This window comes from Rhinolophus sinicus, chromosome 16 (genome assembly GCF_057876585.1).
Source record: "Rhinolophus sinicus isolate RSI-liver-muscle chromosome 16, RSI-T2T, whole genome shotgun sequence".
NCBI classification, from domain to species: domain Eukaryota; kingdom Metazoa; phylum Chordata; class Mammalia; order Chiroptera; family Rhinolophidae; genus Rhinolophus; species Rhinolophus sinicus.
Genome location: NC_142516.1, coordinates 74,835,522 through 74,887,378, shown reverse-complemented (window position 1 = coordinate 74,887,378; position 51,857 = coordinate 74,835,522). Strand labels below are relative to the sequence as shown.

The 51,857-nt window shown below is 39.8% G+C and overlaps 1 protein-coding gene, 1 long non-coding RNA gene and 1 pseudogene across 2 annotated transcripts; all 3 read left to right on the top strand.

Moving 5' to 3' along the window:
* Positions 1-7,020: 7,020 nt before the first annotated feature.
* On the top strand, positions 7,021-10,883 carry LOC109439880 (uncharacterized; annotated as a pseudogene).
* An 11,843-nt stretch (positions 10,884-22,726) lies between these two features.
* On the top strand, positions 22,727-49,089 carry LOC148755034 (uncharacterized). Its single transcript, XM_088792869.1, is given in 7 exon segments — positions 22,727-22,858; positions 24,275-24,529; positions 24,893-24,988; positions 29,426-29,552; positions 41,803-41,895; positions 46,602-48,345; positions 48,347-49,089. Coding segments are annotated over 6 exon segments (2,382 nt in total). The 5' UTR covers positions 22,727-22,858; positions 24,275-24,388; the 3' UTR covers positions 48,528-49,089.
* LOC148755035 (uncharacterized) lies at positions 35,199-40,363 on the top strand. The gene is made up of 2 exons (XR_016019189.1): positions 35,199-36,402; positions 37,177-40,363. It is a non-coding gene; the product is annotated as an uncharacterized LOC148755035 (long non-coding RNA).
* Positions 49,090-51,857: the final 2,768 nt, after the last annotated feature.

The following is a 51,857-nucleotide window of genomic DNA, read 5'->3' as shown; positions in this document are numbered from 1 at the left end:
CATGAGGTGGTAAGTTATGTTCCTTGACCTAAATCCAGCTAGCTACTTGTTTTTGTAAATAACAGGTTTTTTGGAACATAGTTATTTGTTTGCGTGTTTGTTATGGCTGGTTTTTTGGTACAACAAAATGGCTGAATAGTTGTGCCTGAGATAATACGGCCTGTAATGCCTGAAGTATTCACCATAATATGCTGTGCCTATAAAGTTTGTTGACCTCTCCTCTAGATATTAATAGCATATTTTCTGACATGAATCTAATGCATATTGATAAGGGTTTTCTAAGCTCTGTACTCTGAATATATAGTGTAAACCTTCTCTGAAGAGTTACTGGAGTAACAAAACAAATATATTTTGGGTTAGAAGAAAACTATTAAGTTTGCAATGGTAATTTAACATAATTTAATAACACTAGAAATCATAGATAGTATGAGAGAAAAATACCCCATCTGTAAGTTAAAAATATATGTTTGAATAATCTATTTCATGAAGGGGTACCTGAAAATTATTATTATAAAAGTAGAAAATATATTTGTGAACCTGTGTCAAGAGGTCTGTAGGAACTCAACAAACTACTGTATTAAACCTTACAGTTTATTATAGCAAAAGGATACAGATAAAATCAGTAAAGGTAAAAGTCACGAAGCACAGAATCCAAAACAGACTTGATGCAAACTTCTTATTTTCTTCTCCCGGTGGAGTTGTATGGAAAATGCTTAATTCTGCCAGCAGCGATGTATGACAGCACACATGAAGTATTGTCAAGCAGAGAAATTTACCCAAGCTTTGGTGTCCAAGGTTTTTATCGGGGGTCGGTCATATAGGGCCATAGCACCTGCGTGACTGATCTGTTTACTCAGGATGTAGCCCCTCCAGTAAGGCCCAAGGCCCCAACCATAAATCCCAGTGTGAGCCTGAACTATCTGGTGTGGCACCAGCCCCCAGGTATGTAAACACACTCTTTCTTATCAGGCAGGATGTTCCCTGGGCTTACCAGTTATCCCCCAAGAGTTGGTCAGAGAACAATCATTTTGGAATATGCAGGATGAGAAAACCCCAAACTGGTGAATTAAACCTTTCATGCACACAACTTTTGGGGAATGGGTATAGCATTGCATAAGGGAAAGTTTCAACAACAAGGAATTTTGAGAAGACATAAGCAAAACAGAAGTTGTTGTTGTTGTTTTTTTAATCTCACTTGATTAATTGGAAAGCCATAATGGTATAAATTAAGTAAAAGCCAAAACATGGTTCTTGGAATAGAAAGAATTAAATGAAATGCATAGAGTAGATGTCCTACGTTCGAAAAAAGGGAGAAAGCATTTTATAAGAAGTCACAGTGCACAGCACACAGCTGTAGATATACAGCTGCACAAATATAGAAATTTTGAAAAACTTTGAGCAACATAAAATAAAACTGAAGTAAAAGAATATATTAATATCATCTTCATAGAATGGAATACTACTTTAAAATTCTGAGTGCTCGCCCATTTGGATAAACATACTTGAAGAACAGGATGGCGTAGGATCTTTTCTATCAGATGCTAAATTGTGAATCTGCTGTAACTGGTACCGAATACTACTGGCATGGGAATAATTATAGACCTTTGAAACACAGTACAGAGCTCAGATACAAATGCATGCTCTAACAAGAACTGATTTATGAACAGGGTGACAGTGCAGAAAGCTGCAAAAGCCATTTATGTGAAAACCCCAGCTTTACACCCCACCACAAAACTCAATTCGGAGTGGATTTGTAAAAAAGGGATTTGTGTCTTTGTTTTGGTTTCCATGTTCTAACAGCTAGGAAGGGACAGAGTAATGAGTGGGAGTTACTTTCTACATACATTCCTCACAAATATGTTATTTCTATGAAGAATTCAGATCTTGTCATCACTTTCTAACTATGTCCTTCAACGATGCACTGTTTATAGCAGCTCTCTTCTGTCCAGCAGTCAGTCCATCTATACCCATCTTATATTTTCCCCCTAAGCACTCATCAGCTCCTCTTCTTACTTCTGAAGTCATATTCCAAAATCTCCACTTACGTGTCCTATTTGAAAATTTCAGAGGCCTATTCCTCTCCCGCAAACATTCTCTACTTCCTGTGACGGTACTAATCATGATTCCCGAGCTTAGTCCCTCCTTGGATTTGATCCTACTTTTGTCTGTGCTTCCCTGAGTGCTTAGTCACATGTCGTTGGCCTGGTATAATGTGTCCCTAGTACCTCAATCACAATAAGGAATAGGAATAGGCACACAGTGGATATTTGAGTGAATAAAGTTTGATTCCCAGTCTTTTTCTCCTCCGAATTTTTCTGCCTCTCAGCTCTGTCCTCTCTATCTGCTCTTCTTCTTGGTCAGTAACTCCCTCCATGCTTGTGTCACCCATCTCCATAATTCAACCCTTTTTATCTCATCCTGATGACCTCATCCCACCTTGAGGACAGCCGTACCTTAGTGTTATGGTGTCTTTATTGTCAAAATGACCAAATGAAGACGAAATTTTTCTCTTACAACTCAGAAATCCTTATTTTTCCACTTCTTGCATAATTATTTTGTTCTGCTACCTACTCTCATAACATAACCATGAAATCACTTCAAAGTGCTGATTGCTCGTCACGGTCATCCTCATACTGCTCTTTCCACACTTTCTGACATTTTAGTTTTTCTTTTTACTCAGTCTTTTCATATTCTCATGATCTAATAACAATCCCCAAAACTAGAGTCTTGCTCTTTAGTCGCTTGGTTATTGTTATTCCTAATTAGAGTTCATTTTTACATTTTGTGCTCTCGATTCACAAAATAACATATGGCTTATAAATGTAGGGTTTCATATATAACAATGTATGAAATTTAAATTACTGTTATATTAGTGACTGTCCAATATGAACTCCTGTTGCCTCATCAGATGTATTTATGCTGCCTACCTTGTTGCCAGAGTTTATATAATCCAGTCTCCTAAGTGTCACCAATCCGTGTGACATTCTTCCCTACATCACACTTTCCATCATTGTATGCTTTTTCTATATAGGTTGTTAAATTCATTAAGTTGCTGATCATGCCTGGCCACAAGGGAAGCTCTCTCATTTTTTAAAAATTACTACACATTAAATTTTGGCTAAGATTCCAACTTGTATAACAGAATCATGGCATATTTTAGCTTACTTTAATTTCTCCTGTGTGTGTGTGTGTATGTGTGTGTGTGTGTGTGTGTGTGTGTGTGTGTGTGTGTATTCTCCCAATCCACTTAATGGCTATTTTACAAGAAAATGAGACTTTTCACATAGTATATGCCGGGTAACATACAGTTCTTGAAAGAGCACTTTCCCCTCCTGTAAATCCACTATAAAGAATGGTGTCTGCATAATTCTTCCTTACTCTGATATGTAATATAAATACTCTATAATTACATGTGTACCCACTCCAAAGCCAGGTAGAGGAGACATATTTCATATTGATTCACTCTGAAACCACTATCCCAAATGCTAACGCCCAAGTTAAGTTTCTGTCCCCTCATCAATCATATATAATTAACACGTAATTAATTATTCAGTTACATGTAATTAATTCTTGTTCTGCGGTATCTTGGGTTGCCAGCCTCATGAAATTGCTTCCTGACTAAAACAATTCTGGCAGTGCACCTTAATGACCTAAAAGTTTTCCAAATGATGTTAGATCAAAAGCATGTTTGTAAGAGTCTTTTCATAGAAAGGTCAGCAGTTTGAAAGTTAGTACACCCTCTTTTCCTGAGGGTTAGAGATTGTCTTTTGTTGATGAGATGAACTCTGGTCCAGCTTCTAGTAGAGCTTCCTGGCAAGTATGAAGGTAAACACCATGTGTAGATGTCTGAATTCTCATGGTAATGGATCCTAATTGTAAGTAATAATTTTCCTTTCCCCCCCTCCCCGCTTTCTCCCCCCACCATTCCCCACAATCCCATCCAGTTCAAGCCTGTTGTTTCTCAGTTTAGTTGTGTAGGGCACATGCTGGTATTATGAGCCTTGCACTTCCCGAGCTTAGGCAGTCGGTTGCTGGTTGTCGGTGGGCTGCTCAGAGCTGCTCAAGGCAGCTCTCGCCGGCTGCCAGCCGCTCACAGCCACTAACACTGACTGCTGGCCATTCATGCTAGCCACCAGCCTCCCATGGCAGCACACGGTAGCCCACGGCAGCATACAGCAGCTCACGCTGGCTGCTAGCCACTCACGCTGGCCACCAGCCACTCATGCCATCACACGGCAGCACACAGCAGCCCACGGCAGCTCACGCCAACCTCCTGCTGCTCATGGCACCCCAGCTCCAGGGAGAGCTGTTGTTCATAATCTTAGTTGTAGAGGGCGCAGCTCACTGGCCCATGGGGGAATCGAACCTGCGACCTCTGCATTAGGAGCACGGCACTCCAACCACCTGAGCCCCCGGACCAGCCCAATAATTTTCACATAGGAAAAGTGTGCTGTGGGTTCATAATAAGAATAATGCAGTGACAAGAAAATGTAACTGTTTCCTTGATAGGAAAAATATAATAAACATACTTGTAAGGAACGTTTTAGGCATAATGTCTTTAAGGACATCAAATAAGCCTATTTTCAAACAAGTCAGTGAATGTTACATTCGATTCATCAAAATGCATGAACAACATTTTTTAAAGGGAAAGTGTTGACATAATAATAATAGTTCTGAGTCATAGATTGCTAGTAATATACCCATTAATATACACAACATCAACTAAACAAATTCCATAAGTTTGAAGTAGGGCCTAGAGAAATGCCATTTTATAAAACTCCATCAGTAAGTCTGTAACACATCCCCAGTTGAAAGTGACCTAAAAGGTACTAGAGGTTTAAATGCAGAAGTAAGGTTTAGGCTTAGTAAACATTTAAGATAATAATTGAAACGATAATTGACAATACTATACTTTCGTTGCCAAATACTATGCCAAGTACTACCAGTACTCTGAACAATACAGAAAAACTTGGTAGATGAGTTTAATGACCATTTTGGTAAATATACTTTACATGTACGAACTTAATGTAATGCAATGTGAACATCTCTTCTGATTTTTCCGTCTTCCCTTGGAATTCTTATAACAGTAATACATCAAACAAACCTGATGTAGCATGTTTATTACTTTTTATTTGAAATAAAATAGACTCACAGGAATAGCAAAAATAACACAAAGATTTTGTGTCCCCTTTCACCATATTGCTCCAGGGTTTACATCTTAGTAGATGTAGTAGAGTATCAAAACCCAGAAAAGTATATTGGCACATTACTGTTAATTAGGTGATTACTGACCTTCAGTTTTTGTTATTCTCTTAACTTGCATTCATTCGTGTCTTTATGTGTGTTTGTACGTGTGTGCAAGTGTATAGCTCTATGTAGTTTTATCCCATAAGTAGTTTTGTGTAAGTATGACCACAGTTAAGATACAGAAGTGTTACATTAGCATAACAGAACTCTGCTTTTTTCTGTATTTATAATTCTGCATCGCCATCCCCCTAGGCGTCATCTGTGTCCCCTGGACACCACTAATCTGCCTTTCATTACTATAGTTTTGTTATTTCAAGAAAGTTTTATAAATGGAATTCTTCAACATAACTTTTTGAGATTCACTTTTTTTTTGAATCAACCATTAAGGTTTATCCAAATTGTTGCCAATGATTAGTGACCCACTGAATGATACTTGGGTTGTGTCTAGTGTTTTCCTATTGTAAATAAAGCTGCTATGTATGTATAGTTGTGTATAGGTTTTCGTGTGAACGTAATACTCATTTCTCTGGGATAAAGTACTGAAAGGATTCAGTTTTATGTTCATGTGGTATGTATCTGTTTAGTTTTATGAGAAATTGCCACTAATTTTCCAGACAGGCTATGCTATTTTTCATTTCTACCATCAGTGTATGAGAGATCTATTTTTTTCACATCATCAGCATTTGTTATTATCTCTATTTTTAGCAGTTCTAATTGCTGTGCAGATGTCTTATTGTGCTGTACTTTGCATTCCCTGATGGCTAATTGTGGTCACACAGCAGCCTAGCCGTTTGTCCCCTCCAATCTTTCCTTAGGGAAAGAAAACTACGGGACTGTCCCTCTTTGGGGTTGAGTTCATTTATCCTAAGTTTTTCTATTTGGTCCTTGTAAGCTGGGTCTGCAGTCAAAGACGAGTGTTGATTCCTCATGGGAGGAACGACTTAAGCCAGACGGGACCCCATTGGGACCCCCATGAGTTAACATAATAAAAGTCAGGAGGTAGCCATACCCCTCCTCCTCACCATTATGGGAAGCTGCTAATGCATGCCCCAGTTGTTGTCCTGCACTCTGCTATGCAAAGGACTTCTTGGAGCGATAAGATATCGCTCTTCCTGCTTAGCTCATGGGATAGGTTTTACCTTGTGAGACTTGCTCCCCCAGGGGGTTGAACACACCCACCTTAGTTGCCTGGGGACAATGAGCATCGGTTGCTTTGGGACAGATATGTGGGAATTGGAAGAATTTTTATGGTGTGTGAGAATTTCGCGGACCCTGCCTTTAATCTTGTGATGCTTATTGTAAGAAATCAATAAATACCCACAACGACCCGATTGGGGCTCCAGTCCCTTGAGGCTGCGAGTCCCTCGGTCCTCTGTGATTTAACTGTATTTGAGTCTCTGTCTCTTTATGATAGTTTAACCCTCGCCGCCTCCCTCGCCTTCCCACGGCTTGTGTTGTGCAGGTCGCAACAGCTAATCATGTTGGATGACATTTTATGGACTTATTTGCTACATATATATCCTCTTTAGGGAAATATCTGTTCTGTCTTTTGCCTGTTTTATCTGTCAGCCTGTAGCCAGATTTTCATACTCTTAACAATGTCTTTCATTGTAGAAAGATTTTCAATTTTGATGGCGTGCATTTTAATACATTTCTAAAAAATGGATAGTTTTTTCCTTGTGTCTAAAAATTCCTCGTGTAGCCCTAGGTCACCACATATTTTGCCTATTTTTCCTTTCAAATTTTGTAGTTTTATGCTTTACCTCTCAAGCCATGGGTATAGGCCAACATTCATTATTTTGCCTGTGGTGGTCCAATTGTTGAGCATAATTTGTTGAAAAGACTTTTCTTGGATTGAATTGCTTTTACATCTTTGTCGGAAATCAATTGGCTGTGCCTGTGTTGATCAGTTTTTTGGTTCTTTTTTTTTTGTTTCATTGATCTATATTTTTATTTCTCTGTCAATATTACACTGTCTTTATTACTGTAGCTACTTAATAAGTCTGAATATAAGTAAACTTTACTCCTCTTTTACAAAATTATTATAGGTATTGTGTCTTTTCCTTTTCACATAAAGTTGAGAACAAGCTTGTCTATAAATAATCTCACTGGGATTTTGGTAGGACTTGCATTAAATCTATAGAATACTTTTGGTAATTGATATCTTTTCTAGATTGAGTCTTCCAATTTATGACATAGTACACTCTCTATTTATTTAGATCTTCCTTGATTACTTTCATCAGTGTTTTGTATTGTCAGTAATACAGATCCTGTAAGTGGAATTTTACGTTTATGGTTAGGTAATATTTTTATTTGAGTTGTAAGTAGTGAAGGAAATCTAGAGTATGAGTATTGCAAATTGATGTACAGGGAAGTCAGAAAAGAAAGTGTGTACCAGATAGTTTTTTGTTTTGTTTTGTTTTTAAGATTTTTATTGGGGAACCGGAACAGGACTTTATTGGGGAACAGTGTGTACTTCCAGAATTTTTTCCAAGTAGAATTGTCCTTTCAATCTTTGTTGTGGAGGGCGCAGCTCAGCTCCAGGTCCAGTTGCTGTTGTTAGTTGCAGTGCGCACAGCCCACCATCCCTTGTGGGAGTCGAGGAGACGAACAGGCAACTTTTTGGTTGAGAGCCCACGCTCCAACCTACTGAGCAATCTGGCACTGACTCATGTGGGAATCAAACCGGAAGCCTTTGGCATTAGGAGCAGGAAGCACCAACCCCCTGAGCAACTGGGCTGGCCCCCAGATAGATTTTTTTTAAATGAACCACTGTAGAGGAAAATAGGCTGGACCAGACCATGGTTGAAAATTCTGTGGACTTGTAGATTTGTGAAGTGATAGTTTGAATACATTAAGTAATACAGGTAATGTAAAACTCAATTTTCTAGAAGGATGTCTCTTAATTCTTTCATCTTTTGGCGGGTCAGGAGTACGTAGAGGTTATGCATCATCTTAACTGTTTAGCTAAGCGTGACATGCTTGCATGGCATATGGGTAGCAGTAGGGTAATAGTCAAATATACAAATATTTCTTTAACGATAGCTAAACATAAGGGATGTATTTAAAATTTATGGGAGGAGGTAGAAACATGTGATCCTTAAAGTTCTCACAATCGGTAGAAACCTCGTATGTTGAAAAGTGTGAGTTAAATATGGGACATAAATATGGGAAAAGCAGAGTTAAATATGGGACATAGTTGAAACTGGTTTTAAGAACATGAGTGAGCATATTTAAAAGTGATAGTTAAGATATCCTGGACAAAAATTGTTTACTTTTGACCAACAGTAACAAACACCAAAGCACCAGAGCCAGAATAGAGCAATGCATCCCATCCCAGTAGAAACATGGATTTTCCTCCAGTTACTTTTACACTTCCTCTTGGCATTTGTGTTCCGAGGAATGACAGCCAGGAGAATCAGAGCTTTGGTTTTAGGATCATTTCTTTAAATATGAGGAAATTTGTTCCATCATAACTTATTTTGGTATTGATATGTAGAATGAAAAAGGGGAACCTCCAAGTGGAAGCATGTAGATTGATGAGTATCCTACCATTTTAATCTGCATTTGATAGTTTAAGAACCTAGATCCTGATAATCTCCTTAATCCAAACTCTTTCTCTGCTGGAACCCCTAAAAATACATGACCATAATTTTTTTATTTTTTTGGTTGTTGTTGAAATCATGCCATTCTCTGATTTGTTTTGTCCACAGGACCAACTTTCTTAAAAACTTTCTTATGTTCCCAATTCATCATTCCATTCCTTTACGCCAAAGTTTGAAAATTGTATTTCAAAATGCCAAAATACGTACAATAGTCACCTCCAAATTGTTTTCCATTTTACCCCTTTCCCACAGCAAGCTTCCTGCCTCTCCGGAAAAAAAATATAGTTAATATATACTTGAAATTACCACAGTGTTGAAAGACTTAGCAAGAAATCCAATTGTGAAATATATACTACAGTAAATGTCTATTTGGCTTTCTAAATTAAAAATATGCTAAATTTCATAAGGAATTTTTTAAGTTTCTCATTTATAGAAAACTGCCAACTTGATCATTTAGAGAAGAGCCAGGAAAACCAAGTCCTTTTATGTCAAATTTTATTCACCACCAACAGACCATTGACTACAGAGCAAGAGAAAGTTTCAGGAAAACATTTAATCTGGGCACACTTATTGTTCCTTCAAGAAAAATACTCTCTACATGTGATAGTGTGGGGCATACAAACATTGATCTCTAAACATTGGCTCCTCATAATGACTCAAAAAAGAAGACTGATGAATTTAATGCATCTCATTCCAATACTAGAAATGAGAGAACAAACATTGGAGAGAAGTTTTCTGATTACAATTAAAATGTGCAAACTTTTAGTTGTGTGGAGGAATTTACTCTGGGGCAGTCTTTTGACTATAATGAATGTAGTAATGCTTTGCATGATAAGGCTGCCTTCATTGCATGGAACTGTGCTTACAGAAAAGAGATCTCATTTTGAATTTGGAAGAAACCTATGTAATGCATTGGCCCTTGTTTCTCCTAGTATTAGCACAGAGAAGAGACACTGAATTTCATGAAGATAAATGTAATATAATTGGGGACAGTTTGCAAAGGGTTGCTGAAGTTCACAGAACTGATATAAGAGAGAAAACTTTTGGTCAAAAAGCACAGTTCACAGAATATCGGCAAAGTCACACAGGAGTACAACCACTTGAGTGTGGGAAAAACTTTACTCCAATTCAGTTATTAATGTACAACAGAGAACTCACACAGTAGAGCTATCCTGTGATAATAAGACACGTGAGGAAACGTTCAGTTCTCAGTCAGCCTTTCGTATACAGCAGAGAACACAGGGGAGGGAACAATACTATGAGTGTAATGAATGTCAAAAATGTTTCTGTATGAGGTCATCCCTCATTTTACATCACAGAAGTCACACAGTTGAGAAAGTGTACGACTGTAATGAATGTGGAAAAGCTTTTTCCTGGAAAGAATCCCTAGTTGTACATCAGAAAACTCACACAGGGGAGAAACACTATCAATGTAACGAATGTGGTAAAACTAACGCCCGGAAGTCAAGACTTCGAAAACATCAGGAACTCACACAGGGGAGAAACCCTATGAATGTACTGAATGTGGGAAAACTTTAACATACAACACAGACATTGCAGTACATCACAGAACTCACAGAGGTGAGAAACCCTATCGATGCAATGAATGTGGTAAAAGTTACACCAGGAAGTCAAGCCTTGGGAAACATCAGAGAACACACAGGTGAAAAATCCTATGAAGGTAATGACTGTGGGAAACCTTTCACACACAAAGCAGGCTTTGTAGTACATCAGAGAACTCACACAGGGGAGAAACCCTACCAATGTAATGAATGTGGTAAAAGTTACACCAAGAAGTCAAGCCTTGGAGCGCATTAGAGAATTCACACGGGAGAAACTGTTTGAATGTAATGAGTGTGGAAAAGCTGTCACCACCCTGACACGCCTCAGACAACATCAGAAATCTCACACAGGAGAGAAACCCTATAAACATAATGAATGTGTAAAAACTTCCCTCTGGAAGTCACATCTTTGAAAACATCAGAGCACTCACCACAGGAGAGAAACCCTGTGAAACTGGACGAGTGTATTTTCATGTCATATCTCAAAGGACATCAGAGAATTCATGCAGGGGAAAAACCTGTGAAAGTATGAATTGTGGTAAACATTTTCTTTGGAAATCAGCCCTCATGTCAGAGACTGCATACAGGGAGAAATGCTACAAATGTAACTGATGCAGAAAATGTTTTGTTTCCAACTAAACTCTCAAGATTGAACTTATGACACAATTTATACAGGGGAGTGTAGTGATTTATACATTTTCAACAATGAGTTCCACCTATGAAAACATCAGAAAACTCACAAAGGTGAAACATTTTATGAAGGTGGCAATGTGGGAAAATCTTCTTAGAGTTGTCAGATGCAAAAAGCAAAGGGGAAGAAAAATAACTTTTTCTTGTACTCTGTTAGGTTCAGTTGCTGGAACCCTGCAAACTGAAGACATTAACAGGAGAAAATGGTTTATTTCATATGCACATGGAGAGTGTCACATAAGTGAAATGAAAACTCTTAAGGTGGTGAACAGACCTGGAGGTGTATATGCCATTCAAACAAAAGGACAGTACATTTACAAGCAAGTGTCCAGACAAAGAAAAAATGGTTGAGAGCTTGTGCAGGTGCTAAGTTCTAGGGATATAAATATTCGGGGAACCAATGGGAGAGGAGTGTTATTTCACTAAGATTTGTTTATGCAGGTACTAGTTGGTGTCATCTACAGGATATGAGTTGTCCCTTCTTGCTTATTCCACAGAGGGTATGCAGAACACCTTTACGAAGGGAGACTTATGCCCTGACATTTGTCACATGGAGGTGGAGTGAAAAGGGTTTTCTGTCTACTGTTTTTCAGTTGCTTTCGCTGATAATAATCCTTTGGCATAATTTGGCATGGCATATTTTGATTTCTTTGATCACACCGGGGATAAACCTTATAACTGTAGAAGTAGGGAAAATTTTCACTGGAAGTCAAACCGCAGAGAATATCAAAAACTCACAGGGAATTTTATGTGATTGTAATGAGTGTGGAAAAACTTTCATCCAAACATCAAATCTTGCATTACCTAAGAGAACTCACACACATGAAAAGCCCTGTAAATGTTATGGAACTTGGAATTATTTCACCCAGAAATCACACTTTGAGAACATCAGAGAACTCACAGGGGATAAATCATAAAGATGATGAATGTAGTGGAAGTTACAAGTCAAGGTCAAGAAAGGTTGGTCAGTGTCTTCGAGGGAAAGCAACACGGACACCTGCGTAGTGGCAGGGCCGTGCCTAGCAAGGCATTCTAATGTAGTGACACTGAGGTCTGTGTCTCAACACCGTGACTTGACGAGAAATAGGAAAGTGGGGCGTGGTCACCATTGCTTCACAGGATGAAACACATGCAAAACATAGGAGCTCTTTAATCATTAAGCATAAGGAGAGTCAAGAACTAAGCCTTGTACCCTCATTGGAGGTGTTGGGCAGTCACTGTGAATTCCATTTGGGAGTCTGTGAAAGCCCCGAGGAGACTGAGCAATATTCATCACAAAATGAGTTAAATCAGTTAATTTAACTTAAATCAGTTAATAAAAAAGGTGTGAAATTCCATCTTGTCCCTTGGCTCAGGAATTTGGAAGCTTGCTGCTTTGACACACACACACACACACATAAAAACATACACACGTTTCTATGTATTATGTAACCTAAAGATAACAGAGGAGCTATGAGAAAACTCTCCAGTTGATTCCAACATTTCTTCTATCCCTGTCCCTCATCTCCTTGTCCCTCTTCCAATAAACCTGGACACATGCATGGCCTTAAAGTTTTTATTGATTAATTATTGGGATAATTCTTTGAATTGTTTACAAAATCCACTTGTAAACTATTAACCTAAAAGTAAAAGACCAAAGTGGGAGTCAACAAGCATTTATTTGAGATCCAAATGAATAGCTATTAGTGAAGCACTGATTTAGGTAGAAACACAATAGGGTTTCCATTAGGAGGAAAAGCAAGGGGTATTGGTGACAAAGGGAAGGGGAACAATTCTACGAATGGAAAGAAGGAATTTCCATATGTGTCAAGAAGCCAACATTGTGATGCTAATTCTACAGCATATTTTTAATTTTCAGTCCATAATGATGCTAATTCTAAAGAATATTTAAAAATGTCAGCCAATAGTCATCACATCTGCTTTCTTGTAATGCTGAAATGCTGCTTTAGGCCCAGTTGAAAGGTCCCTTTGCCCAGTTTTAACATTCCAAAGGTTTGAGGTGTCAGACATGCAAGGTACTTCCTCTGGGATTGCAGCTCTGACTCCATTTTAAAGTGACTCCCTTGTTACTTTTTATACTTCTCCCCTTTGATTGACGTCTTTTCCTGAAAGTTACTGATCAATCATGGGAGAGCAACACTGGTCACTTATTAAAAGCATCATTGTTCTCTCGTTGCCAGGAAGACCCCTTCCCAGTGTATCCCGTGCTACATAGAAGTGAACTCGTTTTTGTTTTTCCTTGGGAGCCTTGGGCCACACTTGAGCAATTGCCCCAAAACACAGGAAGTCTTTGCCATTATGTTTCTTTAAGGGCAAATATCTGTCTTTTCTTGAGGTTTTTCTTATGAAGTCTCAGAGGCCTTAGTGATCATCTCAAAACGTTGTGCGACCATTGTCAGAGTGGTGTGTTTATAAGATTGACCTATGCAAAACAAACTTTTAGAGCAGAAAAAGTTTATGTAATAAGAAACCAATAAGTCCAATTTGAAGAATAGACCTGATCTATGAGGCAATACCTGAGGGCAGTCAGTTGAAGGTACTAAAGAGCCATGAAGTGTCAGTGCGCGCTGTATTTAATCTCTTGGCTTGTGCCCATATTTTATCTACTTGCGTCTCTTGTACCAGAGGTGTTTTATCGAAGTATAGGAGTAGGTCTATACTAGAGCAACCCTACCTTGTGTAGCTTGATGGTAAAGAGCAATTCTGCTGTCGAATATAAGTTATGCAAGGGAATTGATGCATTTTTCCTTGAGGGTAGTACGATGGTGGTAGCTCCAGCAATTCCCCTATGGTTTTTGAGAAGTTTCTAATAATACATATAGTGCAATACCTTCCCAAGGAAACCGTACTCTTCCACATCCCATACCATTGCTGGGCATTGATATGTGTGTCACCAGTTCCATATTTTGCCCTGCAGTGTCAGTTTAAAGATGATGCCCCATGTTGAGTACTACCAGGGATGCCACAAAAAGGATACTAGGGGACACTTTGCTCAGCGTTGCTCAAGCAGTAGTTCCCCGCAATCAGAAGTGCCATGATGTTGATGGAACCACTTTGAGCACCTCTTGCAATTGCAGAAGTCAAACACGAGTTGTATTCATCTTTTGTTATCGGTACATATTAGGCATTATAATTTCAATAGTCTTTTCCTTTCTTAAAATGTGTGTACATTTTTTTGGTACCATCTGTATTTCCACTCAGAAATTAAGGGAAAAGAGGAAACGATAACATTTTAGTGAGTGTTTGACCTCTCATATTATTTGTGGGATAGGAAGGAACTAAAAAGTAAGTGATGAGTCAGAAAAAGAGCTAATGAGAACAAGAGTAGGAGCTAACAGGAATATGCCGAAAGATTAAGTGATGAATCAGAAAAAGTTCGTTAAAATGAATCTCAGAGCTAGCAGAATAGGTTCAAAGATTAACCACTTAAGTTCTGATTTCTCATTAAACATTATCATTGCGGACTGACAAACACCTGGACAATTTTTGGAGGAAACCAACAGTGACAATATTTTTCAGAAGGGGCCAGCCACAACTCTGAACAACTGCAAGATAACTGGCCCCTGCGTAGCATAAAAAAAATGTAAAACCCCTACATTCCCTCACCTGGGGGCAGCCGTCTCCTTTAGACACTGCCATGGGCATTCTCTCTCTGATTAACCTTCAATAAAACTTTCTTTGCTTTCCTACTTTTCTGAGTCTTGTGAATCGTTTCACTTTCTGCAAACGACCAGGGGTTAATTCTATGCCAATTCATTTTGGTGCCAAACCCAATAGTTGGACTCTACCTCTTTTCCCCATCTCCAGAGCCTCTGTCTGTTCCCCTCCCTTGAGGGTTGGAAATTGACATTTCCCTGCCTAGTCTATCTGGTGGAATCATAAGTCCAGCCTCTCTGATGGTTGGGGAATCCCATTGCCAAGCCTTGTGTGAGGCTACTTTCTATTCCTCGGGATCGACAAGTCTTGGCCGCACTCTTACTGGATATGGGATGGATACATAAATTCCTCCCAGACGTTCACCAGTTTATTAAGTTTTCTGTGATAGAATAATCTGGTAGCAATCTACCACTAGGTCCCACCTGGGGCAAGACACCACAAGACCCACTCATCAGATATACACACAATTCAAAGGTACACAGACTCCCTTTCGTTTGACCACTCCCTGTAGTGGTTTTTGCTTCCTCACTCCCCATTCTTGTTTTGCTTCTCTGGACCTTCATTGCCACCTCCATGGATCAACAAAAGACCGTTGGTCGGTAGGTGATGTGCCTTGTGATGGCTGTGGGGTCCCAGGAATTCCACCAGCCTGGTCCACGACCCTCTACCCTAGGTGTTGCAGGGATGTCCTTACAACTAATGGTCATTTCTTTCTCCGGAGTATGTGGTAAAAACTGATAATTCCACAACTCCTGAGACAGACACTCCGTTGGAGAAACTTGGGGACGTCCCTCGGTCTCCTAGTCCGGCCATAATGAGACCACCATACCTAGCATCATGGGCAGCTCCTCCTCTGTCCCTCTCGTCTCCCCCCTTGGCTGTCTTCTCAAAAATTGGACGAAATTTGACCTCTCCTCTCTCAAAAAGAACAAAGAGCTTTTCTTTTGCAATACCGCCTGGCCTCTATATAAACTAGACGATCAGGAGGTCAGGCCGACTAATGGCACTTAGACTATAATAGTCACGCAACTAGATTTTTTCTGTAGGCGCCTTCACAGATGGTCTGAGGCTCCATATGTCTAAGCCTTTATGGCTCTGAGCCAGTACCCAGACCTCCAGAAACACTTCCACATGTGTCCTATGAAAATTCCTCATTCTCCCCCTCCGGATGTTTCATACGACGCCTTTTTATCCCAGGTCCCTCCTAGAGCTCCTCGAAACTCACCTCCTACCTCTCCTACCTATCCTTCCTCAAACCTGCTCTGCCCCTTCCACCTCTTCTCCTGCTCCCCCTCCCTATTTGCCCCAGCGCCCATTCCTGCAGGCACCACACATAGAGGAGCTCATTTTAAGGCAGACTCCATTTTGCCCCTCCGGGACGTCACAAACAGAGAGGCCGATACAATTCGGTTCATGTCCCTTTCCCTATGGCAGATCTAGCTCAGAGACAAAATTAGGGACCTATTCTGAAGACCCTTGTAAATTCATTAAAGAGTGCCAGAGCTTAATCATAGCCTTTGATCTTACTTGGCAGGACATTACATAGTTTTAACCACCTGCTGCTCCTTAGGAAAAAAAAGCTATATCTGTGCTCTTTCCCAAAGACACGCAGACACAGAATAGCTAGCTAGTGGGAATCTAGCATGACACAGGGTTGGGCCTAAGGCTATTCCCAATCATAATCTAGATTAGAATTATCAAGCTGGCCAGCAGGGCGGGATTAGACCAGACCATATGGTCACCTGTGTTCTCGAGGGCGTAAAAAATGGCATGAAACCAGTTAACCCTTAGAAACTGAGGGAAATTACTCAAGGATTGGATGAAAACCTGGTCTTCTTTCAATCCAATTTAGCTAACGCCCTCTGAAAATATACTAACCTAGATCCATCTAGTCGCGAGGGCTATTCTTGCCTTGCATTTTTTTGGACAATCAGCTCTCTAGATAGACATCAGAAGGAAGCTTCAGAAATTAGAGCTGGGTCCGCAGACTCTGCTCCCAGTCCTCTTAGGTACAGCCTTTCTGAGCTTTAATAGGGATGAAGTGGAAAGGGAGCCTAGGGTACGGAGGGACAAGAAAAAAGATCAGTAAAAGGCTAAATTAATGGCTGCTACCCTTGCCAGCACCCTGCCCTCACAGACTGAACTAGATTTGGGCCCACGAGGAGGGACCCCACCGAAGACAGGCCCAAACACCTCCTACAACTATCATCAGGAATGACACTGAAGTCAGGCTAGGCCTCACCTAGCCAGGAGGGCCCGCTCAGGCCCTTGTTCCCTTTGCAAAAAGGAAGGACACTGGAAGGACTGCCCCCTCTCCCTTTGAGGAAGGAGGCTGTCTCCACTCATAAAATGCCAAAGGGGTGGCTCCTCCAACTAGCTGTCAATGTCTGTCATCAGGAACTATGAGCCAGACAACTGTCACCTCGACTAAGGGGCCCCAGGACTCATCCTGGCCTCGCTGCTCAACATCACAGAGGCTGAGTCCAGGGTAATGCTTGCCATGGATGATAAGAATGTTATGTTCTTGATCCAGGAACCGCATTCTCTGCTCTAATTCATGACCTCAGCCCTACACTTCCGTCCTGCCTCCTCCCAACAGGTAGTGAAGGCAATCCCACCACATGCAGAGAGACCCTACATTTACCTTGTTGCTTTGCGTCCCTTGCTTTTACACATAGCTTTCTAATTATGCCCCACTGCCCCATACCCCTTTTAGGACGAGATATTATGCAGAAGCTACAAGCTCCCCTCCAAATCTCTGCTAACCCTACTCTAATAGCTGCTCAGTTGGTCGGGAACATTCACTATTGGCTTTCTAGCGTGATGTTCACTTATCTGATGAAGTTAAGCCCCTACCAGTCCCCATAATGGCCGCTATATTGGAAACACCCTGAGCCAAATGAGCGATCCAGCTCATTCCCCTTCTGGTTGGTTTGGTGGTTGCAGCGGAGTTACAACTGAAACTGCCTGACTACTGGTTCCAAAGCCGATCACGAGTCATCAGTGGACGAGATATTATGCAGAAGCTACAAGCTCCCCTCCAAATCTCTCCTAACCCTACTCTAATAGCTGCTCTGCAGCCTATTTTCCTTCTGAAGCATTTAACCCCGACCTCTGTAAGATCCTACCCTGGATCAATAAAACAGGTCCAACCATTGGCTGGGATCAGAAAACTTCTAGAGAGCATCTCATCTAAGTGCAGTACAGATGACGCTGAAAGACCCTATCTTTCTTCCCTGTAAGCCCCAATACCTCATTAACAGGGAGGCTCTTCTCAGGACTCAGCCTATGATCAACAAGCTTCTCAGGCATGGGCTTTTAATTCCCTTCAATTCACCTCATAATACGCTCATTTTACTGGTCAAAAGCCATCTGGCCAAAACAGGTTAGTTCAAGATCTAAGGATTAAAAATGAGGCAGTGATTCCAATTCATCATTTAGCCCCTAACCATTATACCTACTAGAACTAACGCCTCCAGAGACCGAATGGTTCACTGTACTAAATTTAAAGGATGTTGTTTTGTGTCCCACTAGATCCACAGTCTCCGTTTTTATTTGATTTCACCTTTATGGACCACCACAGTCAAATCTACAGGCGACATATATGGATTCTCTTACCACAGGGCTTTCAAGACAGTCCTCACCCTTTTGGACAGGCTCAAAGAGGATATTTTAGGGACTTTTCCTTCCCTGGGGCTACTATCCTCCAATATGTTGATAACCTCCTTACTTGTAGCCTGAGAAGGAAAGTTCAGATTGGGATAAAATAACAACTTTAAATTTCTAACATAACAGGGATACCGAGTAAAGGCCACAAAGGCTCAGATTTCCCAGCAGCAAGTAACTTACTCAGGATTTATTCTTTCACCTGGGCAATGACAGACTAGCAATGAGAGGGAGGAATCCATCACCTCCCTGTAGCCCCCAACCACCAAGAGGCATTTTCTTAGGCCTGGTTGGCTACTGACGCATCTGGATTCCTCAGTTTGGAGTCCTAGCAAAGCCTTTGTATGAGGCCCTTACGGACCTGGAGCAAAAGCTCTTAGACTGGAATGCAAAGCTCAAGTGCACATTCTGTGCCCTTCAGAGGCTCTAACTGAAACCCCTGCCTTAGCTCTACCAGATCTGCCCCAGCCCTTCTCACTCTGTATCTCTGTGAGGAGGGGAAGTGCCCCAGGGCTCCTTGTGCAGAATGGAGGCTCAGATTCCAGGCCTGCTGCTTATCTCTCTAGAGGCTGGACCCAGGGGCAAAAGGCTGACCCTTCTGCCTCAGATTTCTTGCGGTTTAGCCTCACTATTAAAGCAGGCTCAGAAGCTCACCTTTAATCATCCACTAACTGTGTTTACCCCACACCAGGCCATAGACGTCCTCAACTCCAAGGCATCTACTGGCTGTCAAACAACAGGCTTGCCCAATACCAAACCTTGTGTTTAGTCTCCCTGGACTTAACCATCAAGCCCTGCAATACCTTAAACCCCTCTATCTTGTGCCAGATCCCTCCTCCTCGACCCAACACAAGAGCCTCGAAGTTCTGAACATTTCCCATCTGCTCGGGAGGATTTAGAAGATGCTACCTTTTCAGACCCTGGTGAAATCTGGTTCACAGATGGGAGTTGCGTGGTGTCCCAAGGACATGCTGTTGTTTCTTCCACCACCATAATAGGGATGGGGGTTCACCTATCCATACTTCTGCTCAGAAGGACAAATTGATCGCATTAACCGGAGCCTTACTCCTAGGTAAAGACCTAAGAGTCACCATTTATACTGACTCAAAGTATGCCCATCATGTTTTACATGCTCGTGCTGCCATCTGGCAAGAAAGGGGCTTTGTAACCACCCAGAATAGCCCCATAAAGCACAAAGAAGAGATTTTACAGTAACTTGAGGCAGCCCAGACCCCTACTAAAGTTGCTGTCATCCACTGTTGAGGGCCACCAATCAGGAACAGATAGGATATCTCAGGAAAAAATCTTACTAACCCTATGGCTATGTCAGCTGCTCTTAGTAGAGAGGGTTATAATGTCAGAACAGGGGAGCCAGACACTCTTCTAGAGCCCCCTCAACCTAATTCCTTAGAGTTTCCTCACAGGCTCTGTCCCTTTTTACCGATAAACCTACATCCCAACCTGTCTATACTCCTAAGGAAAAACAACAGGCAGCGGGGGGTGGGGGGGTGGTTTTCAGATCCCCAAGGAAAATTCCCCATTCCCCGAGCCTCACAATGGAAGCTTCTCTACAATTTACATCATTCTCCTCATGTAGGTGCTAAGGCCTTACCTGAGATTGTGCAGTGCCACTTCGTAGGGCACAATATCCTCTCCCATATTCAAAACATTTCTAAGATGTGCCCCATTTGCCTCAAGGCTAATCCGGAAGCACACCTTAGGTCCCCTCCGCAATTAGAGCCTGTTCAAAGGAGATGGCAGTCACCGGGAACGATTGGCAAACAGACTTTCCTCATGTGCCCCTGCGAAGGATATCTATCGTTACCTCCCAGTTTTTGTTGATACCTTTTCATGGTTGCTAGAGGCCTTCCCTAGTGAGACTGAAAAGGCCTCAGAGGTCACCCAGTCCCTCGTGCAGGAGATAGTTCCTGGATTTGGCCTGCTTTGCTCCTTACAGAGCCATAACGGACCTATTTTTGTCTCTCAAATTACTCAGCAGGTCTGTGAAGCCCTTCAGATTACTTACCACCTACACTCTCCCTGGCAGCCCCAGTCCAGGGTAAGGTGCAGAGAGCTACCATGCTTGTCAAGAGACACCTCACTAAGCTCACCCAGGAACTCCAGTCATCCTGTACCCAGCTTTTACCTCTAGCGCTCCTTACGCTCAGGATAAGTCCTCGCTTGGACAGTCACCTGAGCCTCTTCCAACTTCTCTATGGGAGGCCTTTCTTATCAACAGACCTGCTGCCAGATACTGAATTTAATGCTTCAGCCACATATGTCTCCTCTTTAGGTCAGGGCCTCACAGAAATTCATTCTTATGCTAACATCCTCTCCCAGCTCCGGATTCTTCCATTTTGTGATCCAAACATCCAAAAGTTAACCCTGGACACTGGGTCTTTCTTAAAATACTTCCCAACAGTATAAACCTCTTCCATCCATCTGGCTGGGCCCATCACGTTCTCCTAACAAACTTACGGTGGTCAAACTCCTTGGACACCCTTCCTGGATACACCTGTATCTCGGATAAAGCTTGCTTCTGAGCCAGACTCCACCCAAGAAATGACAGCATCTGAAGGTTCCCAGGACACCTATTCTTGTGAGCCAACAGAAGGACTTAAGCTTCTCTTTAAAAAGCAAGCAGACAAGCAATAATTAATCCTACTATTTTACGCAACCCGCTCTTCTGGCCTCTTATCCTCTGTCGGCTCCTTTTCGTAGCCCTTAGCCAGTGCATATGGGCTTATGTCCCCCTCCTAGCTAAAACTATTCTTTCTCACTCTTAAGATAAACTTAGTGTGGCTTCTACTACTTCTGGCCCCTTAATAGCTCCTTAAAGGTCACTAATACCCGGGGAAAACATTTTCACTGTGCCCCAAATAGCACTCCAGATCTTGAAAAGAGCCAATTCTACTTAAACCCATAATCGTTGGATCATGTAGATTTTCTCCCTCCCGAGGAGGGCTTATTCTGCATGCGCAAAGGAATTCGTTCTGATGGAGGTGCCTCTCAGTTTGCATGTCACTCTGTCAACGGTCTCTTGACTCCAGCCAACCAGCTCTTATCCCAGTTATAACAGAGCTTCCCTGCTTCTCTCGGAACTAAGGAAAAGCCTATCTTAAGACTCCTCTATACACAAACAGAATTAAGAGACTCTCCTCTCTGTATTACTAGGAAGCCTTCTGCATATTCTCATATCACGGATACCGAGAACCAAAATTACAATATGACCTTCAGACTCCAATTCCTTTCTACATACTCCATATATCGACAATGAGCCTTCAGGACCCCACCACGATTTCCTAAGCCTGGGACTTGTACAGTTACACCATTCACCACCTCAGGCTCTCAGTTCTGCAACGGCAGACCCTAGGGTCCCTGCCCTCAAATCTTCTGATTCCATCCTACAAACTACTCAGGAAACTTGCAACCTTCTACCGCATACCACACAAAATTGCAGGGGTTAATCATTCATCAGACCCATTCTATATTATTCTGGGACCTGGATACATATAATAGTAATACTCCATGCTTAGACCCCCCGACGGTCACTCTATTAGCCTCCCAATATCATGCCATGGCCTCTGTGGCAACTTTTACTGGCTCAACCTCTGAAGTAGTATTTTAATTTTCTGTACATGCATATCTCCAGTTCCCCAGGGAAATTCATTATCTGCGGGCGATTTGCTTATCACTGCTTGCCTGCCAGTTGGTCGGGAACATTCACTATTGGCTTTCTAGCGTGATATTCACTTAGCTGATGAAGTTAAGCCCCTACCAGTCCCCATTATGGCCGCTATATTGGAAACACCCTGAGCCAAATGAGCGATCCGGCTCATTCCCCTTCTCGTTGGTTGGGTGGTTGCAGCGGAGTTACAACTGAAACTGCCTGACTACTGGTTCCAAAGCCGATCATGAGTCATCAGTGGAAATCACTGAAGGTTGAGGATGGCTGGCCACAGTCCTAAGTCAGTTACACGTCCGGGTTAATTATATTTACACTTAAGAGTAACCCAGTGCACATTCAAGTTTTCCCAATTATAACCAGTCTTTTGCAGCTGTTGCTTATTTAATCGGGATTGTTTTACGAGGACCACACCTGGTATTGGCGGTAAACTTCAAGTTTAACCCCTAACGTTTTCGGTTTTTCATAAAACACTGCAGAAGAGATGGTTATACCAACATTTTACACCAAATTAAGAAGGGGAAACATTGCTAACGCAGGAAAAGGAGTGAGAGCGGTTGTCTTATGGGAAATGTAGTCTTTATGGAACTGGCGGCCGCGCAGGACCCTGGGAATGAGTCTTCCGGCCTCTGTCGGCCTCCGTGCAGCTCTAGTCCCGCCTCCCGGCTTCCGCACGGACCTTGGTCACGCGGAGCGCACCTGGTAGAGCTGGTTTTCCTCGTGGGCATGGTGGTTCGCGTGTAAAGGTAGAGCGCGGGGGTGAAGGGGAATCTGGGCGACCTGGGCCCAGCTTGAAGCGCGTGGGGACTTGTGTCTGTGGAGGAGGGGACGGGAGGTCACGGGAATCCCCCCGGCGGGATCTTCAGTGCAGAGCCCGCGGGTACCTATTGGGGGGACCCCTGCCTTTCGGTTCCCGTGGCGCAGATGGGACTGAGCCCCGTCAGGAGCAGGTGCCCGGTGCGAGCCGGGGTGCAGGGACCTTGTGCGCGGCCCGGCAGCCGCTGGTCGGGAGAAAATCCGGTTTTAGCGGCAGGAGGGGAAAGTGCGGTTATAATGAGACCGTGAGAGCCAGAAAGCGCAGGCGGTGAGTCTGCGTGAGAGACGAGCTCTGGGGCTAAAACTACCGGTTAAAGTCCAGCTCTGTCACCTGTAGGCAGGGCCGACAGAAGGAACCTGCCTCAGTCTGATTTCTCATTGAAAAATAATTGCGTTTTGAGAGAGAAGTTCTCGCTTATAAAGCAAATAGCCAACTAAGTGGTAATTGCCATTATATTCAGAAGGTACTTAGGTCTTTCTCTTCACTGGGTGGCTTTTGTAAACCTCACATCCAGTATATGAGGTAGGCATAACCATCTGCATTAGAATAAAAGAAAGCAACCGAGGCCGAGGTTGGTGGAGCGTATTGCTCAGCTCACAAGCTCGGGATGATGGAGCTCCGAATTAGGAGCAGATGTGCTTTGAATCTCAGGATATATCTAAATGCCACACCTACCTAAAACCATCATTACACCTTTCACAGCACTTAAGAGAGTGACCTATGCTTACAGACGTGTGGGTAAAACTGGAAGTGAATGTTAATGGACTCTCAGCACTGTCAGGTGTATTCCGGAATTTCTGGTGTCATCAGAATCCTTAGGTCAGACAGAGGTTCCTAGCTCTTCCTGCACTGGCAGGTAGTCTGTGTTTTAAGTCTGAAATTTTAGGCATTCCAAGAGTGTCAGGTTTGTGGCCCTAATGTGAATTTATTTCCCAGAGCCAGGTCCCAGATTTTGGGAAGCACTTACTTTAGAACAAAGCAGCTCCTGTGATGTAGGAATCGGGAGGGCTTCAGGAACAGGAATGTTCCCTGGAAGAGAACAGCCCTGTTCTTACTCTCCTCACCAAAGCTTCAGAGCTGAGGCAAAAGAACACAGGAAGCAGCAGGGCCTAACTTTGCACGGTCAGAAGTTCTTGATCCCTTTGGCCAGATTTGGAGATATTGTCATGTGCTGTAGCCACCACACTGGTATAACAGTGGATAATTTGGATCAGCTTTGAGAGAGGGGTGAGCTGGGGTGGCTCAGGGATACGCTGCCCAGGGAAGGTCATTTTGTGGGAGACCTTGTGAGGGTGAGGTCTGGGGTAAGGGGTAACCAGACCCACGATGGAAATTCTGTCCCCAGTGTTGCTTGATGGCCCCCTGTATTTCACGCTTTACAACACTGTGCCGCTCTCACCTGTGCCCATGCGACATTATTGACTTGTCCTGACCTCAGAGAATCCCAAAACGATGGTTCATGAAGGGTTTCCATGCTGATGTCCTTTTGACTCTTGAAAGCTTTAAAGAAATTGGACCAGAGAGTTTCAGTGACTTATCAAGGGTCAGGCAGTTTATGACAGAACCAGGAGGAAAACAACTGCAGTTCACGTTCTCACAGGTAAGTCAGCAGAAATATCTTACGAAAAGGGCCATTTGAGAAAATATAATCCATTTAAAACTAAACTGAAATATTCTTGCCCTCAAACCCTCTATACTCCTTTTACTGGGCTTTCTGAAGATTTTCTCCTTGGAGATATAAACAGTATTAATTGGAAAAGAGTTAAATGATGCAGCCTGAGTATTTTATGTAAATGTTAGTGAAAGAGCAGTGCCTTATCCTTTATGTACTTTAATGTAACTAAGTTGTTTATGTTAATCATTCAGAAAATCAAGTACATTGTTTTTTAACCAGAGAGAAGTTGAGTCAGTGAAAAGCTGTACCATTTAGTCGACGTGTCCACTTCCCGTCTCATTTGGACAGATGGTGCTACCCCTGCACGGTCCTTCTTTGGCCTCCCAGTCGAACCTCCCCAGTTCTCTACAGTCTCCCCAGAGCAGCAGAATGAACACATCTCAGGTGAGCACTTTGTTCATTTCCTACTTTGCATTGTGATGGATTTATGAGGTTCATAAGTGTCCACATATTCAATGCAAAAGAGAAGTAGAAATAAAGCCAGTCTTGAGAGAAAATACACAGTTTTAGCATTAGCTCTTGATGTTTGCAGTGGCTCTTGGTAGATAACCTTTAATTCGTATATTCCATGTAATTGCCGCTTTGTTTAGATGTTAGTTTAGTCATGAATGTACTTGGAATTATATTAAATACTTTTCCTGTATCCATTAAATAAAGCTATAGCTTATTTCTTTTAACGTATACATATCGTGAGCAGCAAATGAATGTTCCAATATTAATTCATGGTTGATTTCCTGTGTACACCCTACTTGCTGATGAGTTGGCTGGGATATTTCTGCTTGTACTTATAAATGAGTATCTGTATCACAGTTAAGCGAGCGTATCATTTCCTTTTCCCGTGTTTCCATCCAATTTTGGTGATATGTTTATATTAGCCTCATAAAAAGAATGTGTCTCTCATCCTTTTTTTGGTTTCCTTTGTGTAATGTTTTTTCCCCCTGTATTTTATTTCATGCAAATTACATGTTGTTTGCAGGGGATTGATGTGTGAAGATTTTGAGTACCAAATATGTTTATTAAAGATCATAGGTCTCTTCTATGTTTTTCTCTCACCATGTATTTTTTAAAGAGCAGACTGTTCAATCAAGTTTTCAAATTTTTAGTCTTTTCCTTTTGTTATGCTTTTTGGTCATATGTAAAAAAATCTTCCTAAGCCAAGGTCACAATGATTTTCTGTCCTGTTTTTGTAAGTTTTATAATTACAGTTTGTGATCTTTAGCATTAACTTTTATGGTGCAAGGTATAGATCAAGATTGTTTACTTTTGCTTATGCATGTTTGATATTCCAACAATATTTGCTGCAAAGAATATAAATACCTTCTCCACGGAATTTCTTTGACACCTTTGTGGGGAATCATTTGATTTTATATTATTTGTGGTTCTGTTTCTCGAGTCATTATTCTCTTCTGTTGATGTGTGTCAGTCCTTTTGCTAATACTATACTCCCTTGATTACTGTTGCTTTCATATAAGTCTTGAAATTGGTATTGTGCATTTCCCCAACTTGTGCTTTTTCGTAATTGTATTGGATAGTGTAAAATCCTTTACCTCTTCATGGAAGTTTTAGTGTATACCTTTGTATCTTCAAAATGTGCTCTAATTTTTCGTGTGGTTGCAGTGACGCTATACATCAGTTTTAGACCTCCCTTTTATGTTCCAAAGTCATGCATCCAACAGCGCAGTGTATAGTTCCATCTCTACGTTGATAGATCTCTTAAGTATAAATGAAGAACATCTTCCTCACTGTGACCCTCTGCCCATCCCCTTCCTTTAGTTCTTTTACCTCAGCTCATGGGTGATTTAGAGAAACCCAGTAGTCTTCCGTTCTGTGTGTCTCCTTGCTACTCACACAGGATACGTTACTTCTGATGCTTCTGGACACCAAGTGTGTGGGTTTTGTTCCCCCCGCAAATAAGTGTCTGGAACACTGGCCAGACGTCTTACAGTTTAATTCATCTGATACCATCTGCCTAGAGACAGCATGAGATCCCACAGTAAAGGGCTCAGTTCTACAGCACTGCTCCCACCCCACTGCAGGTACCAACTGCATTTCCCAGTTGTCATCTGTGCTTCTGACCTTGGGCTATACATCTGAGGTTCCCAGGACCCCCTCTTGGGGTTTGATTAATTTGCTAGAGCAGCTCACAGAACTGAGGGAAAGGCAATTATCGGTATATTAATGGACATGGTATAGGATACAAGTGAACAGCCAGATGAAGAGATACATAGGGTGAGTGTCCTGAGCACAGCAGCTTTTGTCCCCATGGAGTTGGGGTACATCCCTCTTCTTACACATTACTGTTATGTTCAGCAACCCAACCTAGAGGCTCTCTAAATATGTACTTTTGGGGTTTTTATGGACTAGTCATCATATAGGCATAATTCATTTCTTTTTTTAAAGACTTTTTTTTTTTTTATTGTTGAAAGGGAACAGAACTTTATTTGGGAACAGTGTGTATTTCCAGGACTTTTTTCCAAGTCAAGTTGTTGTCCTTTCAATCTTAGTTGTGGAGGGTGCAGCTCAGCTCCAGGTCCAGTGGCCGTTGCTAGTTGCAGGGGGCACAGCCCACCATCCCTTGCGGGAGTCGAAACCGGCAACCTTGTGGTTGAGAGGACGCGCTCTAACCAGCTGAACCATCTGGGAGCTCAGCGGCATCTCAGCTCAAGGTGCCGTGTTCAATTTTAGTTGCAGGGATTGCTGCCCACCATCCCTTGTGGGAGTTGAGGAATCGAACTGGCAACCTTGTGGTTGACAGCCCACGCTCCAACCAACTGAGCCATCGGGAGGCAGCTCAGCTCAAGGTGCCATGTTCAATCTTAGTTGCAGGGGCGGAGCCCACCATCCCTTGTGGGACTCAAGGAATTGAACTGGCAACCTTGTGGTTGAGACCCCACTGACCCATGTGGGAATCTAACCGGCAGCCTTCGGAGTTAGGAGCATGGAGCTCTAACCTCCTGAGCCACCGGGCCGGCCTAGTGATCAGTTCTTAACTTTATTTTGAGCCTCTCTCTTCTCTGTACGGAAGTGGAGGCAGGGCTGAACATTCCACGCTTCCGATTATGGCCTGGTCTCTCTGGTGACCGACCAGTGCCGATCCTGGAGCCCACCTACAGTCACCTCATTAAAACAAACGATGCTCCAGGTGCTCTTATCACTTAGGCACTTACAAGGGTTTTAGGAGCTCTGTGGCTGGAACCAGGGGCAGAGACCCATGTATGCAGATGCTCATCTGCTTATTACGGGGTTACATCCTGATAAACCCACTGTAAGTTGAAAATACCGTAATTCAGAAATGGAAAAACCAAAAACAGTTCATCCATTTCTCTACCCTTCATCGTTCACCTCTGGCAATCACCAATCTGTTGTCGGTTTGAACTGTGGTGTTTTTTTGTTTCTTTGTAGTTTCCACTGATACTAGGTCTGACAGTTAAGTTAACGAACTCATTCTAGAAAAAGTGCTTCATACTTCATTGCTGAATACAGTAGTATCTCAGTTTTCGAACGTCACCGTTGACGAACATTTAGGTTTATGAATGCCGTAAATTTTATGAATCTGTGGTATCAATAGATAGTAAAATTCATGCTAAAATTCTGTTTTAGGGGTTGATTTTAAAAGTCTGGAATGGATTAATCCACTTTTTATTACTTTCTGTGGGGAAACCAGGCCGCGGTTTTCGAACGTTTCAGAACTTGATAGGTCTTCCGGAACGAATTATGTTCGAAAACCCAGGTACCACTGTATCACTGCCTTTGAAGTACTCCCCTTCGGAGGCTATTCACCTATGCCAGCGCCTAGTCTACCCATCAAAGCAATTTTGGAAATCTTTTTTTGGAATGGCCATCAAAGCTGTTTTCATACTACACTTGATGTCCTGAATGTCATCAAAATGTCTTCCTTTCACTATTTCCTTTATCTTATGGTAAAGAAAGAAGTCCTTGGGGGCCCGACCAGATGAGTAGGGAGGGATTTCCAATACAATTATTTATTTACTGGCTAAAAACTCCCTCACCAGCAGTGCCCTGTGATCTGGTATATTGTTGTGATGGAGGAGCCATGAATTGTTGGAAGAAAGGTCAGATGATGGAACTGTTTTCACGAAGCCTTTTCAGCACTTCCAAATAGTCAACTTGGTTAATTGTTTGTCCAGGTGGTACAAATTCATGAGGCACAATCTCACTGAATTCAAAGAAGGGTAGCAACATTGTTGCGACAATTCACGAAATAATTGTCCATCCTTCTTTTCGAAAGATCATGTGGTATTTGTCTTTCTTATTTCACTTTGCGTAATGCCCTCGAGGTCCTTAAATTGGTCTCCTCTATTTTCCTAAATGAAACTTTCTCCGCTCTTGCACAGCACTGTGTCTGATGGCCAAGTCTCATGATGCGTACGACCTCCAGGGCTTACCCGTGTCTCTTCGTGTCTCTTCGTTGGTTCCCTAGCGAGAACTCCAAGAGGGTGTGTGTACTCTAGAGAGTGCTCAGGACAGTTCACTAGGGCACAGGAAAAGATGACAGGAAGCCTAGTTATAAAACTATCTAAAAGACAAGTCACTAAACTTTATGATTCGTATATTAACTGACAGTCTGTGGTATATAATTTAGAAATAAATACAAATACATCCGGGCACGAGAATAGAATTTGTTCCAATTATGTGAGTATCCTCACAGTGTAAGACAATGATAGGCCATCATAGGCGTCCTTTATAAAATTTTCTTTTAAATTCTTAACAATAATTCTGATAGAAATTAGTTTGCAAAGGTATTTGCCATGTCACTGGTTTCTGAACCCTTGTGATTGAGTAAGAAATATACTGTTACAGGCCTCAGTGTCCTTCAAGGACGTGACTGTGGAGTTCACCCAGAAGGAGTGGCAGCACCTGGACCCTGCTCAGCGGGCCCTCTACAGAGATGTGATGCTGGAGATCTACAGCCACCTCGTCTCCGTGGGTGAGCAGACCTGACCACCTGACTCCCTCTGAATGCAATTCCATTTTCCTTCTCTCCTTCATATTGAGATTACTTTTATTGGGGGGTAATTAACAGAAATTAAATGTCACTAATGTTTAGTGTATAATTTGCTGAGTTTGGAAATGTTTATAGGTGATTACTACCGCCAAAATAATGATATAAAATACTTTTGTCACCCCAAAGACTTCCCTTGTAGCTCTTTGCAGTTATATTTCTCTCCCTTTCCCTGTCAAGCACTGGTGTATTTTAGTCCCAATACTTTTGCCTTTTTAGAATTTTATGTACATCGTACATTATATACATATTTTTCTTGCTCCTTTTACTTGCCTCTTTCTTATGTTTTATTAAATTATTGACGTGACATTGGTTAATAAAGTGATATAGGTTTCAAGTGTACCGGTCTATGATGCATAATTTGTATATTGGTTTGTGTGTTCACCACCCAAAGTCAAATCTGCTTCTATCAGCAGATATTTGACTCTTCATTTACACATTTTCTTCTAGCCTTTCCCTCTGGTAAACACCATACTGTGATCTGTCAATGAGTTTTTGTTTGTTTGTCTTTGTTTTTTGTTTTCAGTTTCATATCCCACATATGAATGAAATCATATGGTTCTAGACTTTTTCCGTCTCACTTGCACTTTGCTTAGCATGACAATCTGAAGAGCCATTCATGTTGTTGCAAATGACAGTATTGCATCTTTTGTGATGGCCAAGTAATCTGTTGTATGTACGTACTACATCTTTTTTATCCAATCATCTATTGAAGGATGGTCTGTTTGTTTCAACGTCTTGACCACTGTGAATAATGCTGCAGTAAACATAAGGGTACATAAATCTTTATGGATAAATGTTTTCAGATTTTTTTTGGGTAGACAGTGAGAAGAGAGATTGGTGGGTCACATGGTAATTGTATTCTTAATTTTTTGAGCGACCTCCATACTGTTTTCCATAGTGACTGTTCCAATTTGCATTTCCACCAGCAGTGTATGAGTGTTCCTTTTTGCCCCACAGTCTCTCCAACACTTTTGATGACTTGTCTTGTTGATAATACCTATTCACACTGGTGTGAGATGGTATCGCATTACGGTTTTGATTTGTATTTCCCTGTAGCTAGTAAAGTTGAGCATCTTTTCCATCTCTCTGGTGGCCGTTTATATGTCTTCTTGGGATGAATGTCTGTTTCTGGCCTCTGCCCATTTTTTTTTGGAGGGCGCAGTTCACAGTGGACCCATACGGGGATCGAACCAGCAACCTGGGTGTTACTAGCACTGTGCCTTAACCAATTGAGCTAACTGGCCACCCCATAATTGGATTGTTTAATTTTTGTCGTTGTTGAGTTACGTGTGTTCCTTATATATTTTGTATTTGGCCCCTGTATGGTAGGCGTTGCAAATATCTTGTCTGATTCGGTTGGTTTCCTCTTTGTTTTATTGAGGGTTTTTTGCTGTGGAAAAGCTTTTGAGTTTGATAATAGTCCCGTTCATTTATTTTTGTTTTTACTTCCCTTGCCTTTGAGATCAAACTCATAAAATCCTCTGTGAGACCAAGTTCCATGAGTTTAATACCAATGGTTTTTTCCATGTATTTTATTTTTTCATGTCTTGCATTTAGGTCTTTGATCCAGTTTTAGTGAGTTTTGGTGTACGGTGACAGATATTATAGCAATCTACTTTCCTTCTTTTGCATGTGGCTTTCCAATTTTCCCAGCGCCATTTACTGAAGAGGCTTTCTTTGCTTAATGGTATGTTTTTGGCTCCTTTATTGAAAATTGTTTGCCCGTATATATGTGGGTTTATTTATAGGCTCTCATTTCTGTTCCATTGTTCTGTGTGTCTGTTTTTCTGCCAATACCATGTGGTTTTGATTATTGTCTCTTTGTAGTATAATTTTAAGTCAGAAGGTATGACCTTCCAGCATTGTTCTTTTTTTCATGATTGCTTGGCTAATCAGGATCTTTTGTGGTTCCATACAAATCTGATGATTTTTTCATTCTATTTCTTTGAAAAAATGCCATTGGGGTTTTGATGGAGATTGCATGAAGTCATCATATTGCTTTGGGTAATGTGGGCATTTAACTGTTGATCTTCCAATCCATGGAAGAATTTCTCTCCAATTCTTTGTTTCACGTAGCGTTTGAGATTCAGGCATGCTTTTGTGTATGTCACCATTCTTTTTATTTCTAGGTAGCATTTCTTTGCATGTGTACACCACCATTTGTCATCCTTATACCAGTTGATAGACATGTAGGGTTTTCCTTATTTGTGTTGTTAGGAATAGAGCTGCAGTATCTATTTAAGTACAAGTTTTGTTCAGACATTTGTTTTCATTTGTCTTGTGTAAATATTCCGAAGTGTGGTATTATTGTTCTTATGGTCACTTTATGAGAACCTGCCCAGTGTTTCCAAAGTGGCTGTGCTGGTTTGCCTGCCCATTAGCAGTGTCTGATAGTTATGGTTGCTCTACATTCTCACCAACATTGGAGATGGGTTGGAGGTCATTATGGTTTTTTGTTTTTGTTTTTAATAAACAACAAATGATCATTTCTCACAATAGTGGAGGGTGGAAGTCCAGGATCATGGGGTAGACTCCATGTCTGGTGGAGACCCACTTCTGGGTTGCAGGCTGCCAGCATCTCACTGTGTGCTCACATGGTTTCCATTACTTAGTTTTTGTTTTGTTTCTTTTACAATCATAAATGAAATATTTAAAATAAGATGAAGAGAGCAGTTAAAATTGTGGGAGTAGAAATCATTTTTCATTTTAGTCTATTCCTTTCTACATTTCCATATTTTTGAAGCCCAATAAATGTTGTTTTTGAATGTACCTGTGACTTTTAACCATTAGTGCTTTCTTTTTTTTTTTTCCTACAACTTTGTGCCGTAATGAATTTTCTGGATGTGCACAAAGAACTGGAATTTATATAATAAACAGCTGGCAAATACATTTTACATATCACATAACTGCATATTAAATACCTGCATATTAAATAACTGTGTGCTTTGATCACTTTTATCTTGGAGCATGATTAAATTTTTTTTTTTTTTTTTTTAAAGATTCTAGTAGATGTTTTTGTTTCTTGCTGGATTTTCATTTGTGTTTTCCTGATGACTAATGAAGTTGAACATCTTTTCAAGTACTTTTTGGTCATCCATATATTTTGTTTCTTGAAGTCTGTTAAAATATTTAGCCCATTTTTCAAGACTGTTTTAAAGAGTTACATTGAATTGACAGAGTTCTTTTTATAATCTTTATGCATGATTAAATAAATCTTTTGCTAAGTTTTCTGCCTATCTGTTGTTTTTTGTTCTTAACAGTGTCTTGGAACAGCAGAATTTTTTGTTTTTTTAAGATATCGTTTGTTTCTGTTCATGTTATTTTCATCATTTGTTATATTTCATGGTTTTTGTGTCTTTTTAAATATTTTTTTGCCAAATCCAAGGTCACTAAAATTTCCTCCCTTGTTTTCTTGAAGATATTTTATCATTTTACATGTAGGACTTTGATTCACTGCCAGTGACTTTTTTAATGTGCTGTGAAATAAGAGTTGTGGTTCACTTTTTGTATACCTGTGTCTAGTTATACCATTTGCTGGAAGGATTATTAGTTTTCCATTGAACTGGCTTGGGTTCTTTGTCAAACACAAATTGACCATATATCCGTAGTTCTGTTTGTGGACTCTATTCTGTTTAATGGTTCTGTGAGTCTGATACGCACCTTCTTGATTATGTAGCTTTTTGGAAAGTTACCAAATAAGGAGGATTTATTCCTCCAAATACGGTTTTCATTTGAATATTATTTTGATTATTATACATTCTTTGTCATTTCCATATAATTTTTAGAATTTCGAATCAATTTCTTCAAGACTTTTGCTTGGAATTCTGGTTGATACAGTCTTGAGTCTTCAGAATGGTCTGGGAAGGATTTACGTATTAATAATATGCGATTTTCTGATACATTAAGTGCTGGTGTATCTCTCCCTTTTATTTAGGTCTTTACCGTTTTTGTTTGCAATGAGTTGTAGCTCTGTGTATATTTTACACATATTTTGTTAAATATATTTTATGAAGTTGATGATACTGTAAATAGCATCTAATTTACAACTACAAATTCCAATTGTTTGTTGGACGTGCATAGAAATCCAGTTGATTTATTTATATTCTTTGTGTTTTGTAACTTTATTATTCTTATTGTAGCAGATCTTTTGGAGCTTCTCAAGGATGTTTTATATGAACAGTTATGTTATCTGAATAAAGATATGTTACTTCTTCATTTTTAAACTATACGCCTTTTATTTCTTTTTGTTTTGTCACTGGCTAAGACCACTAATGTAACATTGAATACAAGTGGTGACAGAATATACTCATGTGTTGTTTCTAATCTTAGAAGTAAAGCATTCATTCTTCACCATGACGTAATTAATTAACTGAATCAATTGTTAGTTTTTAAAACTGACCTTTATCAGTTTCAGGAAGTTCTCTTATCTGTTGAAAGCTTTTTTTTTTTTCAAATCATTGATAATTACCATTCAGTTTGTGACACATTCTTTATTGAGGCAGTCACATGTTTTCTCTCTTGTTTTTAATTATGTTCTGAATTACATTGATTTTTCAATGTTCAACCAACCTTGAATTCCCTGGATAAACAGTATTTTTGGTATTCCTGGATTTGGTTCACTAACGTTTTAAGGATTTTTGCACCTATATATTTTAAGGCTATTTTCAGATGTAACATCTCAAGACAAGTTGTCATGGTAATACTTACAAATTGAGTTCACCGATTTGTACTATTTTCTAGAAGACATTGAATAGAACTGGTATTGTTTCTTAAATATGATGTTGACTGTATGATTTTTATAAATTTTCTTTATCAAATTGAGGAAATTCTCTGTCCTAGTTAAGTTAGAGAACTTTATCATGAATGGGGTTTAATTTCCTTCTTTCTCGTTATTTGGGCTTCATTTGTTCTTTTTCTAATTTCTTGACATAGAAGCTCGATTATTGACTTGAGAGTGTTCCTGTTTTCTAATGTAAGCATTTAGTGGTATCAATTTTTATCTCAGCACTGTTTTAGGTACCTCCCACAAATTTTGATATGTCTTATTTTCATTTCATTTTGTTTAGTGTATTTTTTTTTTTTTAATTTTTGAGACTTCCTCTTTGAAATACTATTTACAAATGTGTTGTTTAACTTCCAAATCTTTGGAGATATTTGTAAAACTTTCTGTTGCTGCTTTTTAGTTTGATTTCATTGTGGTCAGAGAATACGCTTTAGTTCATTTTTATTAAACTTCTTTTTTGTTGTTTTTTTAATGTCCCAGGATAATGGCGATCTCAGTACATATTCTGTAGGGTTTTGAAAAGTATGTGTATTCTGCTGTTACTGTGTTTCTATACATGTCTATGAGAGTATGTTGATTGATGGTTTTGTTAAGTTGTGTATCTGCTTGTTTTTTGTCTAGTTCTATCAGTTGCTAGAAGGGGATGTTGAAGGGTCTGATTATAATTATGGATTTATCAACTTCTCTTTAAATCTCTTATTTTTTGCTTCATATATTTTGAATCTCTGTTGTTGCTATATACATGTTTCATATTGATATGTCATTTGGTGGATTGTTCCTTTAATCATTATGTACTGTCCTTCTCTTTCTCTCTTAATATTCTTTTCTGTTCAGGTTACTTTATATGATAGTAATATAGACCCTCAGCATTTTCTTTTCTTTAAATGTATGCACTGTATACCTTTTTGGTGTATAACGTTTAAACTTGCCTACATCATTACTTTGAAGTGAGTTCCTTGTAGACAGTATATAGTCAGATTGTTTGTAAATCCATCTGATTGTGTTTTACAAGTTGTCTTTAGATCTTTTGCATTTGACGTAATTATTGATATTGTTAGGGCTTAAGTCTGCTGTTTATTGTTTTCTTCTATTTCATTTTTTCTTTCCTGTGGGCTACCTCAGAATTTTATGGAATTCCATTTTGATCTGCCCATAGTGTCTTTGAGGTTTTTGTATAGTTCTTTTTAGAGCTTTCTCTAGGAATTCCATTTTATATAAATTATCACAGGCTGCTAATGTTCATATTTTATTAGTTTGAGTGAAGTGTGCCTCCTTTTACCTTCCCTAATTTATAATGTAACTTTGTCAAACATTTTCTCTCCACATACTCATAACTATATCAGACAGTTATAATGCTGCTTCCACCATGAAGGAGTTTAGAAAACGTAAGAGAAGGAATGCGTGTTGGATATACCGTAGTCCCCCCTCATCCATGGTTGTGCTTTCCATGGTTTTAGTTACCTGCGGTCAACCGAGGTCTGCAAAAAGTTCAATGGAAAAATTCCAGAAATAAACAATAAGTTTTAACTTGTGCGTTATTCTGAGTAAGTAGTGTGATGAAATCTTGGCTGTTCTGTGTGGGACATAAGTCATTCCTTTGTCTAGTGTCTCCACACTGTTTGCTACTGTCACTTAGTAGCCATCTGGGTTATGAGATCGACTGTCAGGGTGTTACAGTGTTTGTGTTCGAGTCATCCTTGTTTTACTTCATAATGACCTAAAGCGCAAGAGTAGTGGCTGGCAATTCGGACATACCAAAGAGAAGCCGTAAAGTGCTTCGTTTAAGTGAAATCCATACTGGGGCTCAAATTACAGTTAACACGGGGATTCCTGTGACTTTTAACAGGATGCTTTCTGTAAGGGCAGGTGTTGTATAGAGGACAAATAGTTATGCTTCACCTGAACCATTGGAATGATTGCCTTAACCAACCTCACTGTGGTGACACAGCACCCATTGTAGTGCATCATGGACCTAGTGACCCAAGAAAGGTAATGAAATTACATGTCTGACACTTACGCTTCATTAGCTGGACAAATGTAACTCAGTGAACCCACCCCTCAGTTACGCCATTGCACACAGTCTTTGCAGGCGAGATCTTAACCACATCCAACTTTCAGGAGCACAGATAGGATTATTACATTGATGACATGCTCCTCTGAGGAGATGCATTTGACACAGTCATTCAGGACATACAGATACTCATAAAAGTGCTCACGAAACATAGTGCGTCATTGTCCCATCCTTAGTACAAAGCCGCACCTCCTCAGTTAAATTCCTGAGAATTTTTTCGTCTGTTGAGGGACAGCTGTATTCCTGACATTCATGACATAGCTCTTAGCACTCTCCATATCCTCAACGTTACCAATACCTGGAGTTTTTTTTTCTTCCTTTGGTTTTTGGTGACAACATATTCCTTTTAAAAAATTTTATAATATTAGTCACAAATCATCCACTTTGAATGGTGTTTCCTACAACCAAACGCTGTATAATCTGCCTAAATTATTATGTAAGAGGCACTTTTATACTTAAGAGACTCTTACTAGAGGCTTTAGCAACCTCTTCTCATGCCTCTTGGACTTTCTGGACCACCCATGCTTCACATAAAATGCCCATGAGCCTCCGATGCAGGAAAGTGCCCCCATTATCATGTGACATGCCATTGGAGCAGCATTGTGGACTGCACGCTTGCCTTTCCTGGAAATAGATACATGTCCTGACTCTGACTTTCAGTACCGAGCTGAACGGTGTGCTTTGTCTCCTAGAAGCAGTGTCCGTCAACCTCGGGATGGCCAGTGAGACCTCCTGGCTGAAGTGCAAGTGGTGTTTACAAGACAGATACACACGAGCTCCCTGGCACATCCCACATGCAGCAGGAGGGGGCCTGGCCTGCCCTGTGCTCAGTCCGTGGGTAGATGGTGCAGTGCTGGAGGAGGTCATCCTTATTCCAGACCTCTTGACCCCCTAGGGAACCCCTTGGGATCAACTGAACGAACAGCAGAAGGAGTTCCCTCATTTTGCGGATGGCAGTGCCACTGTGACTCATAACGGATCTCCCTGGAGAACTGCTTCTTTTCCTCCTTTACCTGGGATTTCTGTGATCAAGACTGGACCCAAGATAGTACAACTGGCCAAACTTCAAGCACTCATCTTGCTATTTGAGGATGCGCTAACCAATATTGGTCCCATCTGCACCGTTTTACAGACATTTCAGCTATTGCCAATGAACTGACTGTGTGGTTCATCCAATGACAATGACAATTTCCTCTCCAGTTTAGTCCCCTTTGGGGGAAAGACTCTGGACATCTTGCCTCCCCGATACCCAAACATATAAATCACGGTTACACATGAGTCTGGCCTTACTAAAGCCATGATACAGGCGTCATTAAGATACTCCTTTGAAGTTCTTGATGTCATAGATGATGACCAAAGCGTTTAATGTCACTTCTCAAAATACTGGGCTGAAAAATAGTACTGGGCTCTTGAACAAAAACCTTTTACTTTCTTTACACCTCACGCTGCAGTACTCATAGAGTGCCATATTAGCTAATGAGTTCAAATCCAATTAACGGTAACATGGCACCTCTCAGTCATCAAACATCAGATGTGATTGTAATGGAGTCTGACTCCATTATTGATGTTTGACTTCTAACAGCCCTTCTTCGAATTCTTGCTACGTAAGATATTTTCATTTGTGAATCAATCTTCCCTCCTTTCCTTCCTTCCTTCCTTCCTTTCTTCCTTCCTTCCTTTCTTCCTTCCTTCCTTTCTTCTTTCCTTCCTTCCCTCCCTCCCTCATTCTCTCCCTCTCTCTATCCTTTTATCTGGATAACTTTTTGTAGCATAATTGATCCAGTTGGAACCTCAAGTACAATAGTGAATAGAGGTGTTCAGAATGAACATACTGTCTTCTAATATTAGGTGGAAGCTCCAGGTTCTGATCATGAACTGTGATGCTAGCTGTGGGGTTTTCTTAGATACCCGTTATCAGATTGAAGAAGTTCCATTCTGTTCTTAGTTTGTTCAGCATTTTTATCATGAAAGAGTGTTGAGTTTTGTCATAATGCTTTTTCTGTCTATGAAGATGATCGTGTGGTTTGTAATCTATTGATACGGTGAATGACATTGCTGGATTTTTGGATGTTACACCAGCCTTGCATACTTGGGATAAGTCTTACTTGGTCATGGTGTATAATACAGTGAATGTGTTTCTAGATTCAGTTTGCTAGTATTTTGATGGGGATTTTTGCATCTGTATTCGTAAGAGATATTGGGATGTAGTTTTTTTGTGATGTCTTTATCTGTTTTTGGCATCAGGGTAATGATGGCCTCATTCAATGAGGTAGGAAGTGTTCCCTTTTCTGTCATTTGCAAGAGTTTGTGAAGAATTGGTATTATTGGTTCTTTAAATGTTTGGTAGAATTCAGCTGTAAATCCTATGGGCATAAGCTTTTCTTTGTGGGTAGTGTTTTGGTTACTGATTCAATCTCTTGTGATAACTCTAGAGTTTCTAGTTTTTCTTGACATAGTTTCTATAGTCTGTGTCTTTCCAGGAATTTTCCCTTTTATTAAGTTATCTAATATATTGCTGTACAATAGTTCATAATATTCCTTTATACTCATTTTTTATTTCTTTATAGTCAATAGCAATGTCATCTCCTTCATTACTGATTTGAATAATTTGCGTTCTCCCTTTATTCTCTGGTTAATCTAGGTAAAGATTTGTCAGTTTTGCTGATATTTTCAAAGAACCAACTGTGGTTACTTTGATTTTGTACCTTTCTTTCATGAATTTCTAATCCAGTCTTTATTGTTTGTTTCCTTTCCTTGTTTTAGGTTTAGTTTGCCCTTGTTTTCCTTTGCATGAAGATGTGAGGGTTAGGTTGTTGATTTGAGATCTTCTTTCTTAATACTCTTGAACCTTGAACAACATGAGTTTGAACTGCATGGGTCCCCTTCTCCACATGTTTTTTCAGTAAATATACAGCTGGCCCTGCACATCCCTGGGTTTTGCATTTACAGATTCAACCAACTGTAGATTGAAAACAGTATTTTCAGTCTGTGGTTAGCATCCCATGGATGCGGAGGGCAGACGGGATGCATTGTTTTATGTTATTTTATATAAGGGACTTGAGCAGCTGTAGATGTTAGTCCCTATGGGATGGGATCGTCCTGGAGCCAACTTCCCATGTATACGAGTTATGACTGAGTTTTTCGGGAGTCAGAATTTATATGTGGATTTTCACCTGCTCACAGGTCGGCACCCCAACACCTGCATTGTTGAAGAGTCAACTCTAAAGGTGTTTGTAGTCATAAATTTCCCTCTAAAAACTGATTTTGCTTCATACTACAAGGTTTGGTATATTGTGCCTTCTCTTTCTGTCATCAAAAAGTATTTTCAATTTCCTTTGTAATTTCCTCTTCGATGTATTATATATTTAGGAGACTGGTGTTTAATTTTTACGTATTCGCGTATTGTCCGAATTTCGTTCAATTACTGGTTTGTGATTTCATTCCATTGGGCCTGAAAAGATACTTTGTATTATTTGTATAGTTTTAAATTTATTGAAGTTTGTTTTGTGCCTAATAAATAGCACATCATGGAGACTGTTTTATGTGCATTTTAGAAAAATGTGAATTGTGCTCCTGTTGTGTGGCGTGTGTTGTATATATACGTCTGTTAGGTTTAGTTGGCTGATAGTTCTGTTGAAATCCTCTATTTTGTGTCTAGCTTTTCTCTCCATATTGAGTGTGACAGTGAAGTCTCCAACTATAACTGTTTAATAGTTTATTTTTCTTTTCACTTGCCAGTTTTAATTTTATGTATTTTGGGGCTCAATTGTTGGATGTGTATATGTTTATAATTGTTACAATATCTTCATGATGGATTTACCCTTTTGTCATTATCAATATTAATATCTTTTTATCTCTAATAACATTTTTTACAGTCTATTTTGTTTCATATTATTATAGCTTTCCTATGGTTGCTGTTTGCATGGAATATCTCTTGCCACCCTCTTACTTTCAACATCTTTGTATCTTTGAATTTAATGTGTATGTCCTTACACCGCATATAGTTGAATATGATTGGAGCTTGTTGTTTTTCTTTTTTTTCCCTAGTCAATCTGACAGGCTCTGCTTTTTGTCTGGATTGTTTAGTTTGCGCACATGTAATATCATTTCGTATACGGTTGGATATTTGTACGCCATTTTGCATTTTGTTTTCTACATGTTTCGTGTTTTTCTCGTCTATTTCTCTGCTATTTTGTAGTGTAAATATTTTTTCATGTAACATTTTAGTTTATTTAATGATTTTATTCACAACATTTTTTAGAGTTCATTTAATTAGTTATTCCTTTAGTGTTTACCACATACACCTGCATTTACCAGATCTACATCAAGTTATCTCAACTTAATCTTAGAGATGTATAGACAGGTTCTTCTTATGTAAATTTATTCTTTCTACACTCTCTTTTGTGGTATTGCTAGGGTTCATTTTTTGTTACATATGTTAGTATGCTGTTAATTTTTGTTTCTCTTCATTTTTTTATTGTGCATTTGAGTTACCATTTGGTATTATTTCCTTATTCTAGTATAGCTTGACTCCCTGCTACCGCTTTTATGGTTTTATTGGAAAGATAAAAACACATGTGTGTGTGTGTGTGTATGTGTGTTAGAAACCCAATGTTGCACACATGTACTCATTGTTGTATACAATTACTTTTCAAATCAGTCAAGACAAATTTCTTTACTGTATCTTGTCATGCGAGTCTACTAGGAGGAAACATCTCTCAATTTTTGTTCATCTGGAAATATTTTCACTTCACCTTTACCTTTAAAAGGTCATTTTTTTTTTTTTTCTTGGATTCTTCGGTGATAGTCCTTTTCTTTGAGTAGTTAAGAGTATATCATCACCCCACTACCTTCTGCCCTTTATGGTTCTGATGAGGAATATTACTGAGGAATCTTTGCCTCTCTACTCTGGAAACAGAAGCTTCCCACTTCTGTGTGTGCCTTGGTGATTTTTCATTCTACTTTTTTGTGGTAACTGCCCACCCCTAGGAAGTTTCTTCACGTGTGACCCAAGTTAGTATCCAATCAAAAATTGAAAGGACCCTTTTGTAGATCTCCATAGCTCCTTCTGTCTCTCTCGCACTGTAGCTACTAAACATGAACGTTTATTAGGATTTAATGTTATTTAGGCTTGTGATTTAGGGGTTTAAGAAGATGTCCTTTGAGCAGCTGAAAATATTTCTGTTTTACACCTCCCCTTAGAGGTGGTCAAGTGAATATTGTTTCTGTGCCATTCTTAAAGCCGCATCTTCCTAAACATTTAGAATCATCAAAGCCCATGAAGTGAAACCATCTCCTAAATTATTTCCCATTTACAGGGTATTGTTCTATAAAACCAGAAGTGATCTTCCAGTTGGAACAAGAAGACCCATTGTTAGTGGTGGACAAATTTCTAAATGGGAGTTATCCAGGTGAGTTTTAGAATACTGGTAGAAGGTATCCCTGGAAAACTAAATCCAAACTGGGATCAGTTCAACATTGGGCACCTTTGGAAGTTTAGATACGAGTAGATCCAATAAAATGTGGGTATGGCGGGTGTAATTTAAAGGATACAACGTTACCTGTTTTTATCTTTTCAATGAGGCGACAGTCTATCATTTATACCTAACCAAATAATCAGTTTTTATTTAACCAATGTAAAGTTAAGTATAGAGGAAGATTATAATGCCAACTAAAATGGAAGTTCAAAGCATGGCAAGAGAGAGAGAAGAGATACAAGGTCTGACAGTTAAGTTCATGAATTTGCCACCATGTGCTTACATTGGCAGCACTGTACAAACAGCTCACCAAGGTTTCATAATCTTGGTACATCAGTGCCTCGCAACCGTGTTTGTGTCGACGTGTGGTGGTGTCTTGCTGAGTGTCGTACATTGTTGTTGTGTGTTTTTGTGTGCTGTCACAAGAATGTGTGAGCTAGAATTACAGCAATGAACAAACACTGAATTTCTTGTTAAACTTGGCAAGAGGGGAAGTAAAGTCAGAGACATGTTAGTCCAAGTTTATGAGGACAATATCATGAAGAAAACAGCAGCGTACAAATGGATTCAACGTTTTTCTGAGAGGAGAGAACGCATCACTGATGAAGAGAAGTCAGGTTGGCCAGTCACAAACAGAACTGATGAAAACATTGTAAAGATTCGTTGAATTGTGCGTCAAAATCATTGGCTGACTATGAGTAGTATATCAGACCAAGCAAACATTGATAGAGAAACAGTCAAGAAAATCTTAACTGAAAATCTTGGCATGAGAAAGGTGTGTTCAAAAATGGTCCTGACGGACCTCTTGCATCGCAGCAGTGCACAAGCTGACACCACACTGTCTCTTGAGGGAGTTTTTAGCCAATAAACAAATAAGTGTATCAGAACACCCTTCTTATTCACGTTATCTGGACCTTGGTGACTTCTTTCTTTACCTGAGATGAAGGAAATATTGAAAGGAAGACATTTTGATGACATTCAGGACATCAAGGGTAATATGACAGCTTTGATGGCCATTCCAGACAAAGAGTTCCAAAATTGCTTTGAAGGGTAGCCTTGGCTCTGGCGTCAGTGCATAGCATCCCAAGGGGAGTACTTTGAAGGTCGTTGGTGATATTCAGTGATGAGGTATGTAGCACTTTTTTAGGATGAGTTTACGAACTTAATTCTCCGATCTTGGATATACACCACTCGGATTTCAAACAAGATACAGTGGACGGCAACTGTGATTCTAGGTCAAGAGTTGGTAAGTTATGTTACTTGAGCTAAATGCAGCTAGCTATGTGTTGTTATAAATAACGTTTTTTTAATACATTGTTTGTGTATTGGTTATGGCTGGTTTTGTGGTACAATAAAATGGCTGAATAGTTGTGACCGATATGATATGGCCTACGATGACTAAAATATTCACCATCGTGCCCTGTACATAAAACGTTGGTTGACCCCTGCTCTAGATACTAATCGCATGTTTTATGACATGCTAATAAACATTGATATGTGTTTTTTAAGCTCTGTACTCTGAAAATATAGTATAAGCTTTCTCTGAAGAGTCAGTGGAGTAACAAAGCATAATTTTATTTTGGGTTAGAAGAAAACATTAAGTTCATAATGTAATATAATTTAATAGAACTAGAAATTACAGACAGTATGAGAATAAAATACCCCATATTTAAATTAAAAATACATGTAACTTTTGGAAAATCTGTTTGGTTGAGGGGTCATCTGATTTATAAAAGTATAAAATATATTCGTGAACCTGTATGCGGATGTCTCTGGTAACTCAGTAAAGCTGTTATATTAGAGTTTATTATAACAAAAGGTTACAGATAAAATCAGCAATGGAAACGTCACACAGGGCAGAATCCAAGAGAGACTCAATGCATAATTATTTTCTTCCTCTGTTGGAGTTATATGGAAAGTGCTTAATTCTGCCAGCAGTGATGTATGACAGCACACATGAAGTATTGTCACGCAGAGAAATTTACCTGAGCTTTGGTGTCCAAGGTTCTTATGTGGGTCGGTCATGTGGGTCTGGACCACCTGCATGATTGACTTCATTTACTCAGCATGTAACCCGTCCAGGGATGCCCAAGGCCCCAACCATAAATCCCAGTGTTAGCCTGAGCTATTCATTGTGGCCCAAGCCCCCAGGTATGTAAAGACACTATTATCAGGTAGGATGTTCCACGGGCTTACAAGTCATCACCCACGACTTTGTCAGAGTGCAGTCATTTCTTTGGAATGTGCAGCCTGTGAAAACACCAAACCTGCTGAGATTACCCTTTACTGTGCACAATTTTGGGTATGAGTAAAGCATCTCTTAATGGAAAGTTTGAAGAACAAGGAATTTTGAGAAAACATAAGCAAAACAGAAGTAATTACTTAAAAAAATATATAAGTGGATTAATTAGAAAAGTGTAATAGTATAAATTAAATAAAAGCCAAAATATGGTTCTTGGAATGAAAAGAATAAATAGAATTCATATAGTAATTATCCTATGATGGTAATCATCAGAATGCATTGTATAAGAAGTTACAATGGAAATGTGCTTAGAAATACATCTGCACAAAATATGGAAATGTTTGAAAATCTTTAAGCAACATGAAGTTGAAGTAAATGGAGGATATACCATGTTCGTAGACTGGGATACTATAAAATTCTGAATTCTTATCCATGTTGTATAAACATACCTGAACAATGGGATGGTGTAGGATCTTTTCTAACAGGTACTAAAGATATATTGTAAATCTCTTGTAAATACTTCAGAATGGTACTGGCATGGGGATAATTACAGAGCTTTGAAACAGAGTAGAGAGTCCAGAAACAAATGCATGCTCTAATGACAACTGATCCATGAACCGGATGACAGTGTAGAAAGCTGCAAAAGATATTTACATGAAAAGTGGCATTTTGTTCCAGCTTTATACCCTACCATAAAACTCAATTTGCTGTGGGTTCATACGGAAGGCATTTATGTGCATTTGATTTGGTTTCCATGTTCTAAAAGCTGGGAAGGTACAGAGTAATGAATGGGAGACACTTTCTATATACATTCCTCACATATGTGTTGTTTCTTTGAAGAATTCAGATCTTGTGATCACTTTCTAACTCTGTCCTTCCACGGCACCCTATTTATAGCGGCTCTCTTCTTCTCCAGCAGTCAGTCCATCTATGCCCTTGTTTTATTTTTTTTCCTAAGCACTCATCAGCTCTTCTAACTTCTCAAATAATATTTCAGAATCTCTACTTTTGTGTCCCATTTGAAAACTTCATAGGCCCATACTCCCTCCCATACGTTGTTTGCTTCCCGTGGTGGTGCTAATCATGATTCCCGAGCTCAGTCCCTCCTTGGATTTGATTGTACTTTTGTCTCTGCTTCCCTGAATGGTTATTCACATTTCATTGGCCTGGTATAACCTTGTATCCCTAGTACCTCAATCACAAGAAGGAATAGGAATAGGCATACAATGGATATTTGAGTGAATAAATTTTGTGTCCTAGTCTCTTCTCCTAATTTTTCTCTGAGCTCTGTCCTCTCTATCTGCTCTTTCTGTCCAGCAACTCCCTCCATACTTGTGTTCTCCATCCCCGTAATTCAGACCTTTATATCTCATCCTGATGACCTCATTTAAGGCGGCTGTACCTCATTGTTATGGTGTCTTTATTTCAAATATGACCAACAGAAGATGAAAATTTTTTCTCACAACTCACATCCTTGTTTTCCACTTGCATAGTATTTTGTTGAATTTGAAACCTGATCTTAAGGTTCTCACAGCTGGTAGATATCAGGTATGTTGAAAAGTGTATGGAAAGCAGAGTTAAATTTGGGAAAGTGTTAAAACTGATTTTTAGAACATGAGTGAGCATATTGAAAAGGTGATACTTAGGATTTGCTGGTAAAAAAAGTTTACTTTTTGAACAACAGTAGTAAAGTCTAAAGTGTGAAAGCCAGAATAGAGCAGTGAATCCCATTCAGGTGGAAAGATACCGTTTCCTCCAGTCACTTTTAAACTTCTTGGGCATTTGTGTTCCTAAGAATGACACCCAGGAGAATCAGAACTTGTGTTTTAGGAATATGTCTTTAGATATGAGGAAACTTGTTACATTATAAACTAATTTTGGTATTGATGTGTAGAATGAGAAAGGGAAACGTCCAGATGGGACATGTGGACTGATGAGTATCCTATCTTTTTAATCTGTATTTGCTAGTTTAAGAACCTAGATTTTGATAATCTCCTGAATCCAAACCCTTTCTCTTCTGTAACCCCTAAGAATACTGAATCATGACTTTTTGGGGGTGGGAAGGTGTGTTCTTGGTGAATTCATAGCATTCTCTCTGATTTGTTTTGTCTGCAAGACCCATGTTTTTTAAAACCCTTATGTTCCAAGTTCATCCTTCCATTCCTTTATACCCAAGATCAAAATGCCAAACTGTACAATAGTCACCTCCAATTTCTTTTCCCTTTTTCTCTTACACCAAGCCTCCTGCGTCCCAAGAAAGGAAAATATACTTAATATGTACTTGGAAGGCTTACCAAGAAATAAAAATGTGAAATATATAGTGGGGCATATATCTGTATAGTTTCTACATTAAGAATGTTAAATTTCATAATGAATTTTTTAACTTTCTCATTTTTAGAAGACTGCCAACTTGATCTTTTTGAGAAGAGCCAGGAAAACCAAGACAAGTATTTATGTCAAGTTTCATTCACCACCAACAGACCATTGACTGCAGAGCAAGAGAAAGTTTCAGGAAAACCATGTAATCTGGGCACAGACATGGTTCCTTCAAGAAAAGTGATCTCTATATGTGACAGTATAGGGCCTACATACTTAGATCTCTACCTGTTGGCTCCTCATAATGACTCAGAAAAGAAGATTGATGACTGTAGTGCATCTCATTCCTATGCTAGAAATGAGAGAAGAGATACTGGAGAGAAATCTTCTGATTACTGTCAAAATGTGGAAACTTTTAGTTACGTGCCGGAATTTTCTTTGTGGCAGTCTTTTGAATGTAATGAACGTGGTAGTGCTTTGCAAGATAAACCTGTCTTCATTACACGGAATAGTGCTTACACAAAAGCGAGGTCTTGTTATAAATTTGGAAGAAAGCTATGTGATGAATCAGCCCTTGTTTGTCCAAGTATTCACACAGAGAAGAGTCACTGTGAATTTCATGAGGATAAATGTAATAAAATTGGGAACAAATTCAGGAGGGTTGCTCAACTTCAGAATGCTGATACAAAAGAGAAAACTTTTGGTCCAAAAGCACAGTTCAGAGAATATCAGAGAACTCACACTGGAGTGCAACCACTTGAGTGTGGGGAAAACTTCAACTACAACTCAGCCACTAACGTACAAAACAAGACTCACACAGTAGAGCTATCTTGTGGTAATAATACACGTAAGAAAACTTTCACTTCTCAGTCAGCCATTGATATACAGCAGAGACCTCAAGCGAGTGAAGAACAGTTTGAGTGTAATGAATGTCAAAAATCCTTCTCTAAGAGGTCAATCCTTATTTTACATCGAAGAAGTCACACAGGTGAAAAAATTTATGCATGTAGTGAATGTGAGAAAGCTTTTTCCCGGAAATTTACCCTAGTTGTACATCAGCGAACTCACACACTAGAGAAACTGTATAAATGTAATGAGTGTGGAAAAGCTGTCACCTGCTTGTCACTCCTCAGAGAACATCAGAGAACTCACACAGGGGAAAAACCCTATCAATGTAATGAATGTGGTAAAAGTTATACCCAGAAGTCAAGCCTTGGAAAACATCAGCGAACTCACACAGGGGAGAAACCTTATAAATGTAATGAGTGTGGAAAAGCTGTCACCTGCTTGTCACTCCTCAGAGAACATCAGAGAACTCACACAGGGGAAAAACCCTATCAATGTAATGAATGTGGTAAAAGTTATACCCAGAAGTCAAGCCTTGGAAAACATCAGCGAACTCACACAGGGGAGAAACCTTATAAATGTAATGAGTGTGAAAAAGCTTTCACCTGCATGTCATACCTCAGAGAACATCAAGGAACTCACACGGGTGAAAAACCCTATGAGTGTACTGAATGTGGGAAAACGTTCAGGCGCAAAATAGTCCTTGAAGTACATCAGAGAATTCACACAAGGGAGAAACCCTATCAATGTAAGCAATGTGGTAAAACTTTCAGTCAGAAGATAGGTCTTGCAGAACATCATAGAACTCACTCAGGGGAGAAACCCTATCAATGTAATGAATGTGGGAAAGCTTTGATATCCATGTCAAGCCTCACAAAACATCAGAGAACTCACACTGGGGAGAAACCCTATCAATGTAATGAATGTGGTAAAACTTTCAGCCAGAAGTCACATCTTGGAAGACATCAGAGAACTCACACGGGAAAAATGTCATCAATGTAATGAATGTGGAAAAACTTTCAGCCAGAAGATAGGTCTTGCAGAACATCATAGAACTCACTCAGGGGAGAAACCCTATCAATGTAATGAATGTGGAACAACTTTCAGGCAGAGGTCAAACTTTGGAAAACATCAGAGTACTCACAAGAGAGAAACCCTGTGAATCTGGAAGAGTTTCATGTTCATGTCATATCTCAAAGGGCATGACATAATTTTTGCAGACAAAAAAAACCCTATGTATGAATTTTGGTAAAATTTTTCTTTGGAAGTCAGCCATCATAATACATCAGCGATTGCATGCAGGGAAGAAATGCTATGAATGTAACTAATGCAGAAAAGCTGTTGTTTGCATGAAGACTCTCATCCTGTATATTTTTTGCTGTTGCTTTCCCTTCATTGATGATGGAAGAGTAGCACATGGAAGGTGTCGTAGTTCAAGAATTACTGTGTGGAACTCTTTCCTTCTGAAAGTATGACTTTTGCAAGGAAGAAAAATCTTGTTCTCTGCTGAGCTGTTAAAGGTTTGGATCTACTTGTTACTTTCCTGTCTTAGACATCACTCAGCTATCACAAACTATGACTGTGTAAAGTCACAAGTTACTATGTATCAGAAGAGTCAAATAGAGAAATCCCCTGACAATATCCTGAATGATCAGTAGCTATTAACCTTAGCTCTTCTGTATTGTTAATCATGTAAATTACATGATTTGTTTGATGTTTTCTTATGATTACGTTTAGATTGTGTATCTTTTGTAGGAAAACAAAAGAAGTATTGAGGTTTTTCTCCGTACATCACACCAGGACACAGATACTTTAACATGGTCCCAAAAATGGTGACATGACATTGGATTATTTGGTTAATGTGGTAGCTTGCATATTTCTTCACAAAAAAAGTCTTAAGTGTCTTGAGATACATTCGGACGATACCTGTCTTTGTATTCATCAAGCTTTCACAAATTTTAGCGTTTGTTTCTAATCATCGCCCAAATCAATTTTTATCATAGTTGCAAAACCATGCTACTTTTCCCAGTATTCCTTCCAGTATGTCCTCATCATGGTATGAAACAGTTCTCCTTTTTCCAGAATTTCATATTTATGCTTGTATACACTCAAATTCTTGCTTCACGCAGTACGATATATTCTTGAATGCATGTTGTTAGTTTTATTTTGTTTTGATGGTCAAATCATCTGTGATAAAGCCAGCTTATGTTCATTCAGATTGGCTCCTGTGTCCAATATTAATGTTTCTTATATCTGTACGGTTTTACCAGACCATCCTTTTACTTATTCTGATTATGATAATGTATAATGTGATTTTGTAATAGTTTGCATTATAAAGCCAGTACTTTATTTATATTTTTTGGAAAAATGTTAAGCCTTTTCTAAAATATTTAGAATATTATACCTCTTTAAATACATATTTAAAAATTCCGTTTGGAATAAGATTTCATTTCATCTCAGGTATCCACAAGGTAGGACCAACTTAACCAACTGACTGAGGCACAGTCCTAGTGGTATGGGACTCAGTCTTTCTCTCTTTCCCTCTTTGCTGGCACATGTCCAGAGGATACCTCCCAAGACCACATCCTCCGCAAGAGATTGTTATCTGAGCCCTAAACATGTCTCCTCCCTGCCTTATGGATCTGCACTGGAGATAATGAGGCCCTGAGCATTAGTGTCTTTTTATTATGGCCTTGATGCCTTGGAGGGCCTCTTTATTTATAGGGTATTGATTGATTCTGGGGAGAGGTGTTGAGGAGTCTTTGAGTTTTGACGGTGGGTTGTCTTTGGATCCTATTGAGAGCAGTTGGAGATACTGCCCAGAAGGAGGTGCCTGGGGAGGAAGCTAGAGAGACCCCTGGTTGGTAACAGTGTCTTCGAATGAAAGCCGAATGGACACCTGCGGTGCCAGGGCCATGCCTTGCAGTGCATTCTAACGTAGTGCCCCTGGGGTTTGTGTCCCAACACCATGGGTTCATGTGAAATAGGAGACTGGGACAGGGCACCATTGCTCTTTAGGACAAAGCACAAGCAAAGCACAAGGAGCCCTGTAACTATCAGGCATGAGGACAGGGATGAACTAACCCGTGTACACTGACTGGAGGTTTTGGGAAGTCCTTGTGAATTCCATTTGAGAGTCTTGGAAGCCCCTAGGAGACTGAGCAATTTTCATCAGTGAAAATGACCTAAGTTAGTTTATGACTTAAAAATGGAATGAGATTCCATCCTGTCCCCTGGCTCAGAAATTCTAAAGCTTGCTGCTTTGACACACCTTTCTATATGTTATATAAACTAAAGGGAAGAGAGGAGTGGTGAGAAAATTACCCAATTGAATCCAACATTTCTGCTTTCACCTCCCCTTGTGTGTCTTCCAATAAAAACACACATGCAGGACCTTAGAGTTTTTGTTGATTAAAGATTAGGATAATTCTTTGAATTTTTTACAAAGTCTATTTATCAACTCCTAAAAGTAAAAGACCAAAGTGAGCGTCAAAAAGCATATATTTGAGATCCAAAAGAATATCTACTTGCGAAGCTCTGATTTAGGCAGAAACAGAAGGGTGTTGATTAGTAGGCAAGGCAAGGTATATTGATGAGCAAGGGAAGGGGAACAATTACATGAATACAAGGAAGGAATTTATGAGTAGAAAAGCTAAAATAGTGATGCTCATTCTGAAGAAATTTTAAATTTTCAGCCCGTAATGCTGCTAATTCAAAAGATTATTTAAAAAGTGCCACCGTAGTAATACTGTCTGCTTTATTGTTATTCTGAAATGCTGCTTTAGGCACAGTGCAAAGGTTCTTTTGCCCAGTTTTAGATTCCAAAGGTGTGAGGAATAAGACGTGCAAGATACTTCCTTTGGGATGGCAACTCCAAGTCCATTTTAAAGTGGCTTTGTTTCTATTACTTTTTCTATTTCTCCCCTTTGATTGAGGTCTTTCCTTGAAAGCCTCACTGATCAATCATCAGAAAGCAACAATTGATCACTTATTAAAAGCATTGTTGGTCTCTTATCGTCAGGAAGACTCCTTCCCAGTGTATTCTGTCCCACATAGAAGGGAACGTGGTTTAATTTTTCCTCAGGAGTCTTAGGACACACTTTAGCAGTTGCTCCAGAACACAGGAAGGCTTTACCATTTTGTTTTTTTAAGGACAAACATGTTCTGTAGGTTCTTGAGGTTTTTCCTATGAAGTCTCAGCGGCCTTAATGATCACCTGAAAACGTTGAGCGACCGTCTTCAGAGTGGTGTCTTTATAACATTGACCTATGCAAAACAAAGTTTTAGAGCAGGAAATACTCATGTAACAACAAGCAAAATAAGTCCAATTTCAAGACTAGACCTGAACCAGGAGACAATACCTGAGGGCAGTCAGCTGAAGATATTAAAAAACTAGGAGGTGTCAGTAGGCGCTATATTTAGTCTCTTGGCTTGCACACATATTTTATCTACTTCCAAGTCTGTTTCACCAGAGGTGTTTTATCTAAAAGAA